The following is a 72,089-nucleotide window of genomic DNA, read 5'->3' as shown; positions in this document are numbered from 1 at the left end:
CATCAAATCATACCTTTTTTAAAAGTAGACACCCCACGGGCATTTAATATGCCAGTATTTTAACTCTTTCCATGCGAGAATTGTTTTAAGCTAATATGCTAATTTTAGGACTTGCTCACAAAAATATATTTTTTATATATATATATATTTTTTTGGCCTTTTTTTTTAATTTTTTAACATTTTTTTTCAACTTGAAGGTTCCCCTGATAGTGACATCAGTGGGAAATTATTTTTACATTTTACTGGTTTTTTACTATTTTTTTTCTAATTATTATTAATTTTATTTTATTTTTAATTTATTTTTTCTAATCACACTGTGATTAGAAAGCTGAGCTCCATTGACTTGCATGGTGAATGCAGTACCTGTATTCAACCTGCAAGTGGAGCCAAAGTTCTCTAGATGGTCTGGACCATCTAGCGAACTTTTAAAATTTGTTGGTTCCTGTTACAGGGCAGCGGCCATCTTGCTTGATGGCGAAGATCATCGGCAGCTGCGGCTGTGACCGCTCTCCGGAGCGGTCACAGCCCATCGAAAGGTAAGTGTTTGGTGTCGCTGGATGCCTCCTGATCGAGGCATTCCAGCGACACCATTTAAGTTTAGGAGGCGATCATCGATCGCCTCCTAAACGCTTTTAAAACGGGCGTCCGCCGCCATACAAAGTATGGCGGATGTTGACGCCCCGTGGAGGGGCCAGAGATGGCCCCTTCGTTCCGATAGCGGCGTTGCTGAATGCCTCGAGGTCGAGGCATTCAGCAACGTTTTTTGGGTGCAGAAAGCGAAAACAGATCGCTTTCTGCACCCGTTTAAAGACGTGCCGGTCCTGGCACGTCAATTGTCGTAAAGCACATGCTTTTCCGTGTCGTGCCAGGACCGGCAATTGTCGTTAAGGGGTTAAAGGCACGAGCAGTATGTAAAATTCAATCATAGAACAGAAAGAAAAGAAAAAAATATCATAGTGTAGTTCATCCCTCCCGCTCACCCCCCTACGCGATTTATGGGCTTGAATAAGCCCCACCAAACATAAGGGTCCAATTTGTCTGTTAGATATATATATACAATTATTTCGATGAACTACACTATGATGTTTTTTTCTTTTCTTTCTGTTCTATGATTGAATTTTACATACTGCTCGGATTTCCTTGAAGCTACATTGAATTGGTATTATTTGCATTATTTATACTCACTTGGTGTGAGGGGCGCGGTCACCTATATATATTTTTGCACTTTTTCTTTAACAAAGTGGGGTTTTGAGGTGTACCTGCAGCACATTCACATTTACTTATTACGTGTTTTTTTTGCTTATATAATTGTATTTTATATTATTTATATAATTTTTTTGCGCACTACTCACTTTTTATTCTACTGAATAAATATGATTAAAAATCATCAGGTAAATGTGGCACAGGTGAGGCATGGATGGACTGGTAGATAATGGCTAGCACAACATAGAGGAGCTATAAGGTGAAGAATGCCTTTTGGAAAATCATGGTGCACAGAAAGTTACAGCAAGTTGGATAGCAATACTTTAAGGATAGACAGCAATATGGATTATTAGGAAGAACGAACTAGAAATATTCTGTTATCAAGAGACATTATCTAATCTACAATCTGCTTGGCCGATAATAATACCGGTAATATTAAAAACAGCTAGTAATTATAGAGCCGTTTTCCCAGTGGAACTCAAAGTGCTTTAGATATTATTATTATTTGTTACCACAGCCAGAGCCACATAGGAACATAATTACCTGTACACAAAACACCAGCAAAGACCCAGCACTGCCCATATTTAACTGGTTGGTGTTCTTGGTACCACTTCCGGAGGATTTGGGTGCTCCCAGTCCAAGAGCTTGGGCTGGTGCCTTCAGAATACTCTCCACTCCAATTCCCCATTACTACACCATTATCATCTCTGCTGTTAACCTGAATGGTGACAAAGATTGACACAAAGCTATATATATATATATATATATATATATATATATATATATATATATATATATATATACACATATATATATACTTATATATATATATATATATATCTTCATAGGCGTACAGCGATCCTTTGTTCCAATGGCACATTGTGTTAGATAATTCAAGCAAGTTATATATAAAATATATAATATATATAATATATATATATATATATATATACACACACATATAAATGTATATTTATATATTATACTGCACGAAAGGATTGCTGTGCAAACATTTCATGACTGTTTCCATGGTCAGAGTAAGAATTAGAGTAAAAGATAAGGTTAATCTAGGAAAACAAATTATAAATTAAATTTTTTTATAGGAAATAAAGGATACTTTTTGGGGCCAATTACAGGACAAGTTAAGCAAGTACATGTTCATATTTCATTAAAAATTAAAAATAAACTTGTCATATTAGACAACTCACTATAACCCCTACACAAGTCCCTGTTTGGACAAGGGATATAGTACAGTTTGTGCCAGATTACAAAAATATCTTTACATTTGTTTGTAAATATGCACCTAATTTCTAATCATATAACAAGAAGGGATATTGTTACGCACATTAAATGTAAAAACAAAAAACAAAAAAACATACTTTAGGGGGAATGATTTTATCACCATAGAAACCAATGGAAATGTCAACTCAGCAGCAACATTCCACTGGTTGCTAAATTGAGAAGACCACTGTTCAAAATCTGCAACCAATTACCGTTATTTTTTTTTTATGCATAACCCCCATTGTGTACTCATTTGCACAATATGTTCAGCTATAAAAAGATGCCATGTCAGAACTGGAAGCACTGTGGTTGAGCAAACTTAATCATATTTTAACTTATATGATATTCTCCCTCTCTCGATCGCTTCCATAAACACTATATACACAGAACTAATTTTAGCTTGAGTTGCGACATTGCCGTTAATCATAAGCGCCATGTTTTTTAAACCCCTTGAGATGGACTGCTCAGCTAACTTTTTGGCAGCCAACTTGATTCCAAGGTGTATCAAGGTGTACTTAACTTAAAAGCCCAAAGACATCGGATACATTTTTCATTAGATTTAGCAACAACAGAAAACCACCAATGCCTGAATGATTTCACCATTGTCCAAACTCGAGTAGGATCTGGTTCAACTAAGTGCCCACGGTGACCAAGAAACTATCAGTGAATATGCCAGAATAATTACTATTTGCTATCATTCATGGTTTGGAATGGTGCCAACTCACTCCAGTTTTATCAAATAATAGTTCAGAACAGGACACATTCTTCTTTAACATATAAATCTATGGATATTGGGTATAAATATATTATATTAGATGTTGCTGAGACTTCTCATTTAATCATTAACATCATCGTATGATGCTGAAAGAGTGCAACATGTCGAAACACATCTCTTCATAGTAGCAATTTGAACTACAAGCACTTTATTAATTAGTTATTTTGCAATGCTGGCGTCGTCCTTGCATATATTTATAGGCAAATGATTTTACTTGCTTTCCTTATTAGTACTCATTATAAATTATAGTAACAGTGGAATAGTGACTGGAGTGATAAAACGCTTATTCCCATAATACCAGATGATGAGTTTTTTTCAGCAATGTCCAATATTTGTGGCACATGGCCACATGGTCAGATGACTTTCCCTGTCATATAGACAAAAATAATAATAATTCTGTCTTATCACTGATCCATAAGGTTCAGGTCAGAGGCGTAAATGGAAACCACAGGGCCCTGGTGCTAAAATTGCTCCGGGGCCCCAAAACTTCACAACTTGCTTGTACCCCCCCCTTCCAGCATACACTCTGGCACACATATGTAAACACACTTACACAAAGTACACAAACGTACTCATACTCACTAACACACACATACACATTCATTCTAACACACACTCCTGATACGCTCCTGTCTCCCTGTGCCGGTTCAAAATAGTTTGAAGGGCCCTTCCTACACTGCAGAAGTTTCCCCAAACATAGCTTCATAAAGCTTAATGTTTAGTGACATAGCAGAAGCCAACAAAAATGCCTTTTATCACACCTTGATCAATTTCATTTGTATTGTTGTCTTTTACCATATAAGAATAGTCTCCATGGTATCCTACCTGTGTTGAGTAGTGATTGGGCAATGGACTTTTTTCACAGAACCAGTAAAAACATGTGCTGGTTACTTAGCACCCATTGTGGAAAACGATTATGTTGACCCCATTATATACACTCAAAATACCAAAAGAGGAAATAAGTATTCAAATTGAATGTAATTAATACTTATACTGATCTTGGAAGTTTTTGTTTTGATGTGTGAAGTGTTGCCTCCAAAATACAGCTATTTTTAAACTTTAAATTCCTCAATTTTCATCTAACCAAATTTGGCGTGAGATTATGTATTTTATATATAGATTTACCGTATATTCAGCTTATTCAACAACAATACTTTACCACTGATAAATTACCAGTAGACACTCACAATAGCACTTAGCGTTCTGCATAGGTATAAAGGGTCATTTCGCCTCCGTACATCCTCTGATGGGTTACGCCGGTAAGTCAGCGTTGAGTCCATCAGGGCAAGGGCAATGTTAAGTATGTTGTCTTGAAACTGTATTAAGAAGAAGAAGAAGAAAAAAACATTAATTGTGCATTTAGAACAGATATCCTGTGTAATATACCATTAATTTATGGACTTCAACTAATTAGGTATGTCATATTTCTTAGAAAAATGTTTGGTCATTTTTTGGTACAGTTTGGTTAAAGTGGAAGCAATAAATGCAATGCAACCTTTCTTTAGACAGGACAAAGCTATTCAAAGGACCTCATCTTTTCATGGCGTCTGGGATGAATAACAGTGTTCTAGAGAATATCCACATCTTGTGCCATACAATACCGATCCATTTCAATCTTTTTTTACCTGTCCATAGTTCCAAGGCACAGGTATTGGGCTAGCTGGTTCCCCCATATAAATGAGTCCAAATTCTGACAAAACATATTCTTCTCTCTCTGACTGATCTGCCAGATACACAGTATCACCTGAAATCCAAATAGAACTGCCTGTTATCAATACATCGTTTCCCTGCACTCCTTAGTAAGGGCACATTTATATTTACCTTACTTTGGGACATTTACCATGTGGATTAGATTTTTAAGAATTAATGCCACCAGACTTTTGGATCAACCAGTAATACAGCATGTTACATTTTAGATCACTGAATAGTTCTGTTCTACTTGAGCTGTATTAGCAATTGGAGAAAATTAGAGATGCTCCCAAATCTACCTTGGACATAAATGTTGTCCTGATTTTTCCAACATTGTTCCTAATGTACTGATAATGAAATTCTTAATCCTATGACACATCCTCTGGGGTCTTGGAACTGTTCTGCCACATAAACTGAAACAGATTTCGTCTTGTGGTGATACCTTAAGTCTTCAAATACCCTTACTTATATATTTTCTCTTTTCTTCCTATTTCTCACATTTCACTTTTTGGGCATTACATATCCAGGTGAATAACAGGAGATCCATACTGTGTGTGCATACATGAATTCTACGCTGGTGCTATATGTACGTTTGATTGATTCTCAATTTTTAGATACCAATTGTCAGGATAACCACGCAGGTTAGAATTACCTGAGTTCCAGGTATTGAAAAGAAGTATAAATTCTCCTATCTTTGTGATGCCTCCATTTGTCTGCACCTGAAGAGCATATCGTCCGATTACAGCATTGGATGGAGTGAAGAAGGTCATTTTCATGGAGTCAGAACCACTTGCCCCTCGTTGGGCTCCCCAGCTGTTTGTTTGGGGCGAAGAAGAATCTGAGAAGGTATTCTCCAGTAAAGAGTTACCTGGCGACACAGAACATGATCCGTGACAGACAGATTATTTGGGGTTAACAAAAACATTGCATAAAGTTTTAATCTTTAGAGCTATAAACTTTTATGAATTTGGCATCACCATTGGGCGTGTTTATAAATCAGTGGGAATAAGTAGGTTTATGAACCGTGTGTAATTTAGGTGTGTTGAAATAAGAGGTTTTAAGATGATGATAAGAGATTGGTGATATTTATAAGGTAAGGCCAGGATAGGAGTAGTGCTAGTCCGTGAAGTTTATCAGATACAGGACTGTGTCTATAATCATGTGAGTGAGTTGGGCATAGGGTCTGCACCGCTGTGTCAAGGTAGAGCAGTAGGCTATGTTAGTGTCTGATTGGTAATGTCTGTTATTGTGTTCTAGAAACTACTGATTATACAGCCTCGCACAGCTATTTTGTGGATTATGGGGAGCCAGGATTGTGTTTTAGGTGGAAAAAGGACAATATAAGAAATTTTTTATGCGACATGGAATAGTTATGGATTAAGTAAGATGTGCAAGAATGAGGTATAACTTGGGTGAGACGAAATTTAGTATTGCACAGCTATCTTTGCTTTGAAGAACAGCTTAATATTTTGTAGGACAGGGCAGTCTGTTGAGGTTGGTGCAATGTATGGAATACTTGGTCAGGTGAAGCCATAGTTCAGCTTTCTATGTCAAGTTGCATTTACCTGTATCTGATGTTACAAGCCTGGCAGTGAACTGCATCCTGTCCTGAGCTGTGACTTGTCGGTTGAACACCAGAGACATGTTAAATGGATTACCCCTTCTCACAATTAGACCTCCATTGAGATAGGAATCGGTATGGTGTGCGCCTCTATTGTCACTTATTTGAAGGTCAAAATTTATAACCTGAAGAGCTGTAAGAAAAAAGAGTTTATTAGAAAGTCATACAAGACTCCTGGCTCTGATCTGGTGACTGGGCCCTACTGCCTCTCCACCACAAGACTAATCCCAGGGTTGTTTACAACTGGTAATATGAAGTCTATTATATTGAAATGATGCTCATCAGAGACAAATATCCACAATAAACTGTATTATTGTACAGTATATTTGCTGGTGTCAAAACTTAAGACATTTAGGAGATTGGGGGCATCCTTGAAGGCAGCTGCACTTTGAATATATCATGTCCAATCATCAAATAATGAAACCATTGCTTCCAGTTGAGTTCTCATAGCTTGTCCGAGTTACCTTATCTATAATGGAGGAAATCTGGAGTGGGTGCATAGTACACGTCGGCTACTGGGCCAACAAGTGGCATAACAGACATTTTTCGTAAACATATTAACTGAGCCTAAGAAACATAGAACAACGTTTTACTATGATGAGTAATACTGTATACTGCTCCTCATAGCTACATTTAAAGTTTTGTAACCTGCGTTATTATTGTACATAAAAAAGCAAATAGGTGGTAGATGAGGATCAAGATTACCTACAGCATAATGAAGGGTATGTTGAAATTACCTGTTCAATGGGTGGTGGGACTTGTGGCTAGAATGGGCTTCTTTTTTTAATGTACCAAATACATGGTACCCTCATTTCCATTTTCTGTCCACTAATGGTCTCTAATATTATATAACATATAATTTATAAATCAGCTTAAGACATAATTGATAAATGCTGCGGTATTTCACCCAATGCTTAAACAGATTAAAAAACAACTGATTTATCTTCACTAAATTCAACAAGTACTATCAGCCATTGTCCAAACACAGATATGATAGCCAGATTGCCAGCCGATAAACCCCCCCCATTAATAACCTGTTTTAGTATACTGATTGTGCTTGTTTCCGATATATTATCACTAAATAGAAAGTAAGAACAATTATTCTTCTCCAGAGAGGAATTACTGATAAAGTCTATATTATTGTTTCTTAATCTTGGCCCACAAGAGCCCTATGTTTAAAGATCTTCTCAGATGAGCACAGGTCAGTCAACCACTGTTTGGCCGTCAGACCTGTAAGAAAGAGGCACCTGTACCCATATGAAGAAGAACAGAGGATCTGCGCTTTTGAGGGGGACTGGATGAGTTTTGGAGATAAACTCTGTTTCTAGAAAACCATATTAAAAATGCATTCCAGGTAACATTATTCGTGATGTGTATTCACGATTATTCGCTAAGGTTTGTAATGCAAGTGACATTTCTAGTTAGTACAATATTTACAGTTTTAAATCCACACATTACTTGAATGAGTCACTACATTAAAGGTTTCTTAGAAGCGACTTCTAAGCCTCTGATTGGCAGCCATAAAATGGGTTCTACCACTCATTGTCTATGTTTGTGAGTCTTTTAATTTTTTTTTTAGGCATGTACACTGTCATTAAGTCTAAACAAATCATGACTGCTCAAAGAAAAATTAATATACTTTTTTTAGAGAAATTAATAGTAAAATATTCTATTAACACAATATGATATGATAAAAAAAAAGTTTCAAGCTGAAACCATTATATGCTATATTAAATGTTTCTACAGTTGTCCAGTTGTCTTACAAATAATAATCTGGAAAGCTTAATAATGTTATTAATGTTACCCATGATGATCTTGTCTGCCTCTGTGATACTTGCCTGCCATATCTCCACTCTGTGTTGGAACTTCCACGCGTCTGACTGGTCTCAATAATGTCTTCACTAATCTGCAGCCAGCATTTAAAAGGACACAGCCTCTCCTTGGGTTTTAATTGCTTATGATCTGGGTGGATCCCAGTGCTTTTATTGGTGGTTCCTTACTGTTCTTTCAAGCGTCTATGCTGCTTTTTTTCCCCTCAAACTAAATGACATAGTAGACAAGACAAAGAGGGAGAGGTCAGGGAGTCTCGAAAGGTTGCTCATTAGTAAAGGGAAATGTTCATGATGATAACATCAAGTCATGTTTGGGAAAAGATTGATCATGTGATAAGTTATGGTTTTTGTGAGAATTTTGCATTTGCATACACTGGGGTACTTGAATAAGACCAAAAAACCCTCCATTCTCCTATCTTCCTATTTTCCTCCATCTCCCCATATCTATCCTCTAAGCCTCACAATCTTTTTTCTTCTTCAGTATCCTCTGTTTTCCTTCTAGACCCACTATAGACCTTTTTAGCTGTATACATTTTACTCCCTCTTTCAGTCTTTCTTGTCTTCTCCCTTCTTCCTACCTGTTATCGGCATCCATTTTTATCTCCATATTTTTATTTTTTATTTTTTTAAGAGAGCACGGAAGAGATCCACCATTCTTTTCATGTTGTTGCTTAAACTGTGCACCAATACACTAAAACATCTATGAAACACCTCATTTTAATATCATGTGCACTACCTAATCTGCTGGCCCTATATAAATAAATGTAATGTAATGTAAGGAATCCTGTGCCTTGGCTGTTCAAATTAGACAGAAAGCTGCCATTCACCCATTCCTCCCATGTAAATATTCTGTATCTCAGAATGTATATGCCTCCTTTTTCATATGTCTTCTAACTTTTAACCTTTTTCTAGTTTCAGTGCCTTTGTGGCCTGTCCTGACCAGTCAGTACTCCGTCGCCTTGTCACACTGTCTACTTGGGTGTTCAACTGATCATTTTAGGTGCCACAAGCACAAATCGTTGGATTGTAACCTATATTTCACTGATGTTAATGTCCAACTTGACTATGTGTCAGGGCCTGGGTAATCAGGTTGGGTAGGAGCCTCATTGCGAGGGATACCTGGGGTTCTGTCTGCACACAGCGATGCATGGTAACTGAAGGATAAGACAGACAGGCACAGAGGAATACACCACAGACAGAATTCCAGGTAATGCTATGTATTGTATATTATGGCAGGACAAGCAAATACAGGTTAAACAGTCTCTTACCAATGGACGTATGGCAGGAAGCCCATTGCCAAGGCAGACGGCAGGAAGTGCACAACAGGTAGGAAGCCCACTGGGCAGGGCTGAAGGTTGGAAGCCCACTTGGCAGGGCAGAAAACCAAGAACCCTACCGGTACAGGTGCAGGGCCAAAGCAAAATGGTCCACAAACTTCAATGCAAAGGCACCTTACAAACAGGGGAATGTCCAGATATAGGCCTGGTCATTAGGTCAGGTGCGAATGACATAGGCTTCAGGTGAGGGAGGCAGGGTAATAAAGCCTGTTGGTTAGGTCAGGTGTGGTGATGGCATAGATTTAGGTATAACCAAACACAGCTGAACATAAATACATAGAACATGGAGTATATAAATTGACAAACAATACATACATGTTACAGGATGCCACAAAGGACAGGGAACAAGGCAAGGAACACAGGGGATGGAGTGAAGACCCGAGATCCTCAGATGTATAAGGGAAAGAGGGCAAAGGTACATAAAATACATACATAAATAATCAAGACACCAAGCTGTGGAGAGGAGTTCAACTCCAGGCAGACCTCTTAAAGGGGCGGCCACGCCTGGCAGCTTGCAGGGCTGGGGCTGAATCCTGACACTATGTTTCCACATGAAAAGGCATGCCTACATCAACCATACTTTAACACATTCAGCCAACATAGGTATTATTATTATTTTCACCTTATATCTACTTCCATCAGTCTGTAATCAATGCAGTTACTCTGGATAATTCAGATTCGTGTCAGGACAAATTCACCACCCATTCCTACCATCTTTAGGATGACTTCAAATAATGAGCTTTATTCTCTCCATGCCAAGTTTTTGTCATTGATATTTCATTTGTCATTATGCACACCATATTGAATAACAATAGATGAGGCTGAAAATTAGTTATATAGGTTTGAAATGTTTATATGTAGATGCAAAGAGGTGTCTTGGAGTGTAGGTGCATAGAAGAGCTTCACATACACTATATGGAGAAAAGTATTGGGACTCCTGACCATTACACCAACAGGGACGTTTATAACATCACATTCTAAATACATTGACACTAATGTGTAGTTTGTCCCCCTTTGCAGCTATAACCTTCTAGGAAGGCTTTCCGCAAGATTTTTGGAGTGTTTCCTATCACAGTATCCCGCTTGAATTGACTAAGCTCTTCAGAACCACCCATTTTTTAACAAATGTAAATGCAGACTGCATGGCTAGGTGCTTGACTTTATACATTGGTGGCAATGGGTCAGATTGAAACCCCTGAATTCAAATATTTAGTGTCCTAATACTTTTGTCCTTGTAATGGATATAATGGAGACGTGACTAAGACTATCTCTTAGCTGAAACTGGAGAGAGAGTTGCCTACCCTTACAATAAAGTATGCTACATTCATGTTTGACTATCCTTGGCATTTTTAAAAATTCAGAAAAAAAATCTTAATTCAGAGGATTATGGATTCATGGTTTTTTTTTGTGTGAAAACAAACATCCATTTATAAATCTGAAATATTTCCCGTGACAACTTTAGTAGTAGACTAGTAGAGTTTTCTCACATAAAGGTTGGAGGCCATATATACTGACTTGGGAAGCCAAAGAATGAACTGGAGGGAATACAAAGTCACAAACTCAGGTTGCTTGAGAACATTGAAGGTGCCAATGATAAGAGACAGGGAGAAAAACAGCTGAAAAACAGCCAAGAAATGAGTAGACACGTTTACTTCAATCATCTAGCAGAAAATGATTTATGGATGTATGAGTCAGACATGAAAAATTTAATCATGAGGTAATGATGACATATCAACTGAAAACATTGTAAGAATGTACATAGGTCACATTACATTCCTGGATTAAGGAAGTATTCAGGGAGACATGTTGCACTACAAACAGGTCTTTGCAAAATATGGATGAAGGAATCATCAACGTTTTGTGTCTTTGGACCAAAAAATCCTGCATGCCAAGACCTTCCTTCCAACTCTTTGCTGCTTGCAGTCATCACAAATACTATTGGACTCTAAATCCACCTAAGCTCGACTAACTTCCAGGGACTGTCATGGAGCTTGCCTGGACAATCATTTGTCAATTTACAAATACTAATGCACCTTACTTTTTGATGAGCTATCTAGATACAGTAACAAGGATCTTCTTCAGTTTGAGTTGATGGTAGATGAATTATACAAAGTCCAAAATAGTGATTAATAGTGGGTTTGTTGGGTAAAAGTAAGCCAAATTGATAATGCCTAGGGAGGGAACACTGTTGAATGAGTTGCAACAAACAACCCAATGACAGCCTCATAACGTGGATAATTTACTACTGTAATAGGACAGAAATGAATACTACATTTCCCATAAGTAGCTGTTGTGTGACCTGCTATTGAATGTTGAAACAGTACCTCTTGAGTCATTAGCTTCTTATAAATATAATTATAATGTCTGGGATAGAAAGCCAATTAGTTAGAGGTGTAATGTTCTACATTTTCAGATTTCATAACACCCCATTTAGCACTATTGGCATTGTTCTAAATTGTACGTTCTTCTGAAATCATGGAAACCTTCACCAAACAAGTGGGGGGAAACCAAAGCCTTTAAATACTGTAAAGACTACAGTGCATTGCTTTGAATCACTGCTGGACTGGACTAGTAGTTCAAGCTGTATGAATAACCAAGTAAAACAATATTTAAAAGCAATGTGAATCATATCTAGTTTTGTTTTTGGTTAACTGATTGTTTAACGACCATTATGTTTTTATTACCTAAAACTGAGTCTTTTTAAAACCTCACTGCCTCTTTAAAATATTTCATATTCAGATCTCTTTATCTCTTTTATCTAAGCTATAAAATCCATTGCAAACCTGATATATTTCATTGATGTATAAATATCTGAATATGAAAAGTACCGTTTCTAAAGACTCATTTAAGAATATGTTGTTTAGGGGATTGGGTAGACCTTGCAGATTGACTTTGTATGGTCTCATTTGGGTACATTTACTGTAAGCCTCTACATGGGTAATTATTATAGTTATTTCCTTCACATTCAGCGATGCCCAAGAGTCCACATCTTCGCTCATAATTCTATATGGGCAAAACTTTAAGAGATATTTTATTAAATATGTAAATCCCAGGTATTCTTCTTTTAGTTGACTTACCCCAACTTCTCTGCCCAAATACTAATCTGACCCTTAAGTTTTTGCACATCAATCAGAGTCTAAATATAATAATAATAATAATTAAAAACAATAAACTGTATAAATAAATTTGAAGTAGTTTAGACTCTTTCCTTTATGTAGAAGAAAATGTAAACTGTGTCAGGCTATCCTGTAGTGATTACCAATTCCTTCACACACTGTGGGATCAATATAATGGATAGATAATATAATAAACCCAGCAGATAGCATACACATTCAACCTCATTCAAATATGGAACATTATGAAGATTAATAAATTCAGGTTTTGGGTTCTTTTTTTAGAAAGTTGCTTCAAATTTGCAAAATAAAAATGTTTAGGAGCAAAACTGAGTTTTTCTTTTAGTTCCTAACAATTTTTATTTTGCAAATTTGAATCAACTGGACTCTTCTGCAGTCAAGTGTTTGCAAGTTGTTAGTTATTCTTTTGGGAATTAGCTTTGGCGAACTTGTGAGTTGCACTTCTGTTTAATTTACTGTGAAGATGGCTTTTTTAACCAACTCGCAATCACTCATAGTTTACTGACTAGACCCCAAGGCTAAGGAGTGCTACAGGGAAATAAAGTAACAATTTAGAATTTTCCCCTACAATTCCTCTGCTTCGCCTCTCCCAAGTCTTAAAGTTCTTTCCACAATATCGTATAACTAGTCTTTTTATCTGCCTTTTATGAATTGAATAAATGTTATGTTTTAGTTGGAGGATGCACTCTTCTTCGCGATTGTAGTATCTTGTTGAGAATATGCAGGCAATTAGTAAAGTGGGGTGGGATTATGGTACTTAGAAAAACCATCATCTTTATTTTAAATTCAAGTGAGGGAAGCTATAATTGCTTTGCCTATTATTTCTAAAGAGTAGGAAGTGATGAATAATACAGACAATTCTATGTTTGCATATAAACAACAATTAACCTGTCAAGAGACGCTCAACACCTGGTAAGACAGTTTGTGTACATGGACATAAATGCTTAAAATGCTTATGTTGCAATTTCTTCCTTACCTTGTTTATTAGTTCCTTTTAGCCAATCCCATGAAAATACTTTTTATATTACGGTAATATTTTCATCCCTGAAATCTTAACGACAGAGCTAGATCTTGTGTTATATGTAAAGTAAAACTTCCTTACATTCATCTAACCTGTACTAAAAGTGTGGACGGTCTTACCATGTGTATGTGTGAAGCTATGCAGATTTACTAGATGTGTATATATATTTGTAAATGTGTGTGCATGCATGGCCATAAGTCCCTGTATACCTAGGGGCCCTGGGGGTCAGAGGGCTCCAGAAGATCTGCCCCTCCTTTGGCTTTGGCTGTGGAGGGAAGAAAAGGACCGCACATCACCGTATGGAGTGCAAGACCAGAAGAGGAAAAATCCACTGTGACGCTCCCAGTTTTGGAGCAACTTTTCATCTTTTTTCACACCATGAGATGGGTGGATCCAGGGGGGAACAGGGCAATTGCCCCCACAGGGAAAACAGCAGGATATTTATACCCCTAATGTCAAGGAAGCGGTGGGGTTGAGCGGAGTCACATTGCATTGTGTGATCTAACGATAGTGTTGCGGCAGCTTACACTGTGAGGTAAGGAAAGGCTGAGGCTTTACAATGGTGAGTTGTGTGTGTCTGCTTATTTGTGTGTGTGTGTATGGGTATGTTAGCGTCTGTGACAGTGTGTGTGTTTGGATATGTTAGAATGTGTGTCTGGGTATGTTCGTGTGGTGAGGGTATGTGTATGCTTATTTGTGTGTGCATTTGGGTATGTTATTGTGTGTGTCTGAGTATACTAGTTTGTGTATGTTACTGTGTGTCTAGGTATGTTAACATGTGTGTTTGTTAGTGTGGGTGTCTGTGTATGTGTCTTGGTATGCTAGTGTGTGTGTGTCCAGTTGTGTTAGTGTGTGTCTGGGTGGGTATCTGTTAGCGTGAGTGTGTGTTAGTATGTCTGGGTATGTTAGTGTGAGTGTTCAGATGTGTATAGAAATATATATGCAATAGAAATATAAGGTGGACACGAAACATATACAATTTTACATACAAATCTTCTGGCATAACCTTCGCCTATAATTACTGTATTTGCATTTTGTTTTGTCTGCGTTTTAAGGAAGTGAGGGTGTGTGGGTCAACTGCAACCTGGATTTAAAGGAGAGAATAGGGAGGTGATAATTAGGTTTGTGTAAAATGAGTTGTGTATGTGGTGCAGTTGTTGATATTCATGTATAATTGAGCATGTAATTTTATGTGTAATTTTAATAGTATGCCTGAAGTGAGGTTGAAAATGGATCAATATATGTGTTTCTCTCTTATAGTATCCCTATAGTGTGTAATTTATTTTTAAACGCTAAACTTGTATTACCCTTTTATGGGTTATATGTATATTTCCCATTTTTTTTTAAACAGCGAGAGAAAGAGGTACTTGTTTATAGAAATAGGAACATCAAATTTGAGGGGAGGTAAGAAGCATTCTCTCATCTAGTTTGTCCTTTTTATATACAAATCAGACCTTAATCAGTCCTTGTTCTTAGATTAAGGATAGCTTCTTGCCTATCCTTTAGCCTCTGCTAGTTCTGACAAAAGGCTGCTACACATTATCAACCAACTGAATGCTTATGCCCAGGAGACTTGAAAAGACCCAATCTTCACCCACTCACCTTAAAGTAAGACATGAGCCATTAATGCCGATGAGGGCGTTGGTCACAATCCCTCATAAAAACATCAGCATATCACATAACCTGTAGCAACCCATCAGCTGCTAGGCCTTAAGCCCAAAATACCTTTGATCAACGATTGCCTCCTAAGCTTAAACGGTGACACACCGAAAACCCACCCCAGGACATACTGTGGCTGAAGACCACTGCAAGAGATTTTGCCTCTCACAAGATGGTGGCACCCTTTAAAAAAATAAACAAGTTTCCAAGACTCCAGAACCCCCTGAATATTCTGCAAAATATAAAACATTTTCAAAAATAAAAAAATATTATTTTGATGAGAAATGAGTGCTAAAATTATCTTCCCAAACATCCTGACATGGAAAGAGTTAAAGTACTAGCATTTCAAATACTCTGGGTTGTCTAGTTTTCAAAAACATATGGTTTGATGACATAAATTGAATTGGCCTGCTTCAAAAATGCCCCAAATAGGACATTCAAGATGAACAGATAGTAAAATTCTAAGCTGAAAAATGCATTCCTCTCAAATGTGTCCTGTTAGCTCCCCAAATCAACCAACAAACCTATGCATGGATGCTATCATTATACTCTAGAGATGTTGCAGAACACATAGTGGGGTGTTGTTTGATAGTGATGTATATACCTGCAGCTTTAAATTCATACCCGAAGTACAATTTGTGTGAAAAAATGTAAAAAAAAAAATACTACCACAAACTTTGACAAAGGGTTGTGGTAAAATGTATGTATGGACAGGGTTAAATTACCAGAATTCAGAATACATTGGGGTATATACTTTTCAAAAATATATGTTTGATGGGGTTAACTGAATAGCCCTTTTGTTTTAACCTCCCCCCCAATATACAACTTGTGTAGGTACACTTAATGAGGGAGAAGGAAATCACAGCTAAACACAAGCACTGCAAAATTGTTAAAACGGTCTTGGTCACGAAGGGTACAAAAAGAAAAACGCAGCGCAGTCCTTAAGGGGTTAATAAAAGATTAAGTAGTAATAAAGCATTACAAAAAATACAACGTTTTTAGTGCTTTTTTTTTTTTGAAAAAATATATTATTTGATCAAGTGACAAGATGACACAGGGAGTGTCCCTAGACATACACCTCTGCCAGATTTCTTTCGGAGAACAAAAGAAGAACTCCCAGATCATAGATGTATTTACATAAAGTGTACCGTGCACAAAATATTTTAATGAAGTTAAGTGTTTACAAAACTCGTCCCGGGTAAAAAAAAAAGAAAAAAGTTTATAATTCTAAAGCTCTATGTTTGTGTTCTAGACTGAACAATCACGATAGAAACCAAAAGAATATGTCTAACAATCAAGATTTAGAGATTTATTTGCCCCGCACTGGTAGAATTCACACTGTGCAGGAGTCCTAATAATAATTAGTCAACTGCATTATCTTCCCTAGTTAAAATTGTCCTGTGTGATTGTCATCAGTGTTCTATGACAAAGCTCAAATTTCATTGATTTCATTATGGATGACCACAAAACTAATTAGATGTGAATGTTTGATTAAAGGTGGTGCTCTGCGTAACTGCTGGGTGATTGATGTTTAGTGTGACTGGTATATCCTATTCCAGAACCATGGACATAAAAACGGATTTGGCTCATCATTGCCCCTTGCCCCCCTTCCCAGTATATGTAAACACACTTACACATAACACACACTCCATCTTGTAAGAAATTAGGACCCTCTTGCAGGGTTATTCTTTTTTGGAATGTGTGACAAATAAAGGACAAATTCAAGTGTATAGAAAATGTATATTGAAATTTAATAAGGTCACTGGTACAGGTTATAAAACATATAACATACACAAAACAGTTGTAGACAGATACATATCCAAACTCAAACACACACACACATCCATGCTTACACAAACACACAATTATACATGCATGCTCACACACACACACAAGTACATACATACATACACTCACTAACAACTTTATTAGTACCAGGTTGGATCCCCTATTGCCTTCAGAACGGTCTTCATTCTTCATGGCATGCTTTCTACAAGGTGCTGGAAACATTCCTCAGAGATTTGGTCCATATGGACATGATGGCATCACGCAGTTGCTGCAGATTTGTTGGCTGCACATCCATGATGTGAATCTCCCGTTCCACCACATCCCTAAAGTGCTCTATTGGATTGAGGTCTGGTGACTGTGAAGGCCATTAGAGTACAGCGAACACATTGTGATGCTCAATTGGTACTAAGGAGCCCAAACTGTGCTAAGAAAATGTCCCCCACACCATAACACCACCATCAGCCTGAATCGTTGATACAAGGCAGGGTGGATCAATGCTTTCATGTTGTTTATTCCAAAGTCTGAATGTCGCAGCTGTAATCGAGACTCATCAGATCAGGCAACTTTCTTCCAATTTTGCTGAGGCTGTGTGAATTGTGGCCTCAGTTTCCTGTTCTTAGCCGACAGGTGCGGCACCCGGTGGGGTCTTCTGCTGCTGTAGCCCATCTGCTTCAAGGTTCGACGCGTTGTGCATTCAGAGATGGTATTCTGCATACCATGGTTGTAAAGAGTGGTAATTTGAGTTACTGTTGCCTTTCTGTCACCTCGGACCAGTCTGCCCATTTACCTCTGACCTCTGACATCAAACAACTGCTGCTCACTGGATATTTTCTCTTTTTCGGACCATTCTCTGTAAACCCTAGAGATAGTTTTGAGTGAAAATACCAGTAAATCAGCAGTTTCTGAAATACTCAGCCTGTCCGGCACCAATAACCATGTTAGTTCAAAGTTACATAAATCTCCATTCTGATGCTCGGTTTGAACTTCAGCAAGTTGTCTTGACTACATCTACATGCCTAAGTTGCTGCCATGTGATTGGCTATTTGTGTTAACAAGCTATTTTAACAGGTGTACCTAATAAAGTGGCCAGTGAGTGCATATATTTATATATTTCCCACCTCCCCTTGCCCCTGCTTACCCTTCACCACTCCTGCCGCTTTCCCTCTGGCTGTTCGCGCACATTGTGCGTACAGCCTCGGTTTCACTGCGAGGTCATATGACGATATATTTCCGTCTCCACGTGCTGGTTCAAAATAGTTTAGAAAGGGCCCTTCCGACCCGGACCGGTGCTGTTCATATCGGAAGGTCCCTTTCTAAACTATTTTGAATCAGTATGAGGAGACAATCAGAACCCCTGTAGAGACGCCAGTGTTATTGCCAATGTTTGTCTATGGAGATGGCTGTCTACTTGCTTGATTTTATACACCTAACAGGAATGGATGTGCCTGAAACACCTAAACTAAATAATTAGGAGGGATGTCCACTTTTTATTATATAGTCTATCTGAATGATGGGAATAAACTGGTGAGTTTTCCTGCATTATTGACTGAAAATGTGCAAATAAGCAACTTGTGTGGTTAGATGGTAATGTGTTAAGAGAATAAATGATAAAAAGTGTGGAATTATACCCTCCAGAATGGTGGTGTGTAACGAGATAAAACAGAAATTATTACACACGAATCAAGAAAAAACTTTATTTAGCATCAATTATTTTATTTATGTGCAATAATAATTGCAAGTTATTTAGGCCACAACTCCTGACATTCCAACCATGCTGACCCTCACCTGCTACCCATTTTTTTATCCCAATCTCTCTTCTTCGTTGTCTTCTGCTTCCCTGTATGTTTCTCTGTCTCTGGATTACCCCATGGATTACTGTCTCTTTCTTTCTCTGCACATCTGTTTGTTAATCTAAATCATAAAAGTGCTTATTGTTGGCCATACATTTTGATTGTTGCACTCCTTGGATAAACACATAGGCTTTTCAGCATTGGGAAAGTGTGTTGGGTCCTCACCCAGGGCAGCGGTGTAGCCTCCACTCATGACCTACATCCACCATCCTCTCTGCATTGCATTGGAATATGGTATCATATCATGGCATTCCTCTTTGAAAAGCTACACAGCGTTGGGGAAAGGTCCCATAGAAGCTGGTTACAAAGTAGATCTCTGATCTTCCCAACTGGTCTACTGGGTAGTGGACCACAAGATGTCTTATCAGCATACCTGGGAACTTCTGGTCTCTGGCTACCCGGAGACTTCCCTTGCGGCCAGGACTGCCCACTGACGTCAGCGGGCGGTCCCGTGATGTCGGTGGGAGTTCCCACTGACGTCAGTAGGAGTTCCCGCTGACACCGGGGGCGTGATGGCAGCGTGAAACACCCCCTTTTAAAAGAAAAATGGGCAGGGTGGGGCGTGTCAAGATTCCGCTCCCACGACCCAGAGGATTCGGGTCTTGACCCAGAGAAGTTCCCAGGTATGCTTATCAACCTACTTGGCTTAAGCCAGTATACACCGCTGTATAGGTCAGTGCGGCAAAAGGAGACAAATGAAACAATTGTCTATATAGGGCACCACATTTGGACAACTACTCTGTTCTTTGTCAAACAAAACTGTATATTTTAAAAATAGCTAAAAATATATTAATAATCTATTAAAAGTACAAAAACAGTGATAAATCCTTGCTAGGAATCCTTACTATCATCTCTGGAAAATGGAATCCAGGGAATAATTATATATTGTGGGGAAATTATAGCAATAGTACACTTTACACAACTTAAAATATCACCCAATCATGTATTTGAAAACAGGATAAATAGAATATGCATGTTCCAATATTTCTGCGTTATTTAAAGCAACTGGTGAGTCCTGATGTTCTTCTGGTATAAAAAAAGATATCAAATCTATCAAATTGTTTCCAAAGAGATCCACCAGCTACAACCAGGGTACTTCAATGTCTGCACTTCCCTTAACAAATTTGATCTTATCACTAGAAAAATTAACTTCAAGCTGTAGCTTTCCTCTCTTAACCGGTACACAGAAGATCTTCACATAGCCAGAGCGGCGTGGAAAAATCTGGTCCATACTAAGAGAAGAAAAAAACATGAAAAGTTACAAGAATGAAATAAACCACTTAGACAAAGTATGTACTTGTCACCAAAGCACTTCAACAAACATATATCCATAAGAAAAAATGTATCCCATTGGTAAGTGAACAATGTGCACAGTTGCGCTCTTGTTTGAAAGATTATGGGTCAGGTTGTTGGGTTAACTTGGTTGCACAATGATACAGGAGCATGCTGTTAGCCAACACTTGTAATGTAGATCTTCAGCATAATTTATGTTATAAACATTGTATTTTATAGTAAAATAAGACTCTGCAACCCTGCTGTACAGAGGAGGGTCAGCAGGTCACCCCGGCTCCTTTTTCATTACAAGCAGTAGTTGACTATTCATTTCATACATGCATTGGCATCATCTGAGAAAGTCTTTTAGACTCAAATGAGGATACATCCATGATAAATGTTTGGCCCGGCCCCTCAGCACAGCCCGCAAGTATGTATAATGTCACTTTTTGAAATTCTAGGATAACAATATCTCAAAAATTAATTTGTAGTAAAACTATTTCTCATAATTTTTTTTGCTTAGTTAAAAAGCATTCTGTCCTACATTTTGTTACCTATGGTAAGAAAGGTACATAGTTAGTGGATTGTATTGGATATTGATACTAAATATTCACAAATTGTTCTGAGCAGCTTGAGGATGGATGGTAGAAGATACCCTGTATAACATTTGCCAAAAGTTTAGCAAATATTAATCAAAACATCCACTTTTCATTTAATTCTACTCTGGATTCCTCTAGATTCCTTGAGTTTACCACTTTTTTTCCAATATTTCCTATCTCAGCCTCAAACTCGAAGAACATGCCATCTTCTCATGTTTTCCTCAATCATAAATGATTACTTTACTCACTATACAATGATTGGTCCGTTTGGGGTTAGCCCAGCACCTTCAGCAGTCATGACACAGTTGCTGAGTATATCATTGGAAGGATTTACGAAGTTCAGCATGATACTCAGAGGCTGGTAGAGTTGTGGTTTTCCATAAATCTGTAGGAAAGGTATAATAATTCTAATTATAATAATGTACCTGGCTTTACACTGCATTAGTATTCACAAGTCTTACCAACTTGTAAGCAAACTCCAGCTGTGCACATTTATTCATTTTCATATGTATTTTTTTTTAAGGTTCTGTACGGAGCTCATTGTGTGTGATAGAGGACACAATCTTCATTTATTATAACCCCTTAAGGACAATGGGCGGTCCCAAAACCCATTGAAAACAATGCATTTTGAGTCCGTACATGTACGGGCTTTGTCATTAAGGGGTTAAATATTGCTAATACAAATGTACAAATAGACAATGATTCATTTTACAAAATTGTATCCGTGGTGTTGCATTTTAGTTAAAATAAACAACTGTGCCAATAAGCACTGGTGTATTCTTGCATAGGCTAACTAGGCCTCGGCTGGCAGATTGGGTGATGGTTGGGGTCACCGCACCAAAGTAAGGCTTTTTATTGTAGCCTAGATTATAACAATTTAAAAGGGCACCCTAGCCATGATATGCATTTTACTGCGTATGACAGCTTCTGTGTGGTCAGCACTCTATGTACACGGGGGAATCTGCAGAATTCCCCTGTGTGTAATTACCTCTTTATTAGCCCCCCCCCGGCTATTTGCCACGCAGGAGATGTGTTCAGCCAAACACTTTTCATGACACATAATATATACCCACCTCCAATCAGCTCAACAACTGAATCAGCAAGTGTTCTGTGAGGTTCTAATGCATACACAGAAAGCGCTCTTACTGATTTTAATGCAGTGAGTCAGTGGCACAAAACGTCGGACACAAAGGAGGCATTCTGCTCCAGCTCTGAAGCTCCAGAAATTTTTTTTCTTAGGGAGAATAATGCATTTTAAAGTACTTACAAAGTGAGCTAGAGCTAGATGCTAGAGCGTCCCTTTAATGGAATTACATGCTTTTTACACTGCTAGTCAACACTGCCACCTAGATGCCGTTTTGGAGAAATACAACTAGAGGTGTATATATATATATATATATTACATATTCAGAAAAATAGTGCTGACAAACTACTTGAAAAATGTAATTGCATTTTTTTGTCCATAATCATTTGACAGGTTTAATCCTTCCAGAGACAAAGAGTCTCAGTTGAGCCAAAAAATGAGTGTCTATTGTGTCCACACCTTTTGTATACTCAAAGAGAGCATTTTGCAATATAGACTCATCATCTTTGATGGATTTTCCTCTACTTATTGTAGCACTTTATAGGGCATTCTGAAAAACACCACACAATACAGAGTTCCTCTATGGTTAGCCAGTTCCATTAAGAATCTGTATCATCAGAATTAAGATAATAGCACAATAAGTAAAAAAAAAAAAAAAAAAAATGATAAAAAACCTCTAATAATTTCAGGTGGGTTTCTGCCCATGGGAAAATATGTGGGGGTAGCATGGCCATTAGGATTTACATACAGTGCATTTATGTAAAGATGAAATGATCTAAGGCATAAAGGTGGAGGAGGTGTTTGGAGTTTACACTAAGTGTCTGCGGGGAAAGGGCACGTAAGTTGGGTCTGGCTTGGCTCTTACTGAAGCTCTACCACTCGTCATTGCATTCACCATCTTGGCAAATCTTGCAATGCCTTAGGTCCAATTTCAAAAACAAACTTCCTACATATCTACTATCTACGGATGTTAAACTTACTTTGACATCGATGGCAGGCATTTCAAATATGATGTTCTTAACGGCTAACTTAATTTTTTTGGTCTTGAGATCTGTAGCCAATGCAGTGACTCTGATGTTGTTTCCTGATCTTACATATCTTTGATAATGGACTGGATGAAGCTGGAAGCTTTTTTCCATGGCTGGAACAAAGAAAGAGAAAAAAAAACACAAAATAAAAAATGCCCTCTACATTATATCAGTCTACTTTAATTTCCTGGAGGAAGGGGGCATTTGTCAGCCCCGTTGGTTGATCATAGGTACCCTCATTTCTTTATGTAATTTATTTAATTTCTTTGTTCTATTTAATGTAGCTGGGTGTATTTTGTTTTAGATGTGAACACACATGCCTTCCTCTGTAACGCACACAATTTAAAGTCGTATGCAAGCAAGCGGATTAGTGAAATTACGAGTTGTGTTGTAAGTGTTAATGCAAGAAGCAGCTGATGATGAGCCTTTGCGGTTCATTAGGCCACAAGGAGTTGCGTCTTTTGGTTCTGAAATATTCAAAATATAATATTTTGTCTGGGCCAAAAAGTGAAGAATGCAATATGCTTAAAAATATATAAACTATTGGAAGTATTGAGCTGTAAAATCAATGGAGGTCATTAATGTTGTTAAAGAAAAGTTACCATAACTTATTAATGGCTTTCATATTACTGCTCATTGCTATGATGTGTTGTTAAGTCTACAAATCTGTCTTTAAAAAGGGACTAGGTTATTTACCTGGCATTATCCTGAAAATATATGATCTGCCTAATTTTATATTATTGTGATAGTAATTGTTATTTTCTTTGAAATCAAGCCCTTAATAAGTACGGAGTAAATGAGGGCGATCCCCATCGAAATTAACGGAAAACAAAACAGCTGAAATTTTGTTAAATGTGTTCATTGGGTTTGCCTGCTGTAAGCGAGTTATGGCTTTCGCACACATTTTCCGGGAGTGTTGCCAGTAATTACAAAATATTGCTTTAACTGGGGTTACACAGTCTTAAACAAACTGTGATTGGCATTCTTGGCAGCATTCTCAGAAAATGTGGTTGAAATTGTTTACATATGTTAAGCATTCGGAGTGCGGTCAATCTAACGGGTGCTGCTTATTAAGTATTAGTAAATGCGAACTCCAGAAGAAATAATCAAAGACGAAAAAGACTATAGTTATCTTCAACCGAAACACCAATTTATATTAGAGAGGTGCAAAGATGAGGGGGAAAAAAGATCTTAGGGGTTCTGTGGACCTTAAGTTCTACTGGGAGGCTGTTCCACATACCCACCCCCTTACAATAAATTAAATCTACCTTACATTAGGACTTTAAGACTTTATTTCATTAAATAAAAGTGAAAATCTCAGGGGTCCTGAGGACCTCAAGGTTCTTCTGCTGGGAGTCTTTTCCATATCCACCACCCTCTCATTAAAGTAAAGTCTTCCTTAAATTAATTAAAACTGTATTACATTAAATACAAATAAAAATCTCAGGAAGAGCATAATTAATATGCAAATGACAATTAACCAAAATGTTAATTTACGTCTACAGACAAGCAAGGATTATATTATAATTTACTATGTGGACTAAAGAGGGAATTGGCAGGAAATTTCTTAGAGGAGTTACAGCTTCATCCCATAAACATTGAACGTCCAACCCCAGTTGTTGCTATAAAAGAGCTTGGCCCTTAATAATGCATGGTTAAATCAAAATGTATTAAGTGTCTCATTATTAAATTATGCAACATTATAGAAACGTGTTTAATTACAATAAGATTTGCCCTTAAAGCCTATCTGATCCCCTTACCTCTGTTGGGGTTTACATCCATGTCAAATTTTTCTTTCCAAAACTGTTCCAGAGGTTTCCCATTATACTGCATCTCTTGGGCACTGACGCTGACTGAGTATTCCTTGCTCTCATGGGTTTTGTTGAAAATTCGATAAATGAGTAAAATGCTTTGTCCAATCAGTGGTGACTCCACCAACTTCAAGGAGACATCAAAATCTAGAGCCACAACGGACTCTGATGTTTTATATGGCTTCGTAGTCTTCATTTTAAGGAGTGCTTTTTCAAACACATTTCTCTCTTCTTGAGAACCTACAAATGTTACAACAGCTAGTATCAAACCATGCGTTTAGATTTAAAGTATTTGAAATGATAAGTGACATGTCTCTGATTACCTTCCGCATACTTGTATTGGCTGGTTATATCTTCTCTGGTGTTGCTCCCAACACTTTTTGTGCTAATGTGTTTACCAATGGAGAGTGTGTCTGTTTGCCCTCTTTCCATTCCATTTTCTCTGACAACCCAGTGAATAATATCACCGTTGACCTCAGCAAACACAAAGGGAACATCATAATCCACGTCTACATCACCTTCCTTGATAGCTTTCACAGGAGCAGGACCACAGCAATATGTACCTAAAGACCAAAGAGAAAATACACGGTATGCATTAATTTGCCAAATATACAAAAGGAAGAGAAGGCCCTAGTCAGTTTCCGTAATATAAACCGTACCTCCACTGATCTCCTGTGGTGTGGCATCCAAAACCTGCCATCCATCATACCCTGAACGAAGATCCCGTCTTGCCATCCAACATTCATTCCAGACGTGAAAATTCCTAGAAAAGGTCCACAAAAATTGTATACAATAGCAATTTCCCCTCTTGCTATTGTTAGCTTGACTAGGAAGTTTTATGGTGCTCGTAGCTGGAGGTAGACCCCCAATAGCACTCATATTTGTAAACATGCTCTTAAAAAACACCTGAAATTTTTTTTTCCCCCAGGTCTCTTATTAGAGTGAGTTTGACTCATGAAATAGTTTCATTGATGTAAGTACTTTGTCTTTTGCAAGTGATATACTTTTCTCTAACACGGAACTATTGGTTAAGATGACAATGTATACACAATTTAAAGAGCCCCTTATAGTAGCAAATTACAGAAGAAATTCTTCCTCATTCATAAATCAGGAAATTATTCCAAAAGATAAAAATAGGCTTTAATATGTCTAATATATTTTAGACAGTTGTGTGTTCTTTTCTCACCAGACACTGTCTCCTTCTGTTGCCTCCAGTTTTTTTCCTGTTTCATCATAATACTCATCAACTGATAGACTGTAGTTTGTATCATGAGCAGACTCGAAGTTTGTTATGACTCTAGTTGGGATTCCTAGGAACCTCATAACTGAAGGAAGAACATGCAAAGAAACATCAAATGAATAGAAAAATAAATACATAAAATAAAACTGTGCATCTCCTACGTGAACCAAAATACTGTCGTCATCATTATTAATGCTGATAATAATGATATTAGATATCTTAAGGTATTACTAGGTGCAATTTCTAGCCATGTTTAGACAGATTATTTACCTGTACACATAACTCCTGCCAAGACCCAGCACTGGCCGTATCTAACAGGTCTACAGTTACTTCGAAGCCAGAGCCGCAGTATGGCGACGCTCCCATTCCAACTGCTTGGATTTGTGCCATTTCTGAAGTACTCATCCCAAGAGGACTCGATGACACCTTGATCATCATTAGAATTAATCTGTATAACATAAAAATACACTGTTGTTGTAAGACAATTTACTTAAACCCCATAACAACAACCAATTAATGGTTTTAGTGTTTTACTTTCATATTTACCATAGCAGAGATAATTCGACTGACGTATACAGGATCTCCTCTTTTCGAACAATCTTTTGCCGGGTCCTTCAGAAAACTGGGACTCATATCTAGTATCTTCAGGCAGATATCACCCACTCCATCCTCAAACTAAATCCAAGAGTTCAGTAATTAGAAGGCCAATGCTTATGCCCTCATCATATATTCCAGATTTCAATGAACAATCCAACAATTTGATTCTCACAGCTTTAAACCCGTTACAAACACAGTGAGCTCTCTCTCCTATTTCTTTTAAGGACTTGTGTAAACGCTTCTTTCAAAGTTAGGGAGATGTAATAGTTCCTTCACTTTCTTTAAACAGATACAGCAAAAAGAGGGACACCACAAACCTGATTCAGAAAGTCAGGTCAGAATATCAACATTTAGTTTGCATGCAACAGGGATCCACTATCAGTGTCCGCTCAGTGAAAAAGTATTTATTGTACATGTGCAGTAGGTACATAGTTATGCATGAATATTTGTGTAATTATGTCTTATGTTGATGAAGTGAAGTTCTATAGCTGTTTTAATGTACTACATAATGTTGCTGGGAACAGTATTTCTGGAACTGATCTATATTCCACAAGGAGCCATCTTTTTAATGTAGTATCTCATTTAATGGAGCCCTAGGCAAGGTCACCAGAAGTACCACTTTGGGTTTCCCAAGCTTCCCTTGCCATGCCATCCTTCCTTGGCATCCCTTAGATCTGTGTCAGTCTAGCTTTTCCATCATACACATCTCAGATACCTTTCTCTTTCCCTCCCTACATTTCCCTTCCCCTCCATCATTATCTTCCACTATCCTTTGACAGTTAAGGGTCTCCCTACCTTCCTAATTAACTTTCATTTGAATATGGCAATAGACATATGATAGGGATGGCCCAGGTGCAGACAGAGAAGACAGAGAACTTACACACTTTTGACATCAGCCTGGAGCTACTTGCATCTAAGAAGGAGGTTGCCACTGTAAATGTGGTTGAGCTGGGGCTAAGCCAGACCCCAAAAAGATCATCAAATCTATCAAAAGCATTGTTCCTTGTGAACCTTCTCAATATGTTCTCAACTTTGTCCTGCGCCACTAACGTTCTGAAGAGCTGGCGCTAGCTTGATCAGGTCTAAGCGACTTTGGGCCTATTTGTGTGCTTGGGCACCGCCACTTTTACTTCTCCGAATTCTACTTAACTCATCAATAGCTATCAACTTTTCAGTATTTGAGCTACAGTTGCATAAATGAGCAGTCTATTTATTTTGTACAAATGCATGTACAACATAACTGCCCTAAGGGGAAGTTTAGGAAGAAGAAAAACATTACTTAATACCATGGGTAGGGCCAGGACGAGCACAGAAATACCGTGACACTTCAGAAATTGTTTATTTTGTTGCGTTCTTCCATTGCATTGGAATGTTCTTTTCTCTCTCTTTGACTGACCAGTCAGTGTTTTTTTAAGACTTAAAGAAAAATGTTGTTGAATGCTCATGTCATTATTAAGACAAAAACATACTTCTCATCCAAATGCCTGTTTACAGTGAAAGGGAGTTAGGTATTATTCTAGTGATCAGGACCTAGTCAAGATATTTATGACAGAACAAAACATTATGTATTGTTTTTATTCCTGAAATGTTATTTCATGTGTCAGGGAGTGTTTTGTCAAAAATAAAAAAAATACATTATTTGACAAGTGTTTGTGAAAGGAATGTATATACTTCTTTGGTACAAAAAAACATAAATTGACCTCTTTTAGAATAAAGTGATTTACATAGGAGTTAGCCATGATCCCATATAAATATAACCATTTTTATACACAGATTATATTTTAATATTTTTTTCAATGGGAATTGTTATTTCTGAGTATCATTAAATAATATAGCATGTCTAACAACTTTTCATATTTGAGTGCACATTTCAAGCCTACTTTCATTAATATATAATACAACAGCAGCAACAAAAAGTGTTGCCTCATTACTAAAATTGGGACATTTGTTGAAGGGTGAAATTTAAACTTCAGACAATGAGTCATTTAGCTGTCTGTCGCCTTTTCCATAATCACTCTTGTCCTACTTAGTGTTAAAACTTAGAACCATGGCTAATCTTATTTTAGTTTACCCAAAGAAATGTGCATAAATTACCTATGCGAAAAGAAAAAAGCTAATCTCCTATGGATGTGGTAACCAAGTCTATTTTAGAGCTTGACCACTGGCCAGTAGAATGGTGGATGTAGCGTGTCCATATAGATCTGTGCAGAGAGGTCACAGGTATCAGGAACCTTGGGATTTGAACTAATGACCCGGATATTGGAGGTAATGTATGCATCTGTTTGCACGGGTTGCTATTATATTCTGATTTTTGACTGCTGGCTCCGGACACTGTTCACAGTTTCTTGTTATTCTCTGCGTACCTCATTTTACTATTATGTAGTTAATTATAATCTGCCTAATCTTTATGTACTGTGTTTGGTCCCATCGTGTATGACCTTGGCTATCCTGACCCTGATTTATCCATCATGGTCCCCTGTTGTGTGGTTCAATCAGAGATGTCTGGAAGTTCTCTAGTCTCTGGTCACCAGCCAGTTGATCTTGTTCCAGACTCTTCTTGTCTAACAATTTAAAAAAACTGTAGGCAGATAGCACCACTAATCTTCAAAACACTTCTAATTTAGAATGAGTAACATCTTTGTGAAATTGCTATAATAATAATAATAATAGGTATTAGTGTAGATCTTTTAACCCCAAATATGTAAAATGAGTGGAGTCCCATCTATATATTAGGAGTTATGAAAAATTGTCCCTATCTGCTTTATTTCAAAAGAGTGATTGTTTTCAGAGTGATTTTCAACAGAAGACTTAGGACATTTCAAACATTCCTATGAAATATTCTAAAGAAAATACAAAGGAATACCTGTCCAAAGTTCCATGGTACATTTTGGATGAAATCCTTGCTGCCTTGATATAAAAATCCATTTTCGTTCATTACGTACTCTTGTCTGAGTGTCTCGTTATCTAGGAAGACATCATCATCTGGAAAGAGAAAGCAAGAGAAGGGAGTTATTTATTTAATCATTATTAAACAATTAATAGAACTGGTTTGCATCTATCCAGGCTCTATATATTTCTTCAATAAAAATACATTCTGTTTTACAGAAGTTGAGAAAAAAAGTCTAAGAGGAACTAAGAGGAGTTATCAGGAATAGTTCATAGAATAAAAGTAGAATTTGCCAGGATAAACACAGCATAGTAATAATATTAAGCAATAGTAATAAATTTCATTGCAACCAATCCAAGAAAGGTCGAAAAGAATGATCAACTGACAAAAGTACATGTAAAATTTTAAGCACAAACCACAACCAAAGATTAATTCTTACACCGTGATGTCATGTGCACTCAGCATAGATCTATCTGACATACCAAATACATCTATCAAAAAGATATGTTGGCATCAGGAGCATGTATATTGCACAGTACTCTACCAAATAATACAGCAAGGTCTTGAATGATGAAACAATATTGGTAACATTTAATTGAAATCACATGATCAATGTGAATTTCCTCATTTTCTTATAATTAACTATTTCAAAGTAGTTTGATGTCTTACATGCAAAGACGTGTTAGTGGTTCCTTGAGAACTTAGTTGTTGCTACTTTATCAGCTAGTGCATGAAGAACAATATATAGAGTAGGAACCCAGTGCCAGCGTTTCTTGATTTGATATACAGATAATTCACGTTGACTCATCATTCTAACATTAAGCATATGTACGTAGGACTGTTTATTCTATTTTTATATGGTTGCTGACACATAAATCACTTTAATGATCCCTTTATTGAAGCCATTACATGCTGATAAATGTCAGAGGATGGCTAAAATAATTAGCTTCATCCAATATGTTTTTTAAGCATCAATCCATTTTTTTTTTTACACTTGTGCTTACCTGGACACCATGGGTTGAAAAGAAGGACAATAGTCCCCAAGAAGAAAGACTGTTGGGTTCCCCAATATGTTCCTCCCAGATACAAGCTATAGCGCCCAATGCAAGCTGTTGCCGGAGAACATATTTTGATTGACAGAGAAACTCCATTCCCAACGTCATTGCTGGTGTCCACCTCAGCGCTCCACCACTTGTTACCTCGGACTTCAGATACTGGAAACTGGGTTTGGGTGCCAGCCTGAGGTGATGGATATGGACCTGCAAAAGACAGTCCAACATATATAATGTATAATGTATGCACATTTCTTGTTCCAACAGGCAGAAGAGCTCCATGCAACACTAGGTGGTAGTGCAGAAAGAAGTGATCTGCTCCTTTGAGCAAATTAATTATTATGTACCAAAGTTTAAAATACATGGGGTTCAGCAGCGCTACTATCTCTTGAAGCTCCAGGAATCAGAGCTGATTTACTAAGCCTTTGAGTCAAAGTGTTTTTGGGAACAGCGAAGTTAATAATTCTTACCTATTATTTGTATTTAAGGAATGACTAGCAAGGTCTAGATAAGAAACCTCACCCTCCTGTCCATGTTTTGCTTTGTGAAGCCTTTGGTTTACAAATTTATTTCATCCTAGAATGATTTTACTAGACAAGTGTATATGGAAAAGCATAGTTTACCTGTTTCTGCTATAATTTTCAAGTTATCAAGTTTCTCTTCTCTTGCTCGATAGCGAAACAGCAGTGTTATGGTAAATGGCTGTCCTCGCCGGATAATAAGCTCTTTGCTCCGGATGGCTTGCGTTCTATGTTCTTCGCCATTCTTGGATTTATTAAAGTCGGTTCTGTAAAGTTCTGGAGCTGTTGAAATAGGGCTTATGAATTTTGGTATTTGGATGCATGCCAAAAAATCCCTGGTGTGCATATACATCTTAATACACACTCAATCAGATAACAATGTTGATTTTAGGTAGAACTTAAGTAGAACTTGTTTTGACACAGATTAGTATTTGCTTCATTTAAAGTGAACTTGCAGAATTTCGCAGCGAAATTCTGCTTATTCTGCAGAAACTGAATTCAGAATCTGAACATTCCTACTAAATTCATTGTGACAGAACCCTCCATCACTGGGGCCCCTGGAGAGGCCTGAGAGCCAGCCTCCTCCCTATCGACTATGGGCCCAGGCCTTGTAGAGACTTCTGTGTGTGAATACAGGGGTTCAGTCTGCTGATGTACCCCATGTTTTAGCACTCAGAGTATCAGAACTGTAACGTCAGCTGGACATCCTGTGGTAGGAAGAAGGCTGATTGTCTGTGCATTGTTAATTGTATAGGTGTGAAGTGTTTCCCCTGTTATTGTGAGTTAGCCCTTGTCTTAAGACCCCCTGTAGGTATGACTAGGTGTCACTGCTGCATACCTAATTATCAATTACACAACAGGTAGCTGTTAATCCTGTGAGCTCCTGTTATCCCTGTGTCCTGGCCATTGTCTGTCTTAAGCCAATTATATGTCTATCGTCATTCCACGTCTACGTCCCCAATTAATGTAATTATTTACGTCTCATGTCATTCTGTCCTTCCCCCGGATATTGTGTTGCAGGATTTGATCTAATTACTTCCTTCCTGCCATGGTAATTAGATCATGTGATATTTGTCTTGCCCCTTTTCTTACTTGTGTATATATAGCTCTGTCTTTGGTTTTAATAAAGGAGTCCTGCTTTCACCTCAACATGAGTGTTGCCTGATGTTTGGGGTGGGCTGTAGCCACACTGTGTAGCTAAGCTTCGGATAGCCACAGTGCCAATGCGGCTTCGGTGCAGCGACGTCCCTCCTTCTATCTACAACGCTGGTCCTGCCCGGTGCTGAAGGGGTTACTTGTTGGTGTCCCGTCAGGAGGAAGCAACGTTTGGCGGGAGTACCCAGTCGGGGTACAGGTCGGTCCCGTCACATTCATATTTATTTGTTATATAAATATATATTGAAACAATGTATTTTACAGTTATTCCTATAAATGTTGCCACCTACTGACTCACTATATTGAAAAAAATTAATTTAAATATTGGTCACAACGAGCCTTTGCCAGCATTCCCATCATGCCAGCTACAGCAAGTAATTAAAAAGGGTTGAGCTTGATGGACGCAAGACTTTCCTCAACCTAAACTACCATAAATGATTCTGAAACCACGCTATGGTTCTGAGTCAAGTTTAAAGGGAAACTATTAGGCAACAACAAAAAATGAATGGGAAATATTAAAGGAACAGGCATCTTTTTATGATGTTTTCATTCATTTGAAGTTCATTTTTGCTACAAATGGGGTGGTGCTGCCTGTCTGACATTACAAAGATGTCATCTACAAAAATTCTGCTTATTCTATAAAGACAAAATCTGGGCACGGCTGCCATTTAAAACTAAGATAAGCACCATTGTACTATTATTCCATTAATAAATGATCTCACTGCAATATTTACTTACTTAAAACACTTTTATTATTGCTATGCTTATTTTTATAAGGTCAGTGCTGAGCAAATCCAATGAAAATATTAGTACTGGCTCCTAACATTTTTGCATTCTTTCGATTAGCTGGCTGTTACAATTTTTGCATAATATCTTATATATCTGCATCAGATTTCATAACATGTGTAAAGTGTAAGGTCCCCTCAAACTATTAATCCTTTTTTTTCATTCGGAATTTGTCATCGATCTTTATTCTTAATATTTAGGTTGCTATAAAAATCATAATATGGTATTGCTGGTCCTTTTTAACAACATAGAGTCGAAATGCATTGTTCTGCTAACTCACTCCCCACATGTCTTAAGAGACATCAAGGTCGGCATTAAAGACAATATTTATTGATATCTAGTTAACCTTTCCATATGTCATGAGGGTTAACAAATAACACTATTATTCTCTTAAACCAAAAAAATACAGCTTAAGGAAGACTTGAGGTTCAAATAAGCACTTTTTAAATAATAATTAGACATGATGGAATTTTATAGGCATGCAATGGAAATGTAATCTCTGCCCTGGTTCTCTCTCAATAACTCATAGCATATAATAATAATAATAATAATAATAATAATAATATTGTTATTATTATTTATATAAATGTTCCAGTTGTATGTATCAATATAATACTAAAATAACCTTTAGTTGCTTGTCAGTGTTCTAAATTAGAACACACAAGACTCCATACACAATTGCTTTTAATACGGCAAATTTCATACAGCTATATAATACATCCAACAGGTAGATATTATCTATTATATCCAGAAAACAGAACACAATGTTCTTCCAATGAATTTTACATTCTGATACCTAGTACTGTACAAACACTCCAAAACCCAGGTATGTTGGAAACTTAGTCATTAACAATTCTGATATCTATAAAATAATATTATCTCTAATTGGCCTTGCATATTAAAAGAACAACCTTCCCAAGGCATAGTTAGAGACAAAGTTGTTTTCATTTCTTCTTAATTTCTAAACATCAGACACACATGTTAATGAACATGGTATTTATTTACCAGTATTATTTTTGCAATATCCATCGAAACATTGAATTATATTTAAGTAACATTTATACAACATGCTTGTAAAAGACAACGGAGCAGCAGGTAACATTATATTAGGAGTCGCTTGGGAATATACTTACGGAAATTCATTGTCTGCAGCTGTGTCTGCTTCCAACTCTCTGCTACTTATGAGTTCATGTGACAAAGCTAAGAAGCATCTTTCTAGAATGAATCAACTTCTGTTGTATTGTTGAACTCCTCATCCCAAGCACCTCCCGCTCCGTATTGTCTCTGCCCATATTCTTCTCGGTCTGACTGGTATTTGCTAAATTATAGGAAGCCCATTAATACACCAAAAATTTAATGCTATAGCACATCTTGTTCCTGAAGAATATTGGCAGAAATATTAAGTGGAGAAAATTAACTCCATGTTCTTTTTTTAAAAATTCCACCCCTTTCTAATTAATCTCAACCTGGCTATACTGCTCTAACATGTAGTGTGTCTACCATAGCTTCATGTGTATTCTTTGATAAACCATTATTGTGCATTGTTGTCCAAGTGGTGGTCCACAGGCCAGTTGTAACCATTCAGGTTTATTTCAACGCCTTGACTTATCAAATAGATTTGATTGTATTACATAATTAAATTGTGTTTGTCCTTTAGCATATGTTCCTAAACTGGTTTGTAATATGAATATGAGGGCTGGAGAACACTGACTTGTCCTTGATCTGGAAAATAATGTGGAGGAAGCAGATGGTCACAGCCAGATATACCACCACTCAACTGATCCTAAAACAGGTGGACAGTAAACCCAGATTAGGAGTGAAATAACCCATATTTCCTAGGGCATATGTGCTTTATTATTAACCTTGTAATAATTATTTATGATCAAAGAAAGCATTGACCTTTCATTATTTGGTGTTGAGCTACTTAAAGTACTTGTAAGACATTGTGTGTGGCATTGATGTAGGGATTTGTGAAATCTCATGATTACAAAAAGATCATTTCTTGGAAGTCAAATGCTGAGAAAATTCTCAAGATATAGGGAAGATAGATAGGCACAAATGTAGTTTTTCTTCGATCCATATAATGCTGCTCATTCATTTCTTAAATTTTTGGGGCATTTAAAATTGAGAGCACAGACGTATAGCATATACGTTCAAAGCAGTCATAATCCCTAATGTCACAGAAAAAAAATGTTTATTGAATGGAGATGTCTTGGATACCTAAAGATGCATACACTAGCCTGCTCTGTGATTTAATTTGATGCCAGGAATGTCTACCTCCTGTTTCCTATCAGCACAACCTTAATAATAACTATTAAACACAAATGACTATGTTGATTACTATGACATGATTTTAGCTGTCATATAATTAAATATGTTAACTGGTAAAATTACAAAACAAATGTTTAATCATCTTTGTCAATCAAGTTGAATATTTCAAAACGAAGAGTAAAAATTGCCCAAAGCAATTTTGAGATTCAGCTTTGAGAGGAAGAAAAGGAAAAGGATAGATTTTTTATGACTACTCTAAAAGTTGGAACTTTTTCTTTTTTATAAATTTTTCTATATAGTAGACCTGCCAATGATTGGCTTTTGAAATATTTTTTAGGTTCCCAAAATGTGTGAAGAATGTAATGTTCAGATTATTGATCAACTGCAAGAGACATACACAAGTTGTAACTTACTACTAAGAGAAACTACATCCTTCAAAGAGGGAGCTTTGAGTTGTCTGTGGAGTACAGTTGTCTCTCTTCGTATCTTCAACAGCCTCTGCCCTGCCTACATTTCCATTCTTTGGGCAATTAAATATTCCCATCTTAGTCTCGTCACTATGATTCTAAAGTCCTGAATGCCTAAATGAATACAAATGTTTATTTTTTTTTGCAATGTAGTAGAATAAATGTGGGCCCTTGGCTTTCTATGCTTTCTAGCATAAACACAGCACACCATACTGAAGATAAGACCTAGGAGATATCTAGGGTTTTGGGTTCTCCTATGCCGTTTGTCACACCAACTTGTGTAGTGCATACATGGACTTGCTACTTGGTAGAGATGGTATGGCCAATTTCAGTATGAGAGGGGTTAATTTGATTGTACAGTCATGTGGTGCCAAAAGGTTTTGGGAGATAAATGTGTCCTTTGAAGCTCGGACTCCAACCGGGGCCTTCTACAGGGTGTTAGGTCCTGCAGTGGAGCTGCCGTTTTGTCTAGGTTCAAATGTAGACGACCATATGCCTGTTTCCCCCTCATAATACTGGATTCTTTGATATGCTAAGTGACCACTAGCAGTCAGGAAAACCATCTCATATCCAGGTCATATCCAACACATATCAATAATAACTCATATATTCATTATCGTACCTCCTTGTGTGCATACCTAGAACGGGGAAAGCGCAGCCTACAAAAAGAGTACAAACATGACAGCGCAACGTAAACGGTTTGGAAGGAATTGTGAAGTCTATGATGGTCAGTCATATGTAGCAAGTGTGACATATCTATGGACTTCACAATTTACAGGAAATTCATAAATGCATGAATTATGGCTGTGGCGAGCACAGGAGGGACGATAAAATGAAAATAAGTTATTTTGACTGATATGTTTCCACTACTCAAGGGGGAGGTCACTTATGGTACACCTTCCCCCTGCTTATACCACCTCTGGGCCGGCTTGGAAACTCGAGATGAACTGGGAAAGAGTATAAAGTTAGTGAAAGAAGATTGGTCAGTGTGCTTACTAGGGGCCAAGATCTAATTTTGAGTAAGTTGCCATCTTTCCTTGCCGGAGCCCTACGGACAGAAAAACTGTTACTTGACCATTCAGTGAGTAGTTCGGTTTTCTGTAATTTTCTCCTTTTTATTTTTATCTGTTGGTGTAAATAATCTGTTATCATCTTTTTGTGTATGCACTGTGATTTTTTTATTCATAATAAATATTCCTTTATTAAGTTCTGCCTTTGTCTGGCAAAGACTTGCGTTACCTGAAGAGACTGTTTTATTGGTAATTTTAAATCACATAATTATTGTGTTAAAATATTCTGTGGGTTTTTAGTCTGAGTCGTTTGGGGTACCAAGGCACCCCATTTCTAAATTGTCTTGGTGGTGGCAGCGTTATTTTGATATTTGTTATATCATTATAGTTAATTGCGGGTGGTATTAAGGGTGGATATTTGTATTTTTATCACTATTTCCGGTCTAGGGCAGACAGATAGTGAATTGTAACCCTTTTACCACCATAACCAAATCACGCGCACGCTTGGAGTAGAGTGCGTTCGTGACACCGTTTCTATTCTGATCTTCTCTTATGAGTGGGATCAGTCATTGTTTATCTCTTATGTTGAGGAAGCCCTGCCCATGCAATCTAGACACTACCTAAACGGGGGTCACCCTTGCGTATATCATTTCTATATGTGTGTAACTATTGATACTGCCGAACAAAACACTCATTAGCTATGTCTTTAAATCATTTTAGATACTTATGAACAAAACACAGTCATTCCTCATTGATTATTATCATTATTCTCTGACATCTGTGTCTGGGTATGCTGAACGTTAAAAATAAAATGACAGCCTTTAATTCCGTAATTACATTGAGTGTGTCATCAGGGCACTTGACAATATTCAAGTGTTTTAGTGAGGGACTAGATAAGACACCCAACAGGTGCCTTTGTTTATAACCAAGGGTGGGGGAGGAGTACCTTGGAGGAATGACATTATCTTTATTCTTGGTATTTACCTTCATTCTAAAAAATTAGTAACATGGGCTGGGTAGCATTCCAAAGTGCCTCTGAATGCTTCAGGGAAAATATTGTTCGATAAAGGTTAGTACATTGACGGATAAACTGGGACAAGAGCCAAGGACATATACTGCTGCCAGATCTTACCACCCAGACAGTATCTATTGTACATTCAGACATGATGATAGCACACCAAAAGTCATGGGAAAAAGGGTTATCACTTGTTATCTCTACATTTTTACATTGCCAATAACATTCATTTTAAAAAAGTGTCGTCCTGGATGTCAGCCCTTGACATAGAAACATGAGTTTAATTGTTCAAGGAAAAATAATTGTTCCAAGAAATAACTCCTTTATTAGTAACCTGTGACATTAGACAACTTTCGGTTGTGATACATTTCGCTGGCCAAAGCACATTTTGTGGATCAACTAGATTTTAGACTTTCCCCAGTCAATGTTATGAAAAATAAATATGCCTTACCCACTCATGCTGTGTATTTGAAAGTTGGTATATTAACATGTCAGAGTGATAGGAGTATGCACTGATGGACACCAGGGCTGTCTTTAATATTGATTGAATGCTGTCCAAGTATTTACTCCATCCCCATCCCTCAACTCCATAGCATGCAATTACGATGTCATCACAAGGTAAATGAATGATGTGGGCCAGGCAAGTTTCGATTAGAGCTGGCTCTAGGTGTTCAGGCCCCCTGTGCGGACCACCCTTTTGGCTCCCCTGGTCATTATCCTCAGAGTACCTTTGTTCCCTCATTCACTGAGTCACACTTCTCTTTTCCCCCCTCGTGTAGTTCAGGTATAGATCAACTAAAAATCACATTCAAACTCAGCATCAAAGGTAAAGATCAAATAAATAATGCATGGAAACCCTAAATTGCCCAGCACCCAGATTGCACACATATGATTTACCCAGCATCCAGATTGCCCACACTGTACTTGCCCCCAGCACTTTTTCTTTTATCTCTCCTCAACGTTTTCTTATAATCTTGACTCTTTTCCTTTATCTCATCTCTCCCATTTCTCTTTATCTATCATCCAATTTCACTTTATCTCTCCTCCTATGTCACTTTATCTCCTCCTCCTCCTCGTTATTTCCCCCCTTTCTCATCTCTCATTATCTCTCTTTTCTCTTTACCTCATCTCTCCTTTTTCCTCGTTATCTTTCTCTGTCTCTCTCCCCTTTGTCCCCATGTTTCATCTTTCTTATTATATTTTACCTTCCTACAGACCTCTGTTTCAGTCCTCTATTGCGGTATGTATAATATAGACTTGTCTGATATATTACACTATTGTCATTTTTTTCTGTCTCTCTCCTGTGTTCTATTTTTTGGCTGTTTGTTTTTGATTGGAGAGTTAGGATATGGCTTTGAAGCTTGCTGCATTTTTTTAACACACTCCAAAATATTGTGGAAAACCTTGTGGGGCGCAACTCTATATTAATGCCTATGGTTTGGAGGGTTAACCGGTGTGACTTAGATTCCTCATGATTATAAATGCTGAACTATTATGTTGATCCATCAATTAATCTTTTTATTACATGTGTTAAGGGGCCTATAACTATTAGCTTAGGGTCTTTTAAAACCTGTATTTTCAATGAAATATGTGTCCCCACATATTTAATTATAATAGTCATTTGAACCCTAGCAATGGATGAAACTGATATTTTATGGAGAACAGATGGTTAACTTAGATCCATTTCTGAAACTATAACTTTAACGCCTGGGGAAGCTCAGGCCAATGTAATTTTTAACTGCATCTGTATTCCTGAAACTCCCTCAACATGAAATATTAGCTGTACTTCGAAGAGCCCCCCATACTCAGATAGATGTGGAAAAGGGGCATGACCACTGGCACATTACCAGGTAAGTCAGTGAGTGAGTATAATGAGTTACAATTGATCTGGGGTCTGGCAGCATTATTGCAGAGGAATATGTAGGCTGAACACGGATGGTACGTACCCTTTTTGCTCTTGGCAACATTTTGTCCCACCCTCCCTCACCTTGTTGCTGTTTTCTAGTGATTGCTTGCCTTTTTATTCTTTTATAGGCACAGTAGGATGTTCCAAGTAATATATCAAGTTGCCTTAAACATACCCTCACTGGCCACTTTTTTAGGTACACCTTGCTAGTACCGATTTGGACCCCCTTTTGCCTTCAGAACTGCCTTCATTCTAAGTGGCATACTTTCTACAAGGTGCTGGAAACATTCCTCAGATATTTTGGTCCATATGGACATAATGGCATCACGCATTTGCTTCAGATTGGTCTGCTGCACATCCATGATGTGAATCTTCCGTTCCACCACATGCCAAAGGTGCTTTATTAGATTGAGATCTGGTGACTGTGGAGGCCATTGGAGTTCAGTGAACTCATTGTCATGTTCAAGAAATCAGTTTAAGATGATGTGAGCTTTGTGACATGGTGTATTATCCTGCTGGAGTAGCCATCAGAAGATGGGTACACTGTGGTCATAAAAGGATGGACATGGTCAGAAACAATACTCAGGTAGGCTGTCGCATTTAAGCAACGCTCAATTGGTACTAAGGGGCCCAAAGTGTGACGAGAAAATGTCCCCCAGCTGGAACTCATCAAATAGGGAACGTTCTTCCAGTCTTCCGTTGTCCAATTCTGGTGATCCTGTGCGAATTGTAGCCTCAGTTTCTTGTTCTTAGCTGACAGGAGTGGAACCCGATGTGGTCTTCTGCTGCTGTAGCCCATCTGCTTCAAGGTTTGACGCGTTGTGCGTTCAGAGATGGTATTCTGCATACCTTGGTTGTAATGAGTGGTTATTTGAGTTACTGTTGCCTTTCTGTCATCTTGAAATCCCCATTCTGATGCTCAGTTTGAACTTCATTAAGTTGTCTTGGCCACGTCTACATGCCTAAATGCATTGAGTTGCTGCCATATAATTGGCTGATTAGCTATTTGTGTCAACAAGCAATTGAACAGGTGTACCTAATAAAGTGGCGTGTATATTTAACATAGGCACTGGCTCATTGAGTGCACGCAAATGGTTGCCTTGTTTTCTCTCCCAGAGGTTTTCAAGAATCTCCTAGATTCTTGTTTAAATGTCCAGGGAAAAACAAAACATCAAATTAATGTAACAAAAAATGAAAGTTTTACAAAGCAAAGCCACCCATCTGATTCAGCAAAATCATTATGTATCCAAACAGTCTTTAGTAATCTTATGACATCAGAAATATTCATTGTGGGTGTAAAATTTACTGTTTGATACACTACTCTGCTTGGTCTTACAGGGGTTGAAAGGCTTGTTAAAACAAGTAATAAAAGGACATTGCATGCATGCCAGATTTGTCTTTTAGTGCTGAAGCCAATTTCCCAGCTATTGGTGCAGCATTACTTACTGTATTACTAATTGTTTGCAGTAAAAATTACTACGTAACTGGGATGCTGGACACACCTTTGACGTTCTGGTGCCAATACTGAAGATGTTATAGGACCCAGCCCATGACCCAGCCCCATATCGTGGGGATATTATTCAGCTATGAATCATGTTATATAGAAATGTTTGACACAACATGCATCATGCAAGTGTCAGATTTAATGAGCATCTTAATATTTCCTTTTGAAAAGTATCAATATATGTCATTTAGCTGGGTTAACATATGTATGTTGAGGTGTTTGCACAACACACAGAAAAATATAATTTAACAATAATGCTTCCTGATGCAGCTACAGACAATAGCATTACATCGACAATTAAATAACTAGTTACCGAAAAAAACAAAACAGAATGTAATCAAAATGCCAAAAAAGAAATTTAAGATAATTATGTACAGGTTTCTTTTACCCTTCTAGAATTTCATATGACATTATCTTTCTCTTGTAGTTTTTATATCCTTCTTAAAAATGATTTATCGTGTGTATTTTATGCCCCAAAAGTAGTCATTGTGACCAACATTGTTGATGCGCAACTGCATTAAATAAGGACCTCCTCAAAGGTTAAAAAACCCCAAACTATTTTTTAGACTTTGCACGCTCGTTGTAGACTGGTCGATTCCCTTAAGTAAAAAGTTAATTGCATAGTTCCCAACTGTCCCATTTTTCCAAGGACAGTCCAGGGATTTGGGAGCCAAAATAAGGGGGTGCAAGGTCTGTTTCAACAGGCCTCTGTTTTAGAAATTTGTGGGCCTTCATAATTGTTAATTTCACTCCTCAATATAATTATTTTTGTGAACTACTGTCTGTGTCTGGATCACTATATAATGATAGGAGTTACACTGTACCCCTGTTAGTGTCTGGTTCACTATATAATTCATAGTCATACTATACCCCTATTCTGCATCACTAACAAAGCTGTGAGATGTGGGTTTCTGAGACCAACGAAAGGTCAGCAGACAGTGTCTGACAAAACTGACATATAGAAGGGGATCTCAGTAAAGTTTTAATCTTCAGGCCGACAATCCTTGTAAATATGTACAGAAATGCAGGTAATGGCTTCTACCAGACAGTATAATGAACAGCATTAGAATAAACAAGAAAGGCGAGGGGCTGGCTGAATACAACCTGATTAAGGGAGCCCAGCGGGGACAAATAACATGATAGCCAGCAGCAAACAGCATATACAACACAAAATACAAAAATACAAAATTTGAGGCATGAGACATGACAACCCCAGTTAGTGCCCGGATCACTATATAATGTTGGGAGTTATGCTGTACCACCATCTGTGTCTGGTTCACTATATAATTATGAGAATTGTGGTATACCACTGTTATGCTCAGTATATGTTGGTGTTGAGTTATACTGCAGCACCGTCCGTCTCAGTATATAATGATGGAAGTTATGCTGTACTACCCTCAGTGTCTGGCTTACTTTGTACCATCGTCAGTTCAGGTGTGTTGAATTGGTGGTGTGAAAAGGGACTACTGGCATATGTGCATACATTTTCATTTTGCCCCCCATTTCTCTCATTATTTCCAATCTGTAAATTCTCCGTCCATACCTTTCATTTATTTTTTTGGGGAACTAATGTTTGTTCTATGGTGTAGAGACAGCTCTCTGACTGAAGCACATATTGGTACTTGCAGTGTCACTATTGATATCCAATCCATCTTAAGGTGACAAAAATGCACCTGCCTGATACAGGTGCTGTGTTGCATCTACATTTTGCTAATGAGCACAATTATGCTAATTATACCTTTGTAGAATCATGCATAACCCCTTATAAATCATTTATTTTCCCACTCAGCAATTGTAAATGTAGTCATAATAATCAAATAATGATATTTAATAGTATAAATCATATTAAATTGTGCTTTGCTTACAGGGCCGTAGGAAGGGTGAGGCGTGAGAGGCAGCCTCCAGGACTGGCTGGGGAGATCACGGATCTCTCTAACCAGCTCAACAGGGCCCTGTGGTGAATCACATTGCTGCCAGCAATGTGATTCACCACGAAGCCCCTAAAAAAAACCAGTAGCGTATCTATAGGGGAGGGGATGAGCAGAGAGGCCACCTCCCCTGGGCCGGTCTTCAGGGTACTGCCGAGGCAGCTGCACGATTGAGCTCTCCCCAACCAGCCCTGCTCATCAGGCGCCCCTGTGGGCATTGCGCACCCAGGCACCATCAGCGCTGGTCTGGGGAGGAGGTTCCGACGAGCAATGCCTGTTGGGGAGATCACAATCCCCCTCTAACCGGCTCAACATTGGGGAGCGTCAGGTCTGTCAATTTAAGCCTCGGCTTCCGTGCTCCCTAATCACTACACGCCGGGATATGACATCACCCCGGGGCAATAGCCGGTGCATAGTGATCAGGGAGCACTAAAGCAGAGGCCTGGAGTGATAAACCTCACGCTCCCACCACAGGATGGAAGATAGAAGATGATAGATAATGGAAGATGATCGAAGATGATGGAAGAGGAGAAAAGTAAGAGATGGGGAGAAAGGGGTGTAAGGGCTGTGTATATGTGTGTGTAAACTGCTGTGTGTGTGTGTATGGGCAGTGCATGTATAAGACCACTTTAGGTATTTGTAAGCTGGTGTGTGTGTGTGTGTATGTGTGTGTAAAGACGGGGGAGTGCATGTGTATACACATGTGTATGGACAGGCTTGTGTAAGGGCACTGTAGATGTATATGTGTGTTTATGGCACGTGTGTATAAATGCAGTGTGTATGGGCAGTTGTAAGTGCAGTGTATGTGTATATGCACGTTAATGGGCAGGTATGTGTAAAGGGAGTGAGTAAGGGCAGTGTATGTGTATATATGTGTATATATGTGTGTTTGTAAGCTGGTGTGTGTAAGAGCAGTGTAGGTATTTGTATGTTTGTAAGCTGATGTGTGTGTATATGTGTGTAAAGGCAGGGTTGTGTAAGTGCAGTGCATGTCTATGTGTGTATTTATGGGCAGGTGTGTATAAAGGCAGTGTGTGTGTATGTGTGTTTATGGGCAGTCGTGTGTAAGGGCAGTGTATGCGTATATGCGTGTTAATGGGCAGCTGTGTGTAAGGGCAGTCGTGTGTATATGTGTGTTCATGGGAAGGTGTGTGTAAAGGCAATGTGTATAGGCAGTGTGTGTTTATGGAATGTCATGTGCAAGGGCAGTGTATGCGTATATATGCGTGTTAATGGGCAGGTGTGTGTGAAGGCAGTGTGTAAGGGCAGTTTAAATAAAATAACCTCTGTAAAATAATAACTGGGGGGCACAATTTTCCATTCTTGCCTCGAGCACAAATTGAGCTAGCTATGGCTCTGTTTGCTTAATTCAAATAACACAAAAAACATAAAGGTATAGTAATATAGTGTAATAATATACTTGGTATATTCCGTCCAAGTTTCCCAAGTACAATTCTTGCAATCAAACATTTTATTAATTGTATATTTCATGCAACCACAAATGTGCAGCAAAAGTCACGCTGTATTTTTATTTGAAACAAAGGAATATAACAAAAATGGTCTTGAATAGTCTTTTAAACAAAAAATGCTGTGTACAAAAAATCAACAGCCATCCAAGTATGGATGCAGGTGGTTGTCAAAAATGTGCAGAGAATTGCACAAAGCAATATCCACTTGGTTTAGGACATCAGGCTCAGGACACAAGAATGTGTTGTCTAGGAGGCACCATGTCCATCAGATCTCTCCACGGGACGTAGTACATATCCATGGAAACCAACAAGCAACCCTAACATAAAAATGTTAGAAAGAGTAATCATGTAGAACAACAGAATGTATGGGTTTTTTTTTTTTGTTTCTGTTACTTTTACTAATACTCCACAGAGGGATCGGTTGCCCAAATAACTCTTGGGAATTCAAGTATACCTGACCTTGATTTTTTTTTGTAATGCCCATATTGTAGTCTTGAACGAAGTGTAACCCTTTGTTTTCTCTGGACAAGGTAAGATGGCTTCTTCACTGATCATCATTCTCTTTTGCACTAGTCACACGGGACTTGTGGCTTGTACAGCAGATCACCATGCAATGCCACCCCCTCACGAAAAAAGTAGGCAAACGGTAAGGGAACATAGTGACGACTAAGGGAAGGGCATAGCAGAGTTTGAGGGGCTGAGGTGCAAAGACTGATAGGGACAATATATGGGCTGTGGGGGAGGGCATGGTTACAGAGCAAATGCTCTGAAAAATATCCCTCATCTTTAATTCGAGGTCATCTTTAAATAGAGGTCTACAAGACTAAGATCGAGAAACCCTGCATCGCTGCAGGGGAGCTGGATCCTCCTCTATGGCAGTCGGTGGGCGTCTGTGCGATGCGTGCAGACAACTTCCGCTGCTGCTGGCACTTCCTCTGGGGCACCATAGAAGCCCTGGCGGAAGTGCCGCCAGCAGCAGAGGGTGTCGGTGTATTGGCATTTTAGTATGTGTTAGTCTGTGTGTAAATATGTGCATGGTACTTGTGGGGAGGGACACCAAACAAATCTTGCACCCAGCATCACACCAACTGGTGGCAATTCAATGTGTCTCATTTTACATAATATTTCTTGTTAAGTTACTATTTTCAGCTGATGTTTTTCACTGATAATTCCATAGATATAATGTGAACAAACCTGAGTTACTGTAATTGCTGATTCTTGAAGACTGACGTTAACAAGTGTTGGCATTGGAATACCTTTACGAAGACCATCTGAGGGGAAAAAAAGACATAGATAAGGGTTATGATTTCCAAACAAAAAAACAAAACTTCAGGATTCAATAGCGACAGAGAAGACTTTTTATAGAGTTTGTGACCTTATGTACAGGGACACGCAATGGAGGGTGCTGGAGGTGTTACTCTGTGGTAGGAGGGCAGCATTTCGCACACTGGTTGAGGCCTGCATTAAGGATAGAGGTCCATGCGAGGTTGGGGATGAGGCAGCTGTCAGCTGCACTGCTGGATATGTGTATGTGAATGTGTTAGAGAGACTATGTGTTAGTGTATGGGGTTGCAGAATGGGTATCCATATTAGAGTGAGTTTGTGTGCATGTGTTTTAGTGTATGGTGTTTGCATGTGTTATTCTGAAGCATTAGAATATGTTAGTGTATGGCTTTAGTGTGTGTTACTGTGTGATATTACATAACCAATAAAGTCGCTTGTACGGACCTTTAACTGTTGGAGCAGGGAGACCAGTAATCCCTGCCGGCCAAGTTGCGGCACCAGGATTTTAAAAGTCTGTACGAGCGACTCTATTGGTCGCCAGCAGGGGGCTCGTCTGCCATCAACCAATGAAGTACAGGTGTACTTCACTGGTTGATGGCAGAGGAGGCCCCTGCATCTGTATTATCAGATTCATATACTATCTTTGCAAATGTTTTTCATCCCAACACATTTACCAAATTGTATTTTTTGTTCATCGGATTATTCCAACCTCCATTACCAATTACCGGTACTATTAAAGGATAATACATTTTATCCAAAGAAATAGAATAGTACAAGGCCTTATTTTTGGACTATATCCCAATGACACATTTTTTTTACAATTCCTCAGTAGCATGTTGCTGGCTTAAAATCCAAGGCATCCAATGTACAGTAAATTTAGGTTAAAACAGTCAATAGTGATCCAGCGACCTTGAAAACCACAGCCAGGTACAAAGAAGATGTCTACCCCATAAGACATAACATATAAGGGCAGATAAATAAACTAGCTTTCTAAATCATCGAGAACTGGATCAGATCTGCTGTGATGGACAGAGGTTTGGGACTTACTCCCCTAAAATAATATTAAAACATTTGTTTGGTGTCTTACCGTTTATGCCTTGAAGAACAGATTTTTGCAAACTGTGCCCCAAAGAACTCTCTAATGCCGCTATCTGTGAAGTAAATTGTAAGGTGTCTAGAGAGAAGGGGCTCAAATTTAATCACTTGACAAAAAAGTAGGCTTTTTTTATAAATTGAAAGTGGCATGTGAAGATCATACTCACACGTAAGGAGGGCACAAATCAAGAACAACGGTTGCTAATTGCTCAAATACTTATACGCATTAAATGTGCATACCTGATTATCACAAACCAGCATGTGCTGATTCTATCTAAACTGTTTTGTGTCTAATGAGATCATTGCAATATGTTATTACATCTAAGATGAACCAGCCAGTTGTGTACGTTTTGATGACTTTTACCCCATGTGTTACATGACTATATTTGTTTTGCTTTTTCATTTAATAACATGGATCAACCAAAATAGGTAAGCTCTAGTCCATGTGTTGGTATGTGAGAAGGAGTTAGATTTTTACAGGTATTCCATCTAAGGTCCTCTCTAAAAGTGTTCAGGGTGTTTGATTCAGTTTCTATTGTACATTAACATTCTTTAACCCCTTAAGGACAATGGGCGGTCCCAAAACCCATTGAAAACAATGCAATTTGAGTCCATACATGTACAGGCTTTGTCATTAAGGGGTTAAACTAGAAACGTTCTGGTGGATTGTATACAAAGTTTTTGACAGTGTAAATCTAGAATGGATTTTAGCTGTTCCAGTCTAGAATCCATGAATGCTATTTGGGGTTAAGTCAGGAAGTTGAATCACATAGCATGCCTGTTAAACCCAAGCCCAAGATATTTGCAAACACAATAAAGCTTAATTCTGACTAATAGCTACAAGCTCCCCTGTATCCTGCCACACATTTCCTCATAAAATTAGACCCATTTATATCCATGCAAACATCACTTCTCACCTATCATTCTAAAATGTATTTTTAGGGAGCATGGGAACAGTCTCAGATACACAGGTAAACACTCACATCAATGTCGCCCACAGAGCTTTTGAAGTCAAAGAATTTAAGCCTAAAAATGGAATTCAACAAGTCAGTTTCACGTATAATGCTTGGTTCTGTTTTATGCAATGCATAATGGTGGCCTAGCAGTCAATAAAAAAAGCAAATGCAAAGAGGTTAGCCTATTACCTTTCAATAGCAAAGGAGACACCCAGGTTCAGGCCTGACAGGTGTACTTTATTAGCAATGAAAGTGGCTGCCTGTAGAGAAAAGGGAATTGGCCAATTAGCCCAATATATATATATATATATATATATATATATATATATATATATATATATATATATAACATCCAAAAATAGTTACCGGCACTCCAGGGACTTCTTTAAATAATCACTCCAGAAACTGCAGTTTCCTAATCAACGTTTCAGTCTGTTTATTAGACTTTCATCAGGACATATATATATATATATATATATATAACAAGTAAAATTCAGAATGTGGTCGTTGATGACATGCAAATATATTTGGCATAAACACTAATATATTGGAATAAACAATATTTGGCTACCCACAAAATCCTTAACACTTTAACAGTTTAATACCCTGAAGGTTATCTGCATAAGGGAAGAAGTGGGTATACAAAGACTCCAGACTCCCTGGTGTCTAGCGGGGGCAGTCGGTGGATGTCTGCGGGATGTGCGTAGACAACCTCCACTACTACCCGACACTTCCATGACTGAGCACCGGAAGGACATTTGCTTCATCATTCTGCAGTGGCAGAAGCAGAGGTCGTCTGGCAGCCGGCGGATGTTTGCGTGATGTGCGCAGACAACCTCCGTTTCTGCCAGCACTTTTGCTAGGGCTTCTATAATAGACTATAATAGAGCACTGGAAGGTCATGTCACGCTGGAGCTCCATCCCAGAGAAAGTGTCAGGTAGCAGTGGAGGTTGTCTGCGCGCATTGCACAGACGATCATCGGCTGCCAGAGAGGAGGATCCAGGTCCCCTGCAGCGCTGTGGGGGGTCTGGATCTTAGTCTTATAGTAAGACCTCTATTTGAGGCCAGCTTATAAGACGACTTAGAATAAAATGAGGGATATTTTTCAGAGTACTTGCGCTGAAAAAAACCTTGTCTTATATTTGAACAAATACGGTACAATGTGTATTGATTATTTTGTTGTTAGGAATAGCTGCTTTAGTACAGTGGCATAGACATTTTAGGACAAAGCTAGATTAGACATGGATTTAGGATTTCTTGCTACATTCTTACATATGTTTTGCCATATTTATTAATAAATCATTGTCATAACAGGAGACATGTTCTTTTGTCTTGATGTCTAGAATTACATGTTTTCTTTATGAATGCTTGTGTGGGATTCTAATTATCTGCCTTGATTAGCCATTTATTTGACAATTTTACACTGCCTCCATCCCCAAACACATTATTGTCATATGGACCTAATGTATCGCCCCCTTAGATTACAATGACCTGTACCTTATCTATTCTAGTCTATTTCTCCAGACAGTGACCCTTACAATGGTACTAATGTATGAATTGTTCTGTTTAGGGCCTATTGAAGCAGGCTTACATGGCCCTGGTACCTGTATAATGAAGGTGCTCTACTTGGTTACTTAACACAATGCAATGTGATCCCGCATTAGTAGTGAGGCAGCTTGCACAGAGAGAGATAGGCTGTATACAAGGTAACAGTGTGAGTGAGTGTGTGATATTAAAGGGTTTAAGAGTGAGCTGGCATATGTTATTAGAGTGAGTGTGTGTTAGTGGATGGTGTTATAGTCTTGTTAGAGTACGGTATTAGGGGTTGTTATAATAAGATATTAGTGTAAATGTGTGTGTATTAGCAGTTGGTGTAAGTAATATATTATGTTAGAGTGAGATTGTGTGTTATTATTATGATGATAGTCTGTGTGTAAGTGTGTGTGCGCTATTTGCTGGGACTAGCAACCCAGACAACAATAAACATAGGCTCACTCTTGTGGTAAGCAATAGAATAGTTCAGTCTTAATCACCCAGCTTGACACTTCGACTATTAAAAGTCCATGGAGGAATGGACTTTATTAGCACAGCCATAAAGCATCAGCTCAGTGTTGGTGCTTGAGTGACACAAAATACCACATGACTGACACCACCAACCTTCCTTTAAAATATATGGTTTATACAAGCATTAAAATATGGATCAAAATAACCTTTGCGTTCTATCATTCAGTTCTTGACCATGTAAAGTGATACCACTAACTGAAGAGTATCACTTAAGACTATTCGAAAAAACAAAACCTCTTACCATACTAAAAGAAAATAGTTGGTTTGTGATTAAATATGGCAACACAACCATGCCTTGAAGAAGCCCAGTCATTTCCAAGGTGATGTTTCTGGGAGTCAAGGTGACCAGAGGGACTTCTGTGGCTCTTATAGTCAGTATCATAGCCTGAGACACAGGGTAGTAATCCCTGATCTAAGGAAAAAATAATGAAATGATCATACAGATATACAGCGAATACATACAAAGCTTTAAAAAATAGTGTGATCCTAAGCAAAAAAGCAGTCCATAATTAAATTAATTAAATAATATTATACTGTACATTTTATTATATTATTATTAATATATTAGATTATATTGCTAGCCATTCTGTACAGCATTACTTTCTGCATATAGATTTTGCATTTCCATATCGTCTAATTGCTAATATCATTGTTATTAATATTGATTTTGTCAGTATTAAGCACCATTATCATAATTCTCTACAGAAATGTCTTAAATTATAGGGGTTTTCATCAAAAGTGATCCCAGCGCATGTTTAAACGATAATGGAAGCTTGCTATGGCACACATTGTGTATTTAGAAAAAAATATTATTGACTTAAGCTCCTTGAAATCAGAAAAAAAAATCAACCGGCAACGGCTCTGAATATAAGTATAATTCTAATTTGGATTTAGATTCCATTTTGTGTCATTTACATTTATACTTCCCAGCTATGACATCACATCTGGCTCCACCAGAGGCAGGTCCAGTCTGGCCGACATTTACATGAAAGCCCAGTAAGTTAACATGAGAGATATTTTGTTTTATTTGCCAACTATCATACCTTAGGAATGATTGTCCCATAGTCACCTGTTCGCAACCAAAATGCATGAGGAAACTGCGAGGAGAGAATTACAGTGATATCATTGTTAATTATTGGCTGTTGTAGCGTGTCATAATCACAGCATCACTCTAAATTATTAGCATTGCATCTTATTATTTACACTATTATACCCGGCATCCAACATTTAATTCAAAATTAAGTTATTTAAGTCCTTCATATAATCTACTATGAATTATACAAGGTCTCACCAACTGCCACTGGGATATTGATATAAACACAAAGTATGTAAATGTCAAGCTACCTTAAAATAAAAAGACGTACGTACAGTACATAAACCACATTATACTTACCTGTTCATGTGTCAATGTCATCTTTAAGACATCAGACAGGAAGTAGTTTCTCCCCAAAGAGTTAAAGAAATATTCAGAGAAGCCGACATACATCATAGATCCTCTTCCTTCTGGCAAAGTGATAACGGTTTTTGGAGTGGGATCTTCCTTGGAGGAGTCGATGGGATGAACAGTTCCCTGAAAATTAGAGTTGTCATGAATTTCAGAAAGGTTAAAGCATTATATTTTAAAGTTGGCGGACTATATCCTGTGTAAAAATGATGATGTAGGTAGGTAGGTAGGTAGGTTTTATGTAGGCTATGGCTGTGATGTCACACAAGTTGCCTCTATGATATTTGTCGATGATTTCACTTCTTTTCAGTGTGTTTGTATGCATTACGTAGTGTATACACTAAAAGTAAGCACTGTGGGTAGATGGGCTTAGAATATTTGATGGGTGAGAGAACAGGATTAAAGTAATTATGTGTCAAATCACAAATACTTTACATGAAATTAATCTTTTTTACACTAAATTAAGAAAAAGGATTATCAAGCTCCACAGTGGTATTGAACATTTACCCCTTGCTGACCAGGGCTATCTGGGATTTTTTTTGTATTTTTACTATGGATTTGTTCAACCATAATCTCTTCTAATTTACTGTATCCACACATACATATTACATATTGTTTTATTCTGAACAGCTGGAGCTACCTTTTGATGCTATATCTATATAGTATATATATTTGGAACATGTGTCCTGACATTTCATTCTAAGGACAAGCTGATAAACCGTCTACAGTCACTAGGGTCAGATGTTTTAGAAGTTAACATTTTATTATCATTTTCCGTTCCACTGTCAGTGCCGGAGTGGGAGAGGATTGAACCTATAGATTTAGCACTGGCTTTGTCATGTGATTGGTTTTCACAGCGATCACATGACTGGTCATCACGTGTTTCAAATGCTTGTAAGGCTGACCCTTCATCTGGGAACAGAAAGCTAGACTCCGGTGCAGCGAAGGATTCTATTTTTTTGAGGACGGCATACAATGTATTTTATTCCAAAGATAAAATATCAGAGAAGACTACAAATAAAAAGGAAACATCACTTTAGAAAAGAAGGAACCTTCTGCTTATATGTTACTATAGAAACCACTAGATGTCACTATATGTCTGCATACTTATCTGCAATCAGATAATTTTTATGCCAATAGAGACAAAAAAAAGGATCCAATTAGTAAATCCAAACAAGAAAACTTTAACATTTGTAACAGTAGTCAATAAACTCATTTGGGACCTTGTGATATATATATTTACGAGGCAGATCAACAGATGGTAGTTCTACACTCATGGGAAATAGTGATCTTATAACAATTTTTAGCTACGTTTTTTCATTACGATTTCCAGGTCATGTTCATTAACCCTTCATTATTTGCTCAAATAATGTATCTTATCTATTGCTGTCAACCTATTAATGATACATTTGTCCTTTTTTTGTACTAACAAAACCTGTGATGGAAACCAGTGAAGGTCTTTGTGATCTGGGCAGCAAAACAAAAAAATGACAAAATAAATATAAGATAAGGAGACAGTGACAAGATAGCAAACTAGGAGCATAGATTCAAGTCAGAATGTATAACATGATCATGACTACATGGAAACAATTATGTATTACTGTATGGACACTGTTACCTTTAGATCCAAATCTATGTGGGTCTTCTCTACACGTGGAGGATTTATCAGAGTGTAATTAAGTTCAGTGACGGTATCAACATAAGAAGTAACTGTGAGGTTAGAAAATAATTGAGATTAGACAGTGGTTTAGAAGAAAATAAAACCTATTTTATGAAAGGCCACTTTGGCTAGCAAATAGTTTCATCCTCATGTTGAGTAGACAACTATATTATTTCAAATCAAGAGCTCATGTTATTAAGCAATTATCATTTTATGAGTTATGCTATCGTTATAACCTCTGGTTTAGTAATACTTAAAAAATGTGTTCATGTGATTAAATCAAACTATATTTGATCTTCTGACCTAAAGAGCTTTTCTTTATTGATTGGATACAAGCTCTTAAGACAGCCTGTGACCTCATAGAAAGGGCTTGATCACACTTGACGCAAAGTGTAGCCCGAGCAAAGTGTAGCACTATGGCTATTGCTTCATCTTTGAGAAGGTATAGAAAACCTGACCGTACAAAGACAACATTATCCAGGACCAGACTTGTGATATTGATTGGTGTTGATGGTGCATTTTAGGGAAATGTGTGCCACAAAGCTTGTTGCTGGACAACATTTACATTGAGTATAATCTTGGTTTAAATATTACATATGTAAAGTTTTGACAAGTACTCAACCGAGAACCGACAGTCAGTTAATAGCCTGCCTTATGATGTGTCCCTACTCAGGAGTGTCTCAACTTTTACCTCACTTATCCCATAACAGAGGAGACATCCCCATTAACATATCAGTCTGATCCTGCCACAAGGGCAGTCTTAAACTGAAAGATGTGGAAGATTTCCTCTGGATAAAGGAGTCAACAATACTGGCCTTTGGGGTCTAAAATTGAGAAGAAATGTGAGAAGTATGCATACAATATAACTTTTATTAGGTCCTAATAAAACTGGGAGTAGACAGCCTGGCTAAAAAAATAAACCTTAATTGTTTTAAGAAATGATTCCTAACCTCCTGGCACAAAAAAATGCTTCCTTTCATTTATAGCCTTGTCACTAGAGCTAAGTATCTCAAAGTTACCTTAGATGTGTTTCACTGGCTACATGACAGCTTTGTCAGAAAATCCCACTTTCTGCCCTCCCAGCAAAACAAGAAAAATACAGTACCAGAATTTTCCTAAACAGTGAAGTCAAATACGCCATTAGATTAACATCACAGCACACAAGGATTTGAGGAAACAAAATAAAATTGTGTGCCACTTTGGAAATTGTGGAGAACAGTAGAAAAGTAATTTGGGAGGTAACTCCCACAAGAGAAAAGTCTCTTTTCTTGTCGATGTCTACTTTAACAAAAGAGAACGGTGTCAGCACATCATCTGCAGACAGTGCTTTTTTTTATTTGCGACAGCAAAAATCTGCATTTTGGTCAATTTCCACTAGGAGGCAGAGTTGTAAAGCAATAAATGAATTTGTGACTCAACATAGGTAATTGCTCAGCTATGCGGTAAGAGGAGGTTTCTTTTTTTACCATTTGCATTATTAAAGAACACAGCCACTTTGGGCGCTTCTAATTTTAACATAACACATTATTTAAATGCTAAATTGGAATTGTGTGGGTCTTCTGTTGCGGTATGTTAACTTTACAATATCTGCTTACCTAGTGTTCAAAGTTTTACATTCCCACTTTGTGCAGCAATCATAAAACATATTATATATCTAGTATATGCACAGCCAATAATACCATCTCCTGAGCAGGACATACATCAAATGTACATTACATTTTTTTGCAAAACTTGCCATACTGTATGCCAATATTTGACACAATCAATGTTAAATCAATAAATAAAGTCTTAAATAGTATTATTATCTCAAAGTATTATTGGCTCAAATCAAAGTCTAGTTTTACCAAGCACAAACCAATGCGTGCCCAAATGGCTTGCCCGAATGGCTGGCACATTGTTTTGTGAAATTGAAAGCAAGAAATTGTACTGCTCACATGCCAAAATCTTTAAATCACAACCTTCTACAATGTTTTTTTAAACTCCCACCTTGAAACGTGGCCAGCTCTTTCTGCAAGACCCCAACAGCTTCATCCATTTTGGGACATAGCTGAGAAAAGGACACAAGTAGGGTATACAATTGTAAAATACCTTTTAGAAAATACATTGTTTCAGTACCGGGGCAGATGTTTTGATTTAATAAATACCAACCTTTAACCCCTTAAGGACAATGGGCGGTCCCTAAACCCATTGAAAACAATGCATTGTGAGCCCATACATGTACGGGCTTTGTCATTAAGGGGTTAAACCCAAGGTCATCTTACTAAAGTGGATATGGCATAAAAAGAGCAATTCAGACATTTACTAAGATCAGCATTTAAAAGAATCCACAAGTTGTTAGGGCAACCCAACGATGGTACAATGATTAGCTCAATTATTCACTCATACCTAATAGCATCTGAGTGACAATCTCAAGATGAGTCTCATATTAGAGCTCATGTTTTTCAGTTTTTCACCTTGGGTAACAAGAGCAACAAGCTGAGTGACATCTTAGATAACAAGGTGAATGATGGGCGTCCTCCTTCAGCATCTGGGGTGTGAGTTATTCAAATGAATAGACTGTGAATATCCTGTGCACTACATAATAAACTATGGTTTGAAGTGAGCACCCACTGGCACGTGCTGGTTAGTCTGGGTGCAGATTTTTCTTCTGCAATTAGAGACATTTCTGAGTGGGATTGCTATTAAGAGAGGATTATTTCAACGTGGAGCCTTCTAACTGGCAGCAAGAGTGTAACATGAGCTGCCATCTTACTTTGTGTCAATTGCAACGTGCCTCAACGTGAACCCGATGAAGCTCGCCTTAATGCTTAATGAACAGCAAAACTAAGGCTTTATTATAATGCCCCTTTCCTAAATTAAATTGTACTATTTTCATGATGAACAAAACTAAATGAATATCGTTTGTGAATATATGAAGGGGACCAATTGGGAACGAGACCATAGACAGAGCCAGTGACAACGGAGTTAAGCAATATTTTCTGAACAATTTTCTTATTTCTATTTTGGTTAAAGCCTAATAGAATATCTCTTCTATGAATTCAAATGTTACCTTTTTGTTTACATTGTCCTTGATCGGCCTTTCCAAAAACACAGTGAAAAGGTTGTAGAACCAGCTGTGGAGTAAGAGAGGTCACATTAACATCAAAAGCGAAATGATGCAATTGTCTAAACTACAATTTCACTCTTGTTGAACAGGTTGGATATTTATAGTGCATACGTATGAAAGGCATATGACAACAGGTTTCATATTTAGAGAACCCGATCTGATGTTACATATATAAATGATGATTAAAGGATTACTGTGAGTATTATGTTCATCACCTTTTCTTAAATCAGGTGCGAAAGGTGATAGAAGGAATTATGCTACCGACTGGTACCACAAGGTGCATCTCCTCGCTCACCTCGCTCCTCCAGTCAAGTGAAGTTTAGCGTGTTTAATTTCAGAATGACAAGCAGAAAGAAGCACAGAAGGTCGTCCAGTGGCATCCTTAAATGTATTCAGACGTGCTGTTATGAATACTCCGGAGAGCAGAAGAGTAAAGCTGCCATTGTCATTACTAAAAAAAAAAATAAATCTAAAATAATATTACGGTATATCGTATTATCACAGCAGTTATCCTAAAATTAAATTCCCCTCAAAGATCTTCTTATCATCAGGTGGTGCTACAATTTTCATGACTCTTTGATGGCTTTCAGATAGCAAAAGGCTGAAAAAGAACCATGATATAGATATAGGTAAATATAGTTCATGAACAAGTGAATAGCTACCAGATGACTACTCCTGCTGTCAAACTAGAAGATGGGGAACATTGATTTCACCAAGATAGAACTACTGCCTAACATCTTGCGCCATTGAAGGTCAAATTTGGCCATCACTGATTATTTACTTTTTGTTATGGGAAGGATGTCCAACATGCTACTCAGAACATTAGTTATACAAAGACTGGTATGTGCTGGTGAATATGAATAGTACTTTTGGATGGAAAACCTACAGTATCACTATAGAATTAAATGAATTCTAAAATTATTATTTTTTTTAATGAAATCTTACATGAGCCAGTGTTTCACATTCCAACGTCCATAGACTTTGACCCTTGCTTCTTCACCAGTAACAAGGACATCTGCAGGTGGGTTTGGTACAGCTGACACACGCGAGATCTCAAATTCTTCAATTAAAACCCTTGGGAATATTAAGTATTACATCATGCATTCTTTGTGTTACATGTAATGGCAGGTAATTGACATAAGTAGATAAGGATGTTAGATGTAGCACTTTCAACCATGCGTTTGCTTTGTATAAGTATTACTCACCCAGAAATGGAGTAGTTCACTTTCCCAAACATTCGTGTAGTGCCATTGATACTTGGAAGAGTTTCTTTCATTAGTATATGACGGAGAACTTCTATCCCCTCAGAGCGAACTATGAAACAAAGAAGTCTTGCTGGCATGCATCATCTTCTATACCAGTGCACTATTGAAAGGCTCTTCTCTTTACTCACCATAGTCTAACCATTTCTGAGATACCCGTATCATAACTCCAGGGCTAGAATATCCAGACTGGAAGAGACAGCTCCACAAAAACAACAGTCTCCACATTCTCTCTTCCTGATAAAAAAAAAAATAGAAATTTTTACAAAATTCCTTCTCTTGGAAAAAAAAAAAGGTCTAAAATAAGAATGAATTTACCATTCAGTTACAGAGATCTTTTATATAACATTTATAGTTTTGATGAATAAGGTGTAATGTAATTTATGGAAAGAATATTTAAGAATATTTAAGTGTATTAAACAATTCAAATTAAGCATTATTTTTTTTTAGCTCACTAGGCAGTTTAGAATGTAGATGTGGGGTATAGGAGGCCTGATAGAGCTCAAGTGCTATTGAATAACTACTTATGCACTTCTACCCTCATTCAGACATATACGAGGATGAGGTCTTTGACAGATATTCAGTAAGTACATGGTAGGACATATTGGTAATGCCTATAAAATAATTATGAGTTTTCTTGCATTGACTTTTTGACATGCTTGCTATTTATACAAAATATCACATTTTGTAACGTGATTTACCCTTCAGATTTAGTAAACAACAACTTGGCATCTTCTCGTCTGCGCAAACCTCATAATCACAAGTAATAAAGAATAATTATGACAGGTTAGCACACCTTGCTATTTTTGGAAACCATAATGTTAAGATGTCATAGTCATGCCAATTTTCCACAAGGACATCAGAAAGAAGTGAAGCATTGCTTATTTTCCATGGGTCATGCCAGGTTGAGAAGATTCATTCTCCTTGGCATTGAGAACCCTTAGTACACATTAGATATCAGAGGACAGATTTGGGTCAAGTCTGTAAACTAAGCCAATCCAGATACCTTCCATAAACTTGAGATCAAATTGTGATTTTAAAAGCATCAAATGCTTCAATTTATGAATATATTTAGAATGCCCTATTACTGTCTCCTCTGAAATATAAGTTTTAAGACACAAATAGAGTAAGTAGACTCCTGTAACACATACGCTATAACTTAAACAAAAATTAATTACTATCTTTTAGAAGACAACAGACATATCAAAATTACAGAATTTTAAAAAGCTTTTAGTGCTCAATAAAATTTGTAATTTAAATTATAAAAATGAAGGCAAATGTATTTTCAGAAACAGAACTGGATTTCTATTATAGATTGATTATACTTCACCAATTTTTTAATGATGTATTTTATTATGTAATTCTAATATACCCAGTTTATTCATTTAATGCAAATAAAATAACTAATTATGGCCACATTATATATGAAATAGTGTTCTATTAATATTTATTTGTAAATAATGTTTAAATCATGATATGACCATTTTATCATGATCCAAGCCAATATGAAAATCAATGTTCATTGGAACGAAACAACATTTAATTTAAAGTTCTTATAACATTGATACACAAGCACACATACACCTTTCTTTTAATATATATATGACCATGCAGCTGAAATTATAAATATGAAGTTAAATTGATCATATTTAGCTAATATCGTGCAAAATGATTATAGAAATACAACTTTACAACTCACCTCTAGATCTCAAACTGCACATCTGTCAACAGTTTTAGCAAACACCCTTCTTTTATAATGAAAAAATGTAATTGAATACTCAAGGAAATAAAGCTGAGATATCATTATTGTTTTTTTTCCTGTGATTAAACATTACGGAGATAAAAGGAAGCGGAGCAAAGGAGAAATTTCAGGAAGGATTTGACAATTGTCTGAGCCAAGAACATTAAACTGACATTAATCCCTATGTACTAAGCTTTTCGTACAAGGCATGGCATAAATAATTATAAGATTAACCTGGCACATTTTTATAGGAGAAAAAAATACAAATAGAGCTAAACATAACTATAGGGAACCATAGGGGGGAATAAAAGGGCAGTTCTAGGGTAAAGAAGACCCTAATAGGGACTTGCTAGTTTTATTTGCTTAAAATAATTTCATACGGTAATCCACATGCTAGAACAACATGCTAGAGTACAACAGGTACAAACTATATATAGATAGTATATATATATATATATATATATATATAAATAATATCTATAACAATAACATGTTCAACTTTCCAATTTCAATTTAGCACGGGTAAATCCATTTTGAGATTAAAGTGCTTTTGCATTTAGTCAAAACATTAATTGCCCTATCTAGTATGTTAATTAATTAAATCTTTAAAAAAGGGTATCATTTTATTCTCTCATCTAAAGGTTCAATCACATAAAACAACACAGAAGCATTTAAGATATTTCTTCAGTTTATAAGACATCAACCCGCCAGTGGTTAACAATAATGTGTGGGAAGAATTGGGATATTCAACAATAGTAGGAATGATGCATTTCTTTACAAAATCTGAACTTATGTAGAAAGTGCTAAGAGGCGCTAAGAGTAATTTAGGTTGAAAAAAGATAGATGCCTTCAAAAAGGCAGGAAGGATAGGTAGAAGTGTTGAACCTGATGGACTTAAGTCTTTTTTCAACCTAAATTACTCTTAGCGCCTCTTAGCACTTTCTACATAAATTCAGATTTTGTATATATGTATATATATATATATATATATATATATATATGTATATATATATATATATATATATATATATATATACCATTACATAAGTTATGGTGGGTAAAAGGTGATGGAAACCCTTCCACTTAAATTTAAGGGGTAAATAGAAGTATTATTAAACACCCATCTACACACACCAGACAAGCCAGAAGGCTTGTTTTTCCCTCAGAAATCTCATGGTGCTTTCACAACCACAAGGGATTCTGGGTAGGCACATGCAAACAAGGTTAACAATTATCACCTTTGCCTCTATATCCACTTTATACATGGATTCCTTGAAAGTAATTGCCCGCTGTACAAGACAGCCTTTAGACAAAACTCAGAAAGAGGTACAATAGCCAGATCACCAGCTGTCCATGAGTGGTGATCCCTCCCAAATATCTGTGTCTAGTTGCTGGTATTTGTGCCTCGCCAAGCTTTAATGTTCTTGACAGTCTTCCCCAGACACTCTCTTGTGGTCCTCAGTCTATCCTGTATGTCACGGCAGATTTCCTTAGTCTGATTAATCCTCCTCATGTTTGTGTGACTCTGTCCAGGGGAGCTATAGGTCTCACACTCCAGAGTGCCTTGTCTACAGACACTATACCTAGGTATCTGGACCATACCACAAGTCCACACCACTTAGGTGAGATTGTGATGAGGTTATTTAAAAAAACAAAAATAAGCAAACAGATTTTACATTCCCTGACATAAAATTGCAGAAAAATACGATAAACATGATAACGACTGTCAGCGTGCTATATTGATCATGGACAGTAATGGACATCATGGACAGTAGTTCACTTTTATTTATCCAACTAAAACTGGTGGCTTAGTGAGTCAAAGTGGGTTCCTTCCTTAATGCTGGGCAATGCATGCAAGACAACCAGGTTACAATTGGGGACAACCTAAGGGACATTTAAGGAATTTGTTCTCCTTTCCGTGCAAATATGCTGAGTTCATTAGTGTCCATTAGTAGGCATCAGAATTTTGTGTGCACAGGGCATTATAAGCACTGGGCACCTATTCTAAAGAAGGATATCACAGCACTAGAAAGGGTGCAGAGGCGGGCTACAAAATTAATAAAAGGAATGGAGCGTTATAGTGATGAAGAAAGGTTAACAAATTTAAATCTGTTAGTTTAGAAAAACGGCGCCTCAGAGGGGATATGATAGCATTATTTAAATATATTCGGGGCCAATACAAACTATTGTGTGGAAATCTGTTCATAAACAGGACTATAAGTGGGGCGCAAGAACATATGGAAAATAATAATAAAAAACAATAGTGTAATATGTTCTAATAAAAGTGAATATATGGTGTGTTGAATGCACAAAAGTGACTTCAAAGGAGGCTCATCAATAGAACTTTGATGTTTCTCAAGATCTGAAATATAAGTAAAAGGCCACAAATGGTGCAGTATTTTCTTATAAATATTTAATATGGAATATCCAGAAAACTTACAAGCAAGTTGGCATAACCGATTTGTTATGCATATAAGCAAATAGGAATAAAAAGCAACCATGTTGCAATAAAATAGTGGGAAGGATCATGGTGAAATCATGTACCGTTCTTCTTCTCTGTTTGCTAGCAAGGGAGGAGGATGCTGGAGTAACTTGTGGGTTATTACAGGAAAACGTGCGAACTTGCAATATAAATCAAAATAGTCATTTTTTACATAAAAATTTACAAAAGTGTGAAATAGGAATTCTGGTGTTATGGTGGCAGTCAAGTGGAATATTGCATTGCATCATACCTTTCAAAATCTTCAAGTTGGAGACATGTTAAGGGGCAAGGCATTTTACTGAAATTCAGATAACTTTTTTTTACTGAATAAAGCATTTGAAAAAAAGATATACTTGTATCCACCACTGGTGTAAGAGAGATCCTCACAGGCTCTATATTGCAGTGGAGATGGAGACCCCTTTCATGTGGAGCCCCCAACACCAGTGCTACCAAGCCTCTCAACCTGCGCCAGGCATATTGGTGGACCAAGCCCTCTCAACCTCACATAATTGCCTGGTACCCAAATCCAGACAGCATGTGAGGTAGGTAGGTAGGTATGTACGTATTTTTGTTACTGTATTTGTGTGTGCAACGGGTTCACCAAGAGAGCTGTAGTAACTCCCAGAGATCACCCACATGTATCCTCCTCTTGTCCCCAGAATCACTTCCAGCACCAGCCAGCATGCGCACCTTGGAACCCTGCTATGTGTACCCAATAAGTAGACACAACTACCTTGAATTGACTACAGCAGGAATGAACAGTTTATTGTTGTAAAACATAGACTGATATAGCCACAGAACTTCATTAACATAAATCAACATTGATAAACAGGTACATGTAGACAACCCAACCTTCAATCCCCCTACTGAATATCCCCCTGGCAGCCATCCTGTTAATGGGATTAGTTTACACAATGGCATTCCTGCCTGTTTGGTAGCCGGGCTGGAGCCATCTCTGAGTACCTTGGGCCCCTGTATGACAGGTCATTCTGTCACAGTGTGTGAAAGCATGGTGCTGTCTTTGTGAGGATGTGTGTTTCAGTATGTTACTGTGTATGTCAGTATGTGTGCGTATGTTACTTTGTGTATGAATATATTTGTGTAAATATGCTACTGGACTTCCTGTCAACCTTCAGATAGAGAGGTGTGTGTTACAGTGTTAGTGTGTGAGTGTGTGTTAGTAGGTTGGTATGTGTATATTAGAATGCGGATGTGTTCCCCATGGACATCTTTGCACGTTTTGCTATGTACTACATAGCCTTTGATGAAATAAATATAATAAGTGTATGTAAGTATGTTAGTGTTTATGTGTGTAACTGTGTCTGTAAGAGGAGGTTGTTTTTTGTTCTCACTGTATCTCAGCTCCTTAAAAGGCAGGGACAACATTGGGTAGAAAAAAACAGACAGCAGTATTAGGGTCTCAAGGAAGGACCACTTTACCCCCTTTCCTATAATTATTAAGTAAGATCAGTTTTCTTTAGTAACACTATTTCCTGTTATGTACTGTCAACAACAGATGAGTCATTGTATTAATTTTCAACATAACCTGTTTATAAAAAAAAATCTTTCACAATTTACTAACTATGTTCCATACACTAGTACAAAGTAGACATGTGCACAAAAGGCCTTTAGGATGCTGTGGCTCCCGGCACTCTTCATTGTTATGCACGAGACCCAGCTACTGGTATTATCCATTTGGCGGGAAAGCATGGTGTGACGGAAGCCTCCATCACTGGGGCCCCTGGAGAGGCCTGACAGCCAGCCTCCTCCCTATTGACTATGGGCACTGAGTTTATAAAGGCTTCTGTGGCTACCCCCAGCAGTATATCATCCCATCACTGGCTGAGGGGATTATGTCCAGCAGACAGCCAGGATCTGCCACCAGGGAGTGACCGCCATTGTTTCAGTTTCATGTTGTATAAATCAGTCTTCGTTTGGTTTGACCCTACACTGAGTCTCGGCTAGTGACTGGGGGAACGGGAAGAGTGTGTTGTTCCAGGCTAAGGGAGCACAAGTCAGCGGAGGTAGTCGGTCGGACTAACCAGCTCCGTGACACATGGGATTGAATATAATTCTTATTTTATTTATACTGAGTTCTCAAATGAATTACTTCCATACACCTTCTATTATGGCCATATGGCTAAGCAACTAGGGCAATACATTTCTTCTGGCATATGATCATGTAAATGGAATGTCTACACACACATATGATTCATTAGCTAACTGTATTAAGCTAGTATTTATTGCATGCCTAAAACAGGTGGAAAAAAAAGGGTTTGCCAGATGCCACCTAACATGTATTTAACTCGTAGGTAAATAATTTATACTGATTTATATTCATCTTTCTGCCTTGCATTAACCAAAAGTTGACACTTATCCAGAAATGATATTTTAATCTATTTTTAATCTGCTATAATCTACAGGGCCAAACTGAGGATAGTGGGGCCATCCTGGCACTTTTTATGTCAATAACTTTTGAAATAAAAACTTTTAATGTTATATATTATATTGTCCACAACTGTATAAACGGTAACTGTTTGCTTAGTATCAGCCGTACACATTTCTGGAAATCTTTTTTTTTTAACTATATGATATGTATATTAGGGCACAAAACTTTACTTGTAAATAAATTAAAGAGCTACCAACTGTTTGGGAACAACAACAGAATGCTTGCATGGGTTACTTTCTATTTTACATTTAAAACTTTGTTTAACTTATGTTTTATGCCTCATTTACCAATTGGAGAAGTCTCCGGGTTTGACTTGGAATCCTGATCACTCCATTCCTTGTCCATGGAGGGGAACAGCAATTGGCAACAGCCACTGCCTGCCTAATTCAAATTCAACTCCTAACCCATTTCATGTTATCTGGGGCTAGTCACATGGCTAGCCCTGCCCCTTTGTGAAGCTACACCCCAGATGAAGTAGCCAACCTTGGGAAGTTCCCGGGTATTAAACCTAGTGTAAACCTATACTTTTCCACCTACTGTGCTGAATTAAGTTCCAGGAGAAATGGGCCGCCAAATTCTGAAATGTGAATTAAGGGTGTCAAATTCTCCTATGTGTGTGTCTGTCCTTTTTCTGTACATTATCTATATATATGTATGAATTCATCTGCTGTCTTAGGATCTGCCCAGAAAGCCCCAGGCGAGAGCATGGAGCAAGAGGGGCGCAAGACTGAGGGGACGTCAGGCAGCCCTTTCCCCCTCCCATTTTCCTGTTTTGCAGAAAAATCTGCTGAGTCATGCTCGGGGGGCTGTCAGTCAATGTTGATTGACGGCCCGGAGCTGACAATGATAGGTGGGCATCATCCTACTGTGCTTAGGGGTGGGTGTCACTATATATATGGGAGCCCACCCCGTTTAGGTCACTTTTTCAATTGATCTGGAAAGCTTTCCCTCCCTCCCACCCCTCTTTTTTGTTCCTTGGCGGTTGGTTATCAAGCTGGCTTAGAGCAAGGGTTAACCACCTTAGGTGTGGTTTGACCCGTGGTGCACAGGCCCTCGGCCTAAGTGCAGGACACTCCTTAGGCTTGTGCCTTGGTGAATCCTAACCGTGACAATGGCTGCTGTGCAGGGGACGCCAGTGGTCTCTACGGTTTTTACGGTTTTACGCCTGTGCCAGCTGGTTTCAGTCGTTGTTTACAATTTAGGGTTACGATTTGTAGCCTGTAGATTTGGTTTACAATTGTTATATTTAAGGCTTGCACGTGTCACAAGTAAGGCGGGTGGTGCGACACGTGCATCGCTATATTATATATTATGTTTATATCGTGTTTACAAATAAAGTTCATTTTACTATGAATAAAGTTATTTATACCTGTGTCACGGTGTGGAAGGCGTAAAGCAGACTGCACCGTGGCCTTATTTTTCCATAGTTGACTTATAATAAAACATTATATTATTTACTTTGTGTTTGTATATTCATTTGGGGGGGGTAAAAGAGGGCGACGCATTGGTGCTACCTCAGTCATGCTTTACTAAATATAGTCCCGAACAAGACATTTGGCTGATTTGCATGAGAAGGTACCATTGAAGCTGTGGGTTTTGAGTGACACCTAAGACCATCTCGTCATTCTTCTGTCATGTGAATTTCATGAGTATTTTAATGACTTTACTATGCTATCTTATTTTAGGAACTTCTGGCATGCCTCTAATCTACCTTTAGGAGGGATTCAACATCCATAGTATCCGGTCATCACTTTGGCGACAATTGATGTGCCAGCCCATCATGATGTTTAGATTGCTTTCTTCTCCCAAGCAGTGTTGCTGTAATATCTCTATATTGAAAAACTGAACTGTTCATGTCACTGACATGCTATGTTTTGGGCTATACTTTGCCTCACATCCAAATTACATGGAACTCTAAACTTCACCTTTACTGTCAAGAGCCAGTGGCTGCCTTATTCTCTGGGCACTAAAGGAGACTGACATGGCCATGCTAATTAAATAGATCACACGTGTCTTAAGGTTCACCAAGAAAAGGAACAAACTTCATCAAGCAAGAGACAAACTAGTATTGTTGAGTATGTTAGTGAAATATATATAAAAAATGACATGCTTCAAAATAAAAAATTACAAAAGCAATTTGGTGAAACAAACATGCCTACAAGCATGGTGTTGCTGGGAATGTGATGTTGATCAGTGTTATGATGTCACAACTCCATCATACATTTTATAGTATAGTATACTATGTAGAAGGTCATGTAGGTCATGTAGAAGAAAAGCCATTGAATAACAAAACTGAATAAGTAATCAACGTGCTTTCAGTAAAACCCAAACACTGAAATTAAGAATAAAGCATTTTAAAATATTTTTGATTGTTGATATCATGCCAGAGAATATTTTCTGGGAAAAAAAAAAGAATATTCCAAAATATGCGGTATCTATGTCATAGATTTGAAAGACACAAATCCACACCCTGAATGGAAAAAGAAGAAGAATCAGTCCTTTTAATCATAGCTTTTTATTAGATTATTGCCCGTGAGTCGTTTGTGTGGCTGCCTTCACTTCCTGAATAATGGAGCAGAAGCAAAAGCACATGTTCCGTAATCGCCATACACAGGTATGTCCTAAAACCTAATTATATAAATGGTTTTAGATTAGTTCATCTACATTTGTAGAGCACCTCTGCCCCTCCTTTTACTTTCGGTGTCTGTTTAAGGGAGGAGCAGGCATTGACATATTTCCTTATATATATATATATATATATATATATATATATATATATATATATATACGGTATATATAATTTCTTTGTTCACCTTCATAATACATTTCATCCTTTTTTGTTGCCAGCAAAACATCTTTTGATATTTGAAGATGGTACGGTCATTTGGATTGGTCTGTCCGCTCCTTTTGGGTCTACTTTGCCTGTGTTCAGCAGCTAATCCAGGGATTAAAGCCCAGTTTAGTAAAAAGGGCCTGGATTATGGTGAGTTATATTAAAATAAAATATTGTTTTATCATAGATGTTTGACATGTAAGGAAGTTTTACAGTAAGAGATGAGAAATGAGGATCCTACTTCTAAGCCGATAACAAGGAATGGTTTAAGTGTAAGAAAAAATGGGCAGACTAGATGGGCCAAATGGTCGATATATCCCATCAAATTCTACGCGTCTATGGCCCACATAAACCGATCATAAAACCTATAGAAAGAGTGCTTTGGACAATGTTTTTTTCAATTGTAGTGATTTTTGTGATGGCCGCTCCACTCCCAGTCATTAATGGAACTATGCCAATGGGACAGGACACAATGAACTATGAATTTACACGGTACGTAAAGTTAGGCCGAGATACAAATACTTTGGGGTTTTTTTTGAGACCTTCTTAAATGAACTATTCTGTGTTTTGTAATATTTTAAGATGCATTGTTTTACATTTCAGGATAAAAGTTAATCAACTTAAGTATTCAAACATCTCGTCTGTTTTTGTGCCTGGGACTGGAGTACAAGTAAACGTAAATGGTGGAAACTCGAAAATACACAGTAATTGTAAACTGAATGGCTGGTTAATGTAAGTGTCACCCCGTAAAGTACTTACACAGTATTCTTCCAGGTATCTTTAAAATTAATTTTAAATTGTATGAATATTTTTGTTTAGCCATTCTGTACATAAACATTAAATTATATTTAATAAAATGAAACACATTTTAAACTTCTTTGCAGGAATGATACTGGATCGTTTGTATTGACGTCAACAGACGCATTTGCCTCTGTCACAATTGGAGCTCGGCGCAATAATTCAAATATACCATCCATTTATCTGGATGATTGCCAGTTTGACATCAAAGGAGTTGATATCAAGATAAACGGTGAAATCGGGTATGTTAAAACACAAACCCCCTTGTCATAAAATGTGAATTCCAGTGTAAAAAAACAAACAGGAGTATAATCTGTGTGTTTCTCCCTTGATGTTCTTCACCTAAAAATACCGTGCAGAACACAGGAAGAGTGGAAGGATTTCAATGTAATCCTATCTGGAAGTGTTCATGCAGAAGGTAGAATTAATCTTTAAGGGTGTTTGTAGCCATCAAGGAAAAATGTATCTTTAAGTGGACTTTTTCCTGTCCAATGAAGCCTCGTCATTGATGAATGCATTCTTCAACTTGTATGACAAAAACATTGAAGAGTTTATGTTTAGAAAAAGCTGAAGCTTCAGAGCTGCAGTGTACCATCCCCGTCTTGGTTATGTTTTTGCACCGCATTTGGCTGCTTGAAGCAGTCAATCAGTGGTAGGAAATTCCTCCTATTGACTTTCTTGTGCATGAGCGAGGGGGTGCCTCATCATCATGGGATACTTAGCTGTTTTATGCAATAGTGCATATGGTGGGTATAGTGTACCTTTAAGGTAGGAGATCACATATGGGCCAGACTGGGATGACCAGACGGCTCTAGCACTTTAAGGCCAGTGTCTGCCAAATGGCAACAAGGTTGCTGGCTGGGCACCGAGCCATGATTCATTTTAACACTCATACAGTGTTTGGCCTGGGAAAATCCTGCCGAAGGCCATACATAGCGGCATCCATTCTGCCACATGAGCGGCTGATCGTGCGAGTCTGAAAGATGTCGGCCAGGGTTCCACCAGGCATTTGTCTGGGGTGCCAGGTGGTCAGTCCGGGCCTGGATCCCATGGTAAAGCTCCTAACTACTCCTCTTTTATGATTAATTATTTTATTTCTATTTTTAGTTCTATTTATGATGCTATAAAACCATCAATGGAGAAAATGATTCGTTCTAACCGTTATGACGTCGTAAGTAACAGATATGTAACATTTTAATGATATCATTCTGCTGCACGTATGAGAGACTGTAAAGTCACGTTGCATGTCACAAACCTGAAGAGTTATTTTCCTATGTTACAGCTGTGCTCATCACTGAGATATATAACCCAGCACTGGGACCAAACCCTGAGCCAATCACAATGTGAGTAGTTTTAAAAGGTATAATTGTTCATAACCACACATAAGGGACGCCACGTCACCCTTCCAGTCTGCCAAAGGATGTCCGATAGACATAAATTAACGTTTTTGGGAATAGCTCATTATAAAGCTTCTGTAAATAATTAATTGAGATTTCTGAATGTATAGTATATATATATAGATATATATATCTATATATATACACAGTATGTCCCAGAGGCACCAATGACTTCAACAAACCGTGTCACAGACTAGAAATTCCATTTAAAGAGACATGAAAAGTATCCAGCCAATATGTAAATGCTTCCTAAAGTCACCGTTGCGCATCCCTGTGGCTATGCATGGAGTTGCAAGTAAAATACATGACAGATCGTTCCACTATATCAGTTTTGTTGGTTGAGGAAATGTAGAGTAATGACAAAGCACGTACATGTACGGACTCAAAATGCATTGTTTTCAATGGGTTTAGGGACCGCCCATTGTGCTTAAGGGGTTAAATCTTTTTGACTGTCAATTACCCAAGTGTCACATAGATAGTAATAAGTACCAAATGCAGTTTAGTCCTGATGTTACAGCGAAGTCAATGTTGTATGAATTTAATTTTAATCAGTATTATGTTTCTTTCTCTTGCAGTGAATATTTCTCTTTTGGAGCGTATGGCAGTGGATCTCTCCCTTGCTGATGACCCAGTATTCACAGAACAATATGCTGAGATAGGTTTAAAGGTAAGGAATGAGCTGGCATAGTTAGAAAATTAGACTTTCAATTTATTTTAGTCCTTCATGGTTGCTTTTTTTGTATGAATACTTCTTACACTTGCTTAGTAGAACTCACAATCTACTTAATAGAAGCTAAGCAGCCGATCTCAATGGCATTTCCTAGTGTCGGTGGAGGCAGCCATTGGGATTGTTAAATCAAACAGGAGTCTCATGTTTCATACCTGGGAACTCTACAGGTTTGAGCTGATGTCTCCTGGTGAAGTGCTTCTTTCCTATTTCTCTGGGGCGGGTAAGCAGCATTTAGACACAACTACTCCCTGGCCCCACAACTCCCAACTCATGTAATGCTCCCTGGGGCAAGCTCCACACTTGGTTTGGCTAGCCCTGACCCTCACAGATCTGGCCACCTCCTGCTCATAAGAGGGAGAGCTCTGGGTAGCCAACCCTGAGAAGTCTCCTGGTATACGGTTTCTAACTGCAATAATTAAGATAGATAGATACTTAAAGAACAAGAAAAAAAAAACAAAGACATCATGTCTAACGCAACAAATTTAGTCATAAGTGAGTTTTCTTAATGGTAAAAACGGTATGGTTTCCCCACCTAATATTGTCTCTTCTTATATTGCAGGGGGTGTTCCACTCACTTTTAAATGAGACAGACACCACTATAGATCCTGAACCAATGTCTTTCACAAGTCAAGGTGACTCCATGTTTAGTGTTGGTATCTCAGAATCCGCGTTGAATTCAGCCTGCCTAGCTTACTTTGCTGGAGGAGACGTTGCTTTCCATCTCTCAGATTATTTTGTAAGTACTCTGATGAAGCACTTATATTTTTATGGCAAAATAATATACCCTGATTGCTTAACTATACACTTTATTTGCAGAGTTCCTTAATGATCAATACATCACACCTGTCTTCTATAATACCAGAGGTAAGTAGTATGGTTTGAGAGGATTGTAAACATAATTTCCTATATAAGTTAGTTTGTGATAAAAATATCACATTAAATTATGTATTTTTTCCTCTTTTTTTTATTTTGGAATAATCAGATTTCTCAGCGTTTTACACAGCCAGAAAAAGTTGATTTTGCGATAAAAGCTCCAAAAGCTCCGGTCTTAACAATGAGCCCCTACAATCTGACAGTAGAGATTGATGTGATTATTATTGTTATTGATCTTCTCCCAGATGGCACCACAGAAACGCTCTTTACTACAAACGCAGTAAGTGTTCATATGAGACAAATAGCCTAGGAGTATCGTAACGTTCGCTCTGGCATTCATGATTTCTTAATTTCTATGCAGGATATGTCGATGAGCAGCAATATTTCTATAACGAGCACAAAGGACTTGAATGGTTTCAATATCTCTGGATCCATCAGTCTAAACAGGTGATTTTCAGGCACTGTTCTGGTGTCCCTATTGTCCCTCTTTTACGGGAAGTGGGTTTATGGGCTTGGTAGGGAGATCCTCTGATCTCACATGACCAGTCTAGGGAGGTGAAAAAAGGCAATCTGTGCTAGTGGAGTGCACATCTCCTTTGCAGCTTTCACAGTCTTCTAATGCTAGCATTAGTAGATTGCTAATCGTCTAAGGCAGGTGGATGGCCAACATTGATGCTCAGGTATAAGTTATGTTTCTTCTGTCCTTATGCAAGCCTCAAGCCTTTTATAAAAAACGAACCTGTGCTAAGACAGACCTGGGTTATTGTGAGAATGTAAGGACTGTCAATAAGAATCTCAGCAGAGGACCACATGTACTGTAACATCTTTAGACTGCGTAGACTAGAGTAAGAGCCTAGAAAGCTATTATGCTAGTTGCATAGAATGAATAAATTGGAAGCCCATTAAGGTGTTATGTACAGATCTTCCATGGTGGTTCCTGTCAGCCGGCACTCAGGCATTCAGCAGTGTAAAGGACTAAAACATAACTCATATAGTCATCAGTGAAGCAAACAAAGTTTTATGTGATGACATCAAAATGACCTATTTACCTTTATAAAGCAACTATGTATCATTGCAGAATGGAACTACAACTTGAGTCAGTACAATCAGTCCCTTTGAGCC

At 37.8% G+C, this 72,089-nt stretch overlaps 2 protein-coding genes across 2 annotated transcripts in view; both read right to left on the bottom strand.

Annotated features, from left to right (window-relative positions):
* LOC149278826 (protein-glutamine gamma-glutamyltransferase E-like) overlaps nt 1-8,414 on the bottom strand; it is a 15,743-nt gene extending 7,329 nt beyond the window's left edge. The window contains exons 1-6 of the mRNA XM_089501706.1: nt 8,408-8,414; nt 6,514-6,702; nt 5,601-5,816; nt 4,885-5,003; nt 4,447-4,575; nt 1,747-1,921 (exon numbers count right to left, since the gene is read on the bottom strand). Coding sequence (XP_089357832.1) covers nt 1,747-1,921; nt 4,447-4,575; nt 4,885-5,003; nt 5,601-5,816; nt 6,514-6,702; nt 8,408-8,414 — 835 coding nt within the window. The remainder of the gene's footprint in view (nt 1-1,746; nt 1,922-4,446; nt 4,576-4,884; nt 5,004-5,600; nt 5,817-6,513; nt 6,703-8,407) is intronic.
* Nucleotides 8,415-20,271: 11,857 nt separating this feature from the next.
* LOC149278825 (protein-glutamine gamma-glutamyltransferase 5-like) lies at nt 20,272-57,744 on the bottom strand. The gene is made up of 21 exons (XM_089501705.1): nt 57,608-57,744; nt 57,348-57,476; nt 56,698-56,853; nt 56,346-56,409; nt 55,283-55,343; nt 53,255-53,346; nt 51,586-51,762; nt 50,434-50,604; nt 48,317-48,387; nt 48,139-48,197; nt 31,384-31,563; nt 29,685-29,803; nt 26,771-26,899; nt 26,495-26,672; nt 26,171-26,309; nt 25,644-25,747; nt 25,308-25,547; nt 24,934-25,224; nt 23,126-23,286; nt 21,310-21,446; nt 20,272-20,422 (listed from the first exon to the last, which is right to left on the bottom strand). The coding sequence occupies exons 1-21, from the start codon at nt 57,742-57,744 to the stop codon at nt 20,272-20,274; spliced, it is 2,946 nt and encodes a 981-aa protein (XP_089357831.1).
* Between the last annotated feature and the right edge of the window lie 14,345 nt (nt 57,745-72,089).

Source organism: Sceloporus occidentalis, unplaced genomic scaffold (assembly GCF_023333645.1).
Source record: "Sceloporus occidentalis isolate IW3139 unplaced genomic scaffold, rSceOcc1.0.p SCAF_179, whole genome shotgun sequence".
NCBI classification, from domain to species: domain Eukaryota; kingdom Metazoa; phylum Chordata; class Lepidosauria; order Squamata; family Phrynosomatidae; genus Sceloporus; species Sceloporus occidentalis.
This window is presented reverse-complemented; position numbering and strand designations above follow the sequence as displayed.

What these genes read in the sequence shown, in the direction of transcription:
- LOC149278825 (XM_089501705.1), bottom strand. Translation starts at nt 57,744, where the DNA reads ATGCCAGCAAGACTTCTTTGTTTCATAGTTCGCTCTGAGGGGATAGAA. An exon ending in AACTATTTTCTTTTAGTATG is followed by an intron (nt 48,388 to 50,433) that starts GTAAGAGGTTTT and finishes TTTTCTCTACAG; the next exon opens with GCAGCCACTTTCATTGCTAA. An exon ending in CCAATACAAGTATGCGGAAG is followed by an intron (nt 25,225 to 25,307) that starts GTAATCAGAGAC and finishes TAACATTTGTAG; the next exon opens with GTTCTCAAGAAGAGAGAAAT.